This window comes from Nycticebus coucang, chromosome 17 (assembly GCF_027406575.1).
Source record: "Nycticebus coucang isolate mNycCou1 chromosome 17, mNycCou1.pri, whole genome shotgun sequence".
NCBI classification, from domain to species: Eukaryota; Metazoa; Chordata; class Mammalia; order Primates; family Lorisidae; genus Nycticebus; species Nycticebus coucang.
The window spans coordinates 51,315,381-51,377,680 of NC_069796.1; the positions used below are offsets into that span (position 1 = coordinate 51,315,381).

The window sequence follows — 62,300 nt, forward strand, 5'->3', positions numbered from 1 at the left end:
ACCTTTTAATATTATACCTTAGCAACTATGTAAAATTTTCTAAGAAATACCATCTAGACAAACAAATCACCTTTGAGGCTTGCATCACCTGTGATCTCTACATGTCACCCACGTGCCTACTTCATACATACTTGAGTTGGTTAGTACTCTTTACAGTCAGGGCACATATACATACAAACCATCACCACCACCACCACCAGCAGCAGCCTTAGGATACATGCTTGGTCCCCAATTACATTCACCCCACCATACACAAGCATAGCTGGTAGGTCATCCTGGGGTATATTATTCCAAAGCCCAGACCCAATTACTACTCCAGGAAGCCCATTGCCATTAATAGTAAAGTGGTAAAAATTTCCAATTTTCTAAACCATCACTTCTAAAACCCAGGTTCTTTAAGGACAGTAGCCTTGTCTTAGTAATTGCTACGTTGATGTATGTGTGCACCTATTTATGCATGCCAGATGCTTTATATCACTGTGTGTCAACCTTGGCCACACATTTGAATCACTTGGCATTTTTTTTTTTTTAAAGTACTAGTAGTTAAGTCATCTCCAGAGATTTAAATGTCTAGAGTGTGGCCCACAGGTTGGGATTTTTAAAAACTCCCAAAATGACTGTAGGGTGCAGCCCTTCTTTCCCCATGTTTCTCATCCCCCCCAACCCCCCATAGATGGTCAAAGTCCATCTCCTCAGAGAGTTCTTGTCAGATTCAAAAGGACAGCCCACCCCTCCTTGTATTACCTTAATCTGATTTTCTGTTTTCTGGTGTTATTACTTGATCATATCATCTTGCTTGTTTCTTCACTTGCTGATTGCTCTTTGGTCATTATGCTAGTTTTAGTGGGGCTGGGCATGTACCTGTGGAGGTACATGTTCAATTTTATCTTGTTCAATTATTGACTGTGTACATGAATGGGTGAATAGCTTATCACCGACAGGTAGTTTCATAATTGTTGTCATCATCATCACCCTAAATCCTTATTTTGCCAATGTGGAAACTGAGGCCAGAGAATTTAAAAGCCCTGTCCAGGCTCTGTCAGTAATAGGTGGCAGGGCCAGGGTATAAGTGGGGTCTACCTGACTTGGAGCAAGCACCCAGAACAAGCTACTTTTCCTTGCCTGCTTCCATCTTGGTTGTGGCCTTGGTTTCCAGTTATAGTATCTGTGACTTTCCAGAATTTCCTCCAAAGCCCTTCATATGAAGATGCCAAGTACCCCAGTCAAGGAATATGCCAACTCACTGAGGGGTAATCCAAGTGCCTGGGAGAGTTAACCTTTTACTACCCAAGGTCATCACCTCATGTAATGATGGAAAGTCTCTGAGGCTGAGAAAATGGAATATTTAGGAGGTGGGAGGAAGTGGGTAATAGGGTTAGGGAGATTTGACTGTTACAAACATGGAGAAGAATGATGCTGGAAGGGTCCTGCAGCCCCCTTTTGGTTTCTCAGTGAGGCTCCAAAGCATATATGTGTTGTGTCAAAAATAAACTCTTAAGGCTCCTCCCGGTGTCTGACTGACTGGACCTCCTCTTGGCCAAGTGGATACCCTAAAACTAAACTGCTAGCTATGAGAAAGGAAGTCAGATATACTTCATCATTCCTTCTGCCTTCTTGGAGATATCCTTTATAGCTCATTAACAGGCCTACAGCTATGCAGGTCCTCAATTTATACAATGAGTAGTTTGCCTGTGATTAAGAGACCCTTATCCTACCTCAAGCATTCTTTTTTGCTGACTCCTGGTCTATTAGACAAAGCCTAGCTCCTTCAGCCAATTGTCAAGTAAAGAATCTTTAAACCCATCTATAAATTTTAAGTTCCCCACTTTGAGATGGCCTACCTTTTTTGCCCAAACCAATGTGTGCCTTCCACTCCCTGTCCCCCTGAAATGTACAAAAAAACAAACTATAATCTCACCACAGCAAGTCCACTCACACAATGTTTCTTGGGCATGGCTTCAGGCAATGGTCCTCAAATTTGGCTCAGAATAAACATATTTAAATTATTTTACAGAGTGTGGCTTCTTTTCCATTGACAGTTGGCACTAGGTCTCCCAACTCTAACCAATACAGTCGCCAAGGAACACATACCTCTAGACATCTCTTATACAACCCACTGGTCAACACCGGGAGAAAGGAGTTTTAGTTTCACTTTGGTGATGTGGTATGTGGCAACCTCTCTTCCTTGCTGGACCTCAAATTAAGTGCAATGAAAGAGAGGGAAGAGTTTATCAGAATGGGAGGTTTTTTTTTTTTTTTTTTTTTTTTGAGACAGATTCTCACTCTGTGCCCTGGATACAGATGGTGGTATCATTGTAGCTCACAGCAACCTCAGATTCCTGGGTTCAAGCAATGCTCTTACCTGGGCTTCTGGAATAGCTGGGACTACAGGCCTGCCCTCCATGCCCAGATAATTTTTCTATTTTTAGTAGAGACGGGTCTCCCCCTTGCTCAGGCAATCCTCCTGCCTTCTCCTAAAGTGCTGGGATTACAGGCATAAGCAGCATGCCCTGCCACAGTTTGGTTAATAGTAATGTAAAGAATCAACATCATGTTCTTGCTTTTCATGAAAATACCATGCTATTTTAATATTAACAATGGGGGAAAATGGAAGGGAGTTTTGTACTATTTTTGCAACTTTTCTGTAAACCTAAAATTAATTCCAGAATAAAACCTTGATGTAAAAAGAGATGACTACCAGAGTTTTACATTCTACTGATGGATTCATTTATTCAACATTGATTGTCTATTATGGATCAGGCACTGGGCATATATTTGTGACTAAAGGTCATGATCCCATGCCTTGTGGATTTTATAATGCAGTGGTAATTTGGTAGCAATATTACTTTTTTTTTTTTTTGAGACAGAGTCTCATTTTGTCACTCTTGGTAGCTCACAGTAATCTCAAACTCTTGGGCTTAAGCTATTCTCTTGCCTCAGCCTCCAAGTAGCTGGGACTACAGGCGCCTGCCACAACGCCCAGCTATTTTTTGGTTGTAGTTGTCATTGTTGGTTAGCAGGTCCCGGCCGGCTTCTAACCTGCCAGCCGCGGTGTGTGGCCAACGTGGTAACCACTGTGCCAGAGCGGAGGAGCCATGCTTTTTTTTTTTTTAAAGTATCGCCAAAATGTGGAAACAGCCTAAATGCCCACCAACCCAGGAATGGATTAACAAGCTGTGGTATATGTATACCATGGAATACTATTCAGCCATTAAAAAAAATGGAGACTTTACATCCTTCGTATTAACCTGGATGGACGTGGAAGATATTATTCTTAGTAAAGCATCACAAGAATGGAGAAGCATGAATCCTATGTACTCAATTTTGATATGAGGACAATTAATGACAATTATGGTTATGGGGGGGGAACAGAAAGAGGGAAGGAGGGAGGTGGGTGGGGCCTTGGTGTGTGTCACACTTTATGGGGGCAAGACATGATCGCAAGAGGGACTTTACCTAACAATTGCAATCAGTGTAACCTGGCTTATTGTACCCTCAATGAATCCCCAACAATAAAAAAAAAAAAAGAAAAAAAAAATAAAGTAACCCTCAATCAGCGTAGTAACCTAGCAAAATCTTGGCTGAGGAGTATATAAGCAGAATCCTTCCTCTATCACTTCCTAGCTTTGTAACCTCAGCAGAGCTAACTTCAGTGGTTTCCTCAGTGCTGAAATAGGGCAAAAATGGATTTAAGTCCTTAACATACTTTCAAGCACTAAATCTTAATTGTAATCGTTATAATTATTAAAAAGACACAGTGAATCGTAACATGGATTCAGAGAAGCATAACATGGGCAAGGAGAGTAACATTTTGGTCAAGAAGGACTTGGGTATGAAAACACCCAGGCTGCGGATTCCTAAGGGTCCTTCCGGGGGTGACGGTCACAGCACGAGTTCTGAAACCACAGCTCCGCCCCGCCCCTCGCGCTCAACTCCGACCGTCCCCTGCACTCAGCCCCGCCCCGCAGAAGCCACGCCCCCTTTCTCCTCCGGCGACGCCTACTCCCCATTCAAAGAATGGCCTAGCCACCCAAGGTAGGGAGAGAGCGTCCACTGAGAAGAGTGAGGGGGCGGAGCCGGTAGAGATCCCTCCTACTCCTGGCCCGGAAATATCTGTCCGGAGCTGGGCGGGGCGAACCTGCCAGTGGCTGGACTTAGATTTGCATAATCAATACAGGAAGGAATTTAAAGGTGCCATCGCTGCCACAGACCTTGCAGTTAATTCTGTGCTGGTCCACCCGTCGCAATGCAACATCAGTTACAGGCTCCGTTGTTGATCGCCCTCGGCTTGCTTCTCGCCGGCCCTGCGGCTCCTGCGCGCATCCACTTGAAACAGGTGAGTGCCCCCCTTTTTAAGAGGTTGCTTGCAGCCTCTTGGCCTGGATGGGCATGTGCAGGTCAGGGTAGAAAATAAGGGTGTCTGCTGTGTTCTCGAGAGTTGCTTGTCTGCAGTACAGCCTCCCAAAGTCATTAACTATGGGACTTTGATCTGTACGATGCGGGTCGGCTCTAAGGACTTGTTCTGCACCTGGCTGTTTCTGGAGATGTTAATCTCTCTCCAAACACCTGAACCAAACTGCGCAGAACCGTAAAACTAAGCCACTTCACCGGGCTGAGATTCAGTCCCGTTCTCTGCTTCTTCCCTGCCCCCCCTCCCCCCCACTTCTCTCTTGCAACCCTAGATATTCCCGCTGTGAGGCCTGGAGCCTTATCTCTTCCCCTACTCTAATGCTCTGAGCTCTTCCTGAGGGATGGGTGGGTTGAGAATCCCTGCAGGCCAGAGGTCCAGACTGGTCCATCTGGTAACAAATAATTGTTTTTTGCGACCCTGCTGCCCTTGATTGTGAGCCACTGAGAGACCAGTTCCTGCACCCTCCAAACTTCCCCTTCCCTTCTCACCAGAGCCTGCAGCAAAATCCTGGGAAGGGAAGTTCTGTCATTCCAGACCTGAAAAAGCCCAGTTCCTGGCTTATTTCAACATAATGTTTTTTCATATTCGACCATGCTGTTGCAAATGACACGATCCCCACCTTATAGGCTGAATAGTATCCCATTGTGTATATATACCACATTTTCTCTATCCTTTCAATTTGCTGTATAATTTTTTTAATCCATCAAGTGTCTGTTGATGGCCACTTAGGTTGTTCCTATATCTTGGCTATTATAAGTGATGCTGCAGTGAATATGGGACTGCAGATATCCCTTCAAAATATTGATTTTAGTTCTTTTGGATATACACCTAGAAGTAAGATTACTGGTTCATAGGGTATTTCTATTTTCATGATCTCACTTATACATGAACTTTAACAAAGTCGAAGTTAGAGAAGTAGAGTAGAAGAGTGTTTACCAGAGCCTAGGAGGTTGTGGAGGGAGAGAGTGTGGAGGTACTGATCAAAGGATACAAAGTTTCAGATAGGGGGAATAGGTTTTGATATTTATTGCACACAGGGTGACCATAGTCAATAAACGTGTATTACATACTGAAATTTCTCAACTTACAATGGGGTTGCCCCCTGATAAACCCATTGAAAGTTGATAATGCCAACAAGTAAAAAATACATTTAATATAGCTAACCTACCAAATAACATAGTTTAGCCTACCCTATTTTAAACATTCTCAGAACACTTACTTACATTATCCTACAGTTGGACAAAATCACCTAACATAAAGCCTGTTTCATAATAAAGTGTTGGATGTTTCAAGCAATTTATTGAATACTGTACTGAAAGTGAAAAACTAAGTATGGGTATTTCTCCTGAATGCGTATCACTTTGACACTATTATGAAGTGGAAAAATCATTGGTGAAACCACGCTAAGCTGGAAACTGTATTTTAAAATAACTAAAAGAATAAATTTCACATCGTACCCATAAATGTATACAACTATTATGATTTATCAATTTTATAAAAGCCCAATTCCCTTGCCTCTTGGCTGCATAGCTCTGGCAGCAAAGAAATAGATCCACCCCCGATTCCCTCCCTCCCACCACCTTGGAAATGTTTGTCAGAAAGCAAGAAATAGTGTGGGGTAGGGGAAAGTGGCTAGGACTGAGAGCAGGAGGCCTGACTTCTGATCCCTTCCCTGTCCCAGTCTGTGGACTCCCTGAGCCTTGGTCTCATCATCTCTGAGATGGGTGTAATGATACAAACCTGTGTCTTGAAGGGAAGAAGGGAAATGCTCTCATGGATGGAAAAGCTCTAAAATCTCAAATAAAGCCACGTAAACCTGTGGGCTTGGCTTCACCCTGTTTCAGCGGTGGGAAGTCTGTTTTGCTTATTGAATGAAGGAGCAAGAAACTTTTGGCCTCATTTGCCTGGAAGATTTGTATCTCATCCCTGAGTGTAGGTTGAGAATGTTTCTCTTGGCTCCAGGGTTGGCCACTGTGAGGTGGAGTCTGGCTAGCGGATTCTAGCTTGGCTATGTCCTCATTTTCCTATATGCCTTGGCTGTGGATGCCACACCAGGCTAGAAGGTCTTAGATTGGTAGTTTTGGAGAGGGCTCGAGACTTCATTGATGTCACCCCAAATCACAGGGCACCTACATGTCCTCTGGGCTCATGTGATTCAGAGCCCTGACCCTGAGACCAGGGGCCAGATGAAGGTGAGAATTTGAACATCAGGAAACATGAATTTCAGTTCCTCTTCTAGAATTAGCTGGTCTCGTGACTCTGGGCTGTGATGAGCATTAGATAACAGGGGAGGATGGGCATATGGAAGGTGCTTAGACTCTGTATAAGGGTGTTGTGTATTGAACAATGTTCTTTCATCAAATACTTTTCATTTTGGAATGATTTTAGATCTACAGAAAAGTTGCAGAGGTGGTATTGGGTTCCCATACTCCTCCCACAGCCTCCCCTGTTAGCATCTTATATTTCCATTGTTCATTTGTCAAAGCTAAGAAACCAACATTGGTACATTGCTATTAACTAAGCTCTCTAGGATCCACACTTTATTTGGATTTCACCAGTTTTCTTTTTAATGCCCTCTTTCTGCGTCAGGATCCAAGCTTGGGTACCACATTGCCGTTGTTATCATGGCAACATGCCATTATTGCTTTGTTGTCCCCATTCTTCTCTGGCCTATGGCAGTTTCTCAGTCTTCCCTTGTTTGTTATGAGCTTGATGGTCTTGAAGAGTTGTGTCCTGTGTTTTCTGTATACAAACTTCTTACCCTCACAATAGCTCTTGAGAATATATAATTTGGCCCATTTAAAGGTAAGGAAATTGAACCTGCCCCAAGGAAATTGTCTTCCCCCAGTGCCTTCACCTCCTGCAGGGCACTTGAGATGCTTCCCCAAGTCAGTCCTTAGAATGAATTAGTCTGCCTCAGAATCTGGAAAAGCACCCCCAGGGCTAGTCCAACCTTCTGCTCTATCTCCTGACTCTTAATTCCAGGCCTTCTTTCATTTGACTGTGGCCTCCTGACTGGTTTCTCCCCTTCCAGCCTTGTTCCTCTCCAGCCTCTTCACAGCTGTGCATCAGAGCATGGTGCTGCCCCTCTGCAGTGTTCCATCGCACCTAGAGTGAGGTCAGCCTGCTGGTTATAGCCTGTGAGGTTCTGCACTTAATGATCCTGCCACCCCTCCCACCTCATCCACTACATGTAGCGGATGGCTTTCTTGCAGGAGTGTCTAGAGCAGCTATGCTTCTTTCTTTCTACCTCAAGGGCTTTGCCTGGGTTTCCCTGCCTTGAACACTCTTTGTCTCTGTACTTACACAGCTGACTCCTCATCCTGTGAGAGTCCAGCTTAAGTATCACTTCCACCACCCTTTTTATGTTGTTCTCTCAGCATTATCTCCTGCTCATTTCCTTCACGGTGCTTGCAAATCATAATGAATGATACTTATTACAAAGCTCCTCAAGGCAGGGCAGGAACCATGTCTAATTGTTTACCACTATTGACCCAGTGCTTAGCTCTGAGCCTATAATGGTTGCTCCATAAATATTTGTGGAACGAATGCTGAAGGAAACATTTAGTGGCACCCTTTCCTGCCTTTCTTAGTCATGGCACCACCTTTCATTCCATGGAATAGAAACCCATTCCAAGAAGCTCATGTAAAGGGGAGCTTTACAGATATGCGAGGCATCTCTTGGGACTAATTGCAGGAAGCTGAGGTGCAGCACGGTCGCTCACGCCTATAATCCTAGCACTCTGGGAGACTGAGGCAGGTAGATTACCTGAGCTCATGAGTTCAAGACCAGTACAAGCCACAGTGACATCTTGTTTCTAAAAATAGCTGGGCGTTGGGCTGGGCACCTGTAGTCTCAGCTACTTGGGAGGCTGAGACAAGATAATTGCCTGAGCCCAAGAGTTTTGAGGTTGTTGTGAGTGACCTATGATGCCATGGTACTCTACTGAGGGCAACTCTGTCTCAAAACAAACAAACAAACAAACAAAAAAAAAAAGACGTTAAAATTGAGGCTCCAAAGGGTAACTGACCTGTAGAATCAAACAGTAAATATGTCTAAGCTATGATTTCTACCATGTCTGTTTAGTATGTTTCACTCCAAAGCCAAGCCCTTCACTGCTGCCCCTACTGCTTCTTTAGATAGGGCAACTGCATCTGTTCCCTTTCCCCTAGTCCCATAGAGCACTTAGCCCTTTTCCCTCCTCAACTTCAGCTTGGTCATTGATCCAAGATCTGGGTGGTCCCCCCGCTCCCCAAACTTATGACCCAGGGACAGCACAGAGCCCCACGTCCTCAGCCTCTTAGGCCTTAATTCCAAAATCTGGTAGAGAGAGTCTGTCAGTCTAGCTGGGGTTGGCTCTTCCTTTTGATCTAGTCAGTGCTGGGAGTATTGAAGATGGGGTCAGCCTAGGTGGGTGGGACTGGCCAGTTTTCTTTCTGAAACAGGGTGTGGACAGTGGGAGTGCCACAGTCTCCTGTAGGTGGCCTGCAGGGATCTGGAAAAATTGTGAGAGGGTGGGCAGAGAGCCTCCTTAGTGTAGGAAGTATTTAAGATCATGAGACAAGCAGACCCGGCCCTGTGGGAGTAGGGAGCGGGTGGTCACATGAAGTTGGACAAGGTGGTGGTGGAATCAAGAGACTTCTTGGGAATGTGGAGGAAGAGCAGAAGTGGCTCAGCAGAAGGGTAGAGGTGACTCAGGAGGGGGACACGGCATGAGGAATGGGATGGGAATAAGAAAGCACTGGTTAGGGCTGGGGAAGTCTGTGTACTGGGGATTATTCATCAACAAATGGCCCACTGGGGATGTTTTCATGTGTCCCTATTCCCTTCTGGGTTAATTGCCTGTCTTGAGGGTGGAGATTTGGATGCTGTTTTATTTCCCACTGTGCTTTGTGTTTCCCCTTGTTCCTGGCGTTGGACTGGGCATGGATTATGAGGGATCCCAAGGCTGGCTGGAGGGGAGTGGGCAGCAGGAAAGTGGGAGGTCAGGGAAGGTACCCCCCAAAGTCGGATAAGGTTGGTCTCCTGTTCTGAAGTTTCAGGTCTCACATATTGTGCCTTAAGAGTTTTTAGCACACTTTTGGGGAAATTATATCTTTTGAATCTTTTAGTTTAGTCCTGCCTCTAAAATGGGTAAAACAAGTGTCATCCAAGGTTCACAGGTGTGGACTTACAGATGGGCTCGCAGAGGTAGGTGCCTTATCGCCCAGGGTTACACCACCAGGGATCTGTTCCGCGGGCTCTTCTGACACATGATAGTCGTTTTGGTCTACCTATCTTTTCTCCTCTTTCCTTGCTGCCTACTTGTGCCTGGCCATCCAGCTTGGTAGCTTCTCCTGGGATAATTGTGATGAAGGGAAGGACCCCGCAGTGATCAAAAGCCTGACTCTGGAGCCTGACCCCATCATCATTCCTGGGAATGTGACCGTCAGTGCTGAGGGCAAGACCAGTGTGCTCCTCAGTTCTCCTCAGAAGGTAAGTCCGGGAGGGGAGGGGGGGTGCCCTGGGCTGCTGGTAGGGTCAACTGAGGGGCAAGTGCTTGGGGAACTGTGAAGAATTTTAGAATCCTGGAGTCTCACAGCAGTACAGGCCGCATAGATTCAGAGACTCTCACTCAGGTTCATAGAATCTCTAGTGTCAGCGCCAACAACTTCCTGATGAGGACAGGGATGACTGAAACTTCACCCTGGTAAAAGCACTCATCCTTCTCTGGAAGGAATGGCTGTCTGCTCACCCTTGTCTGACAGCTCTGTTGGGCATTTTAATTTTGTCGATATTGAGGTTGTCAATTACAAAATAGGCATCAATTAGCCAGTAATGTATAGTTACTTCAGAAAACATAATTGGTTAAAAAAAATAAACAGAATAAATCACCTGAAATCTTGCTACCTAGTGATAACAGATAAGGACTTTTAACATTTTATAGGATATACTTTGCAACTTGCCCCTATACAATCACATACAAACCACACAAATTTACTTTTAATGGATATATCTGAAAATAAGCAGTACTTGTAAATATCCTCCTGTAATCTAACTCCTCCAGAGTCTTTTTTTGTTGAGACAGAGTCTCACTTTGTCACTCTTGGTAGAGTGCCATGCGTCACAGCTCACAGCAATCTCAAACTCTTGGGCTCAAGCAATTCTCTTTCCTCAGCCTCTTGAGTAGCTGGGACTACAGGCGCCTGCCACAATGCCCGGCTATTTTTAGAGACAGGGTCTCGCTCTTGCTCAGGCTGATCTTGAACTCTTGAGCTCAAGCAATCCACCCAGCTGGGCCTCCCAGAGGGCTAGGATTACAGGTGAGCCACCATGCTCGCCTCCTCCAGAGTCTTTGTTAGTTATTTAAATATCCTATTAATTTTTTATGTTTGTAAATATGTACACATTTATACTAATGAATGAGATTTTATGATATGTGCCACTAAGCTTGCTTTTTTTTAGTATCATATTATGTACTTCATAATTCTTTCCAATGATTAGGCTTACCTATTTTTTAACTTAATCATTTTAATGGTAGAAATACTCTGTTATGATCTTTCATAATTTTTATATCTATTGTTGGAAATTTGGCTTGTTTTGAGGTTAGTTTTTTTTTTAATGTGTTTGCTATTATAAAGATCTTTGTGGGGATTTTCCTTATAGTGTATCTTTTAGTAATTTTTTGATTTTCTAGATACAGACTTCTTAGGTTTTTTGATACACATTGCCAAAGTGCCTCCTAATGTTTGAACCAATTTATTCCTTTACCAGCAACATCAGATTTGCCTATTTCCACACATTTATTAACACCGAGCATTTTCTAAAAATCTTTACCAGTCTTTTTATGCCATTCCTAGTGAGTTTGAATGTCTATTCATAAGTTAATTTGCCTTTTGCATTTACTTTGAGAATAACTGGTTTGTTTCTGTCCCTTGTCTAATTTAGGGGTGGATGTTTTCATATTTTCTTACAGAACAGTAAAGGCAACACCATTTATTGTAGCCCTTTACTCTCTAGCTTAAATTGCTACCTTTATGTGATGTTCTTCTGTGCCTTCTAGTCCTTTCCTGAGCTATTCTGGCACCAGTTTCATCTTAATTATTTGAAACTTCCTGATTTGGAATCTGTGTCCTTATAACTACCCTTAGACCTAGCTTAATTACAGCCCCTACCTTACACGTTTCCCTTGAGTAATACCCGAGTTGAGTTAATATATAATACAGAAAGTGATTTGCATAAGACCCAGGACAAGCAAAGTACATGTTTGCTTTTGTTGATATTTCATCAATATTTGTTTTGGCCAGCAGCCCCTTTGACCCAGATACAAGTCCTGGACGTGTAGCAGCCCTCAGCTCCCCCTGTACTTGCTCTTGAGTCTTCTCCTGGCTGGGTCACTGCATTTTCTTTACTGTTCCTCAGATGGAAGCATCCTTATGTATGGACACTGGATTATCACTTTGCCAGTGTCAAAATACCGTTTGCATGTCCCATCTGCTGAATCATGGTGTCTGGGCAGGCCTGCCACCATGCTTGCTCTCCTGGCCCCTCCTGTCATTGCCACACAACCACTAGTGGCATTTCCAAGAACCTGAAGGCTGTGAAGCTGACTTGGAAGCAAGAATCTGATGAGCCTCCTCATCTGTCTTCAGCCTGCCTTTTCCTACTTCTTCAGAGGCTATGGAGATGGATTTTATACCCATCATAAGTTTGGGCCTAATTAAGTTCTTTTGTCTTTACTCTCACTTTTGCTTAGTAAGAATTGGCCTCAGAACCCCTTGGCTCCTTCCCTTTCCCCTCACATTTCTCTTACATGTATATTTTTGGGTCAGTTTTTTTTTCTTTTCAGGATATGTACACATGAACTATTAATATTAGATGAAAGCCTCTCTGGCCGTTCAATAAAGAGAAAAGATGGTCGGTACACAAAGTTCAGGGAAGGGTGCCAGTCGCCCAGGCCATGTAGCTAGTTGCTGGCACCGGTCAGGCTGCTGTGCTGATCTCGCCATTCCTGTTACTGAGTTTTCTGGCCAGGAGGTAGACTTAGTATGGTGTGTTTGCAGGGGAGTTGAGGGCAGTGCGGCTGCAGGTTCATTTCCAGAACTTTCCCCCTCCCAGCAGGTCTCTTTAGGAGAGCTATCCAGACCTAAGCACTGTTTGAGCTTGGAGAACACTGTGGTCCATGGGGCTTCAGCTGAATCACAGAGTGGAGTGACCAGCCCAGCCCATGCAGCCTGTTAGCAACAGGGTCAGAAAGCAATGCAGATCCTCTCTTCTCTGACCTAGCTGTAGTGGAATTTCTATAATCAACTTCTCCTCTGAGGCTGGGCACAATGGCTCACATCTATAATCCTAGCACTCTGGGAGGTTGGGGTGGGAGGATCCCTTGAGCTCAAGAGTTCGAGACCAGCCTGAGCAAGAGCAAGACCCTGTCTCTACTAAAAATAGAAAAATTAGTTGCACATCATGGTCGGTACCTATAGTCCCAACTACTTGGGAGGCTGAAGCAGGAGGATCACTGGAACCCAGGAGTGTGAGGTTACCATGAGCTACAATGATGCCACTGCACTCTATTTGAGGTGACAGAGTAAGACTCTGTCTCAAAAAACAAAACAAAACAAAACAAAACACCTCATCTTGGACGTAGGTGGATTTAACCCCAGCTGTAGTTTTTTTGTTTTTTTGAGACAGAGTCTCAAAAATTCAGAGTCTCTTAAATTCAGTATCCTTCCTGTGTCAGAGCCCTGGGTAGAGTGCTGTCGCGTCATAGCTCACAGCAACCTCCAACTCTTGGGCTTAAACAATTCTTTTGCCTCCGCCTCCCAAGTAGCTGGGATTACAGGTATCTGCCACAATGTCCAGCTATTTTTTTTGTTGTAGTTGTTATTGTTTGGCGGGCCCAGGCTGGATTTGAACCCGCCAGCTCTGGGGTATATGCCACTCACCTTAGCCACTTGAGCTATAGGTGCCGAGCCCCAGCTGTAGTTTTTGATTGTTGGATGCCCTGGATTCCATGAGCCATGGGTGAGATTAGGGCCTGTACCGGAACTCCCTCTCCTGATTTGCTGCATGGGAGTTGGCACAGTTGTTAACTCCCCCAGCCCTGCTGTCCCTCAAGTTCTAGCTGGGGAACCCTGGTTTTTCTGTTCTTTAGAATTATAAATTGTTATTGTTTGGAGCATAAATTATTATTATTATGGCTTTCAGACCTAATGACCTGGCTTATTATTACCGCTTTCAGACCCAATGCCTTTCACCTGGCAAAGTCATGTTCTTGTTATGCCCCCTGCTTGGGGCTTGTGTCAGAGAGATAAGTGCCCCTCCCCAGTCTGATCAACAGCTGCCTGTCCAGTCACTTGCTGTCAGTGAGTCTTCATCTAGATCCTTTGTGTGAGTAGTCAAATGTAGGGACCAAAAGGAGAAGTTTTTTTTTTTTTTCCATACTGCAAGAAACTTATGTTAAAATAGGATGTTAAAACCTCATTGTCAAGATGGAGAAACAGGCTGGGCTGAAGGTAGTAAGTTATCTCACTTGGTTGTTCAATCAATTTCAGATCTAACTCCTTGTTCTATTCCTTCCCCTTCCTTACTACTGCACTTGACTAGTCTTTTTTGTTGTTGTTTTGAGACAGAGTCTCACTTTGTCGCTCTTGGTAGAGTGCCATGGCATCTTAGCTCACGGCAACCTCAAACTCTCGGGTTCAAAGTATCCTCTTGCCTCAGCCTCCCAAGTAGTTGGGAGCACAGGCACCTGCCACAACACCTTGCTCTTGCTCAGGCTGGTTTTGAACTAGTGAGCTCAGCCATCCATCCACCTTGGCCTCCCAAGTGCTGGTATTACAGGCATGTGCCACCAGGCCTGGCACACTTGACTGGTCTTTAAAAAAAGGGGGGAAACAGAGTCTCTGAAAGGGGAAGGGACTTGCCTAAGGGCCCCAGCAGGTGTGTGTGAAATCCAGGATACCTATATGCCAGTGTCTCTGTTTGTCTAATCATTGCACCAAGTCCCATGACATGGAAGAGTGTATTTAGGCTGTGCTATGAATGGCTGGGGAAGTCCTGGAATACTGATGGCACCTTATTACCCAGCCCCCACTTGCTCATCTGAGCCACCCTAGCAAGTGGATTGAGAATCAGAAATGAGTTATAGTTTGTAATCCCCAAATGGTAAGGGTGGTTACTGCCTTAGAACCTTCTATTAACTTAAATTCAATATCCCTCCTGTGTCAAGCCTGGGCTGGGGATAGGAATAGAGGCCAGGGAGGCGCTGCCCGCTCTAGACCATGTGGGGCTGTGAGGCTTCCAGTCTGCTAGGAGGAGCCAGGCAAGACTCAGCCCCTGCTGGCTCTCAGCTGGGTGTTCTTCCTTGTTCAGGGCATAACTGGCACCATGTTTATTGGAGTCTTGTCAAAACAAAGAGAGGGTATTGACTAAGGAAGAAGGTATGGTACAAGTCCGATAGGAGGCAACTTTTGGATTTCAGGCACTTTGTTAAGTACTGCCGAGTTATTGTCTCATTGGATGGGAGCTGTATGAGAGGTAGGTCCTGCCTTCTGAAGATGAGGAAAGGGAGACTCAGAGGAGATAAGTAACTCCCACAAGGGCATAATCCTAGGAAGCGGCAGAACTAGTATTGCAACCCAGCGCCTCTGGCTCTCCCTAGACAGAGGGGAGGTGGGAGCATGTTTGGTAGGAGAAAGGAGAGCTGGGAGATGCTGCATGAGCAGGGGTGAGGATAATGGGTGTAGGAGAGCAATTTGAATTTGTCCATTTGGATACAGGATATGTTGACCTCCGCCTTCTTTCTGTGCTTGGAGGAAGGCAGCCAAATATCCTGATATCTGGGGCAGCTGGAAGGTTAGAACCCCCAGCCTGGGGATCCAGCCTGTGTCCAGCAGGCTCTGGGGAGAATAAGTGCCCATTAAGGATTCAGCTCTTAGAAACAAATCCCCAGGGAAGCTAGCCTGGAGGCCAAGATTCACAGAATGCTAGAACATCAGAGCTGAATCGATCTTACAAATGTGGCTTCCTGCCATAGCACCCCCAAGGAATCAGATAATTGAGAGCTTATTTCTCACTTTGTTTTCCCTTGATACTTTTGGTGGGGCATGTGCATGGTTCTAAAGAGCAACTTCTTTGGCATTAGAGACAACTAATAAATGGTGAATGCTCACCACGTGGCAGGGGCAACCAGGACTGTCCACCTTGACGTCCTGGCCACTTCTCCCAGTTCAGCTCCAACCTCCAGAACAGGAGAATGAAGGCGCGAAGCATGTTCCAGATCTTCTCATCCCGCTTCTCTCTGGGTACAGGGGTCCTTCGGTAGCGTTCCCAACTGAGTCCAGGGAGCCACCACTTCTTGAGGTAGTTCCATCTCTTGTAACCTAGCTGTAATTAAGATTTTATAATAATCAATCTTACTGTAAGTTCCTAGTGTTCTTCCTTCTGTGGCTCTCCAGGGAAAATACGATGCAAGAACAGCCAATACAACAGGTATCATGGCAAGCAGCCCCAGTCAGTTGGTAGTAGCTGTCTGGAGTCCTGTGTAGAAAAGTGTTCTGAGGCCAAGACTGGGCTCAGGGAAAGCCCTGAAACAATGCAGGTAACCAGTTAGCAGTTATATTATAAGCACATTTCAGTGCAAGTGTTATTTCCAATTAATGGTTAGGGATGACCTGTGTGTAGTTCAATGTGTGGGGTAACTGACATTCAGTTAATAGTGTCTGCTTGAGGTACAGGGAAGGATAATACAGTGCTTGGGCCTCTACAACAATGTCGTTCCTGGAACAGATTATTTCTAAGGTCCAAGTCAGTTAAAAAATCTGTGATTAAAATATACTGCTGACCTTTTCAAGAAACAGAGAGGCTGGTATGTTTGCCCTGGAATTTATACTTGTAACCTTTTTCAAACTCTTTTTCACCAGGTGGAATTAACTGTGGAGAAGGAAGTGGCTGGCTTTTGGGTCAAAATCCCGTGCGTGGAAGAGATTGGCAGCTGTGTATATGATGACGTCTGTGACATGCTTAATAATTTAATCCCCCCTGGTGTGCCCTGCCCAGAGCCGTTGCACACCTACGGGCTTCCCTGCCACTGTCCCTTCAAAGAAGTAAGTACTTAGGGAGGGGACAGCATTACTCCTGTGGCTAAAGAGATGGGGTTGAGACAGAAGGGTCTTTGCATTCTTCTCCTATAGATCTGATTATTTCTGGATATACAAGTTGGTATAACCTATCTAGAATCTATAACCTATCTACCTTTGGGGGACTCAGTTTATCCATCTTTGAAATAGGAAACTTGAACTTGAATTTGATCTCCAGGGACCTTTAGCTGTACAGTGCTGTGGCCATCTCTAATCTTATGTGGCTATTAGGAGCAGAGGTAGTTTCTGTCTATAATCCTAGTAGTGATTCCAGGAGATCCCATCAGTAGGTCCTCACTGACCAATGTGGTCCACTGGCTTTCCTATAGGGCACCTACTCACTGCCCAAGAGCGATTTCACTGTGCCGGACCTCGAGCTGCCCAGCTGGCTCACCAGTGGAAACTACCGCATCGAGAGCATCCTGAGCAGTGGCGGGAAGCGCCTGGGCTGCATCAAGATCTCTGCTTCTCTAAAGGGCAAATAATGGGGCACTAGCCCCAGTTGGATGAAAGGGTATGAGGAAGGTGCCTCTTCCTCTCTCTTGTGTTTGCCAAGACCAGATTCTGACTCTGCCCTTCTTCAGCTCCTTTCTGTGATGTGTCTATAACCCTCACTGAAAATCAACTTGTGCCACTTACATTTTAGGTTGGGGCAAGCAGCCCTGATTTAATGGAGGTTGAGTCTTGCATCTCTTGATAGCCCAAGACATCTGCTGGGCTGACCATGTCACTTTCCTCCTCACTCCTGTGGTTTTTCTCTAAAGAGCTTTGTTCATTTCCAAAACAGTTAAGAAATGGGAACCAATACGTTTTGGGACCTCAACTTTAGAATGACCCAGTCTTGGTCTCCTGAAGTACCTTTGTTGCTTTCTCTTTTGTTTTTAGTGATCACTAACTTAAAAGCAGAGTGAGAGTTCTATGTAGTAACATTTTCATTCTATTCCAGTCCCCTTTTACAATGAAGGAGCTAACATAGTTCATCTTAGTTATTCCTGCATTAACTTCTGTAGTTAATTTTGATTTATTTTCTATGTTTTCCCAATTAACACTGGGACACAGTATGTCCTGGAGAGGCAGGTTGTGTGCAGGGAGCCCCTTGGGGGAGATATTTAGGAACGCTCCATGTTTACAAACTCAGGTGTCCGTAGGACCAAGCCAGAGACTTTAATGAATAACAAAGACCACTGGAAACATGTTGCTTCCAGGCTTAAATTCCATTTTTCCTTTTTTGATAAAGATAATGCATACAATGGATGCAATAAATAGTTTTTATACTACACGAAAAGTAACAGCACATATGCATTCATACTAGGCAGCTGAGGCCCAGCCTCCAGTTGGAGTTCTAATTAAGGGTAGCAAAGACTGGAGTAATTTGGAGAGCACACAGCCAGTCTATAAAGACGATCTAGCTGTAACCAGGTAGTGCCATGTGAGAAGGTTGTGGGCACAGGATTGCCAGATAGTCTCAATTTTTTCTCCTAGAGAAGCCAAATACCAAGATTTTTAGACAAAATCTTATAATTTTTAAATATTGGCAAATGTATTTTTTTTTTAATACTGTGGAGGCCAAAGGGGATAAAATGGGCACAGGTAGCCAGTTTACAACTTTGACCTAAGACTGTGCACGCTTTGGTCCTATCACGATGATTCCTCTCGTACCGTTTCTCTCTCCACATGGCCAAATCCAGTGTCTGACCCCAGGAGAAGGCTCTTTGAGGGCTTGGGGAGGTGCAGGTGGATTCTCAGCTGTGAACTGTGGAGATCACAGGCTGCCTGGTCCAACCTCGGAGTCCTGTCTGGGTGAATGGTGCAAGTGCGGAAGAGTTGGCCCCAGCAGAAGCTGCTTGGTGGGGTCCAAAAAAAGAGGATGGACTCAATGTCAGGCTGCCTGGATTTGTCTACCACAGTCATGCCATGACAACTTTCTTAACCAATACACCAGCCTCCCGTTCTGGACTTATTTGAAGCCTGGAATAGCAATAAATCTTTTTAACTTGCTGATAATTTTGTCTTTGTCTTATCTGTGTATTTTGTTTATCACATCTAGGGACTTCAGAAGCTTGTTTGGGGAGGAAAGTTTCTGTTGGGAGGATTTGTTGCAATGGTACAAGTGAGCCGAGGCAATTTTAGGGACTGGTTCTTCTGCTTGTGTCTCATAAGCTACTTGTTTCTGCTTCATTCTGTGTCATCATTATCTGGCTTTTTTTGTTTGCTGTTTTGCTTTCCCATTACATCATGACCTCCACAGCATTTTTTTTTCCTCTGTTGGATCTTTCTGCCTTATTCCCATCATTGTGGTTTTTTTTTTTTCTTACATTTCAATTTTTTTTTCTTTAAAAGGAGCGAGTTGTGTATAGGGGGGTTAAATGCTTTATAGACAAGAAAAAAAAACTGTGCTAGAACCAACTTATTCATCATCATCATCTTCTTCTTCTTCATCTTCCTCCTCCTCTTCACCCTCTCCGTCCTCCTCCTCTTCCTTCTTTTTCTTGCTTTTTTCAGCCTTGACGACTCCCTTTTTCACTGCATCAGGCTTTCCTGTTGCTCAGTCTGCAGTGATATCCTTTTCGTAATTTTCCTTCAGCTTTGCAGCCTTCTTTTCATAAGGCTGCTTGTCCTCCGCAGCAGTGTTATTCCACGTCTCTCCCAGCTTCTTTGCAACATCACCAATGGGTAGGCCAGGATGTTCTCCTTTGATATTTGGGCGATACTCAGAACAGAACAAGAAAAAGGCCAAAGGAGGCCTCTTGGGTGCATTGGGATCCTTGAAATTCTTTTTTGTTCCCCCTCCAGGAGGGATATAGGTTTTCATTTCTCTTTCATAACGGGCCTTGTCCGCCTTTGCCATATCTTCAGGTTTTCCTCTCTCTTTAGCAGACATGGTCTTCCCCCTCTCTGAGCACTTCTTAGAAAACTCTGAGAAGTTGACTGAAGCATCTGGGTGCTGCTTCTTGGGCTCCTCCCGACAAGTTTGCACAAAGAATGCATATGATGACATTTTGCCTCTCAGCTTCTTAGGATCTCCTTTGCCCATGTTTAGTTATTTTTCCTCAGCGAGGCACAGAGTTGCCCAGTGCCTGTCCAGCTCTCACTTGCCCAGGTGCTGTCTCTATGGAGCTCAATGTACTGCAATGGTTGTGAGAACAGAATCTGGACGCAGCCTCCTCACTCTCTCCACTCTGTCCCCATCATTGTTTTTTTTTTTTTGAGACAGAGTCTCACTTATTAATCCTCGAGTGCTATGGCATCACAGCTCACAGCAACCTCCAAATCCTTGGGCTTAGGTGATTGTCTTGCCTCAGCCTCCTGAGTAGCTGGGACTACAGGCGCCCAACACAATGCCTGGCTATTTTTTTATTGCAGTTTGGCCGGGGCCGGGTTTGAACCCACCACCCTCAGTATATGGGGCTGGCACCCTACCCACTGAGCCACAGGCACTGCCCCCCATCATTTTTTAGTTTACATTTTTGAATGGAATCTCAGCACCTCATCTGGTCTTTTTATACCTGCCATACTTTTGGGTTAAAGGTTCCTTGAGATCTTTTGGGTTGGAAGGTGAGAAGTTGAAGGTGGCATCTCAAATCAAGGACAAATAGACTTTTTAATAAATGGTGCTGAGCCAACTGCAAAGACACTTGGAAAAAGTTGAAATCGGATTCATACTGCACATCATATGCAAGAATGAACTCCAAATGGATCCAAGATCCAAATTTAAGAAAATGAAACCCTTCAAATACTAAAAGAAAATAAGAATGAAAAATCCAGAGGCGGGAGGGAGATTGGTGGGATTACACCTGCGGTGCATCTTACAAGGGTATATGTAAAACTTAGTAAATGTGGAATGTAAATGTATTAGCACAATAACTAAGAAAATGCCAGGAAGGCTATGTTAAACAGTGTAATGAAAATGTGCAGTCTATGAAACCAGGTTATGGTGCCCCATGATCACATTAATGTACACAGCTATGATTTAATAAAATAAAGAAAAAAAAAAGAAAAATCCAGAGGCAATAAAAGATTGATAAATTAGACTATATAAGGAGACAAAAATGCTGGGCAAAAAACACTATTAAAGTCAGGGCCTGGCATGGTGGCTTACGCCTATAATTCCAGCACTTGGGAGGCCGAGGTGGGCAGATTGCCTGAGTTAAAGAGTTCAAAACCAGCCTGAGCCAGAGTGCGACCCCATCTCTAAAAAATAGCCAGGCATTGTGGCTGGCACCTATAGTCCCAGCTACTTGGGAGGCTGAGGCAAGAGGATCTCTTGAGGCCAAGAGTTTGAGGTTGCTATGAGCTGTGATGTCACAGCACTCCACTGAGAGCAACAAAGTAAGGCTGTTTAAAAAAAGAACCACTATTAAAGTCAAAAGACAGGTGGAAACATTTGCAGCATGTATCATAGATTTAACATTTTTACTGTCTAAAGAATTAAAAATTTGGCTTGGCACCTGTGGCTCAAGAGGCTAAGGTGCCAGCCACATATACCTGAGCTGGTGGGTTTGAATCCAGCCCAGGCCCACCAAACAACAATGAGGGCTGCAACCGAAAAATAGCCAGGCAATGTGGCAGGGACCTGTAGTCCCAACTACTTGGGAGGCAGAGGTAGGAGAATTGCTTTAGCCCAGGAGTTGGAGGTTGCCGTGAGCTGTGATGCCACTCTACCCAGGGTGACAGTTTGAGGCTCTGTCTCAAAAAAAAAAGAATTAAAGAATTGGGCGGCGCCTGTGGCTCAGTTGGTAAGGCGCCAGCCCCATATACCGAGGGTGGCGGGTTCAAACCCAGCCCCGGCCGAACTGCAACCAAAAAATAGCTGGGCATTGTGGCGGGTGCCTGTAGTCCCAGCTACTCGGGAGGCTGAGGCAAGAGAATCGCTTAAGCCCAGGAGTTGGAGGTTGCTGTGAGCTGTGTGATGCCACGGCACTCTACCGAGGGCCATAAAGTGAGACTCTGTCTCTACAAAAAAAAAAAAAAAAAAGAATTAAAGAATCAGGCCAGGTATAGTGGCTCATATCTGTAATACCAGCACTTTGGGAGGCCAATGCAGGAGGATAGCTTGAGGTTAAGGGTTTGCGACCAGCCTAACAACAGCAAGACCCCATCCCTGCTAAAAGTAGAAAAATTAGCTGGGCATGGTGTTTTGCCCCTGTAGTCCCAGCTACTGGCAAAGCTGAGGCAAGAGGATCACTTGAGCCCAGGAGTGTGAGGTTGCAGTGATTTGTGATGACACTAGTGTGGACAGTGCAGTCTTAAAAAAAAAAAAATTAAGGGACAAAGAACCAAGAACTTGATCAAAAACTTGGGAAAAGACATGAATGCACGCACTCAGGTAAAGATGTAAAAATGGCCCTTAACGTTGAACTATTTAAAAAAAGGAGAATTGAGGGCAGTGCCTATGGCTCAGTGAGTAGGGCCCCAGCCCCATGTACTGAGGGTGGCTGGTTAGAATCCGGCCCCAGCCAAACTGCAACAAAAAAATAGCCAGGCGTTGTGGCAGGCACCTGTACTCCCAGCTACTCAGAAGGCTGAGGCAAGAGGATCGCCTAAACCCAAGAGCTGGAGGTTGCTGTGAGCTGTGACGTCATTGCACTCTACAGAGGGTGACAAAATGAGACTCTGTCTCTAAAACAAACATACAAACAAAAAGAATTGAAATGGAGTTTTCAGAATATTTTGTTCAGTGCAAAAAGTATAATGTGCTACTGTTCATGTTACAAAGAACAGAATATAGGAGGATAAATAAATAAGGAAAGATAGGGCAGAAACTAATGAGATTTGTTCTCTACAGAGGGTGGGGGGATAGAATGGAAAGAAGTGGAAGGACGGCGAGGCACACGGGAGGAAGGGGTGGGGCCTCTGGGGACATGGGTGTGTGTTCTGCACAACTGTGACTCTTAGAACCATAGTAATGATTCTCACACCCTCACGATAACTAAAATCAGCCAGGATATGAGGAGAATTCAAAGTGAAACACGAACAGTAACAAATGAACTAATGGTATTTCAGATGAATAATGTAACCACATCTGAATGGGGTGGAGAATAAAAAGAACAAGCTACAATATTTTGATGAGTTACTAGAAAGGTAAAGGTAGAAGGAACTGTACGCAAATTCTGTAGTCTAGTCAATTTGTTTTTCACAGGGATAGGGTTAGCAACTCAGAAGGTATTCCGTATGTATTCAGACAAAAATATCTCGTAGGTGATTAGATCATGGGAACGTATTGAAAAGACATGGGAACTTGAAGCACTCTCAGTGGCCCAGTATGGGACAATGTGAACAACAACATAAATAATGACAAGAAGGGTTATGATCCATTGAATAACAATACGTAAAAGAATCCTGTACACAATAGAATCTCAATTAACTGTAGAATAATGTAAGGATAAGGCACAAAAGGAAAGTTGAGAGGGCCTGAGTGCAGCCATTTTGACCTAAACAGCCTGAACAAGGAAGTTGCCAACAATTGGTGAGCCTGAACCACCTGAGGATGGACGAAATACTAAGCTTGACACCTTGCAAACTGCAGCTTACTTTTCTGTGACAGCAGCTTGTGATTAACCTTTATGGCCTGATCTCAAGGTAATAATGTTAGTCACATAGGGCTGCTTCCTAACGAGAACATTTAAAGACATCACCATTGCCCAACAAGGGGTCCCCCTTCTACTCAGAAAAGGACCCCTACTCTGTGGAGTAGAATCTGACATGTATCTCTCAGTAAACTATCTGTAGCTAGTTGGCTCACTTTCAAATTCTTTCGAGCACAAAGCCAAGAACTCCCTTGGTGAGTTCAGGAAGCCCTCCTTCCTTCATTGGCACCTTCTGCATCAGAAGGAATGACAGAAATAGAAACACACACACCATTAGGTAAACACCACAGGAATAGTTGTTGCAGACAAGAAACATCTATGGATGCGAAATTAGTAGATACAAGTGTGATGGGAAATGAGATTTTGCACTGAGATCTCCTCACAAGATACTAATTATAAAGGGACAAATAGTCACTTTATAGGGGAGAAACCTGACATCTGCTGCCTGAACCAAGTGGTCAAATTAACATTGGCAATAATAAGGTAAGTTGACATCAGGCACCTCCTGGTTGTGTGCTGAGAAGGGCACAATGTCACTTCTGTGATATTCTTGCCAAAAATGTGCTTTGTCAATGATGTTGTGAGAAAAGATCAGATAAGCCCAAACCGAGATAAGCGCTACAAAATAGCTGACCAGTACTCTTCAAAAGTGTCAAGGCTGTGAACAATAAGGAAAGTCTGGAAGAGAATAATAAGATGACTGCGTTGGGTCCCCTGATTTGGATGCTGGCGTTCACTGATGTTGATTACTTGATTTTGGTCATTGTGTTGTGGTTATGTAAGTTGCTAACATTAGTAAGGGGTAGATGAAGGGGACATAAAAACACTTATTATTTCCACCACCTTTTATAGGTCTAAAGATTTTCAAAATAAAAAGTTGTAAAAATAATATTGCTGACATTTTTATTTTGCGCCCACATAGCTTCAGTACAGGAAGGGAGGAGAACACTTAAACACATCTTATGACTATGATGTGTTACAACACACAGGGTTGTGGGGGGCTGCAGAGTCTGGGTTAGTGGGTGGTAACTGAGATCTGAAAAATGAAGACAAATTAAGCAGGTGAAGGGAAGGGCAAAAGTGTTCCAAATGGAGGGAATCACTTAGGCTGAGGCCCGGGCAGCAATGGGAAGCACGGCGCTTTTGAAAAACTGGACATAAACCAATGTGGGGGGAAGGAAAAGAAGCCACAGAGATGGGGAGGAGACTGGCTCACGCAGAGCTTTTTGGTTTACCTGAATCTCCCTGACTGGCATTTCCTACTTCTAAGTTTGCATCCACCTGAGAATTTTCCCTTGAGAGGGGGCAGAACAATTTCACTTCCAATTGGGATTGATATGTCATGGAGAGGTTCTGTCTTTTTGTTTGGACTTTTTCTTTTTTTTAATTAAATCATAGCTGTGTACATTAATGCGATCATGGGGCACCATACACTGGTTTTATAGACCATTTGACATATTTTCATCACACTGGTTAACATAGCCTTCCTGGCATTTTCTTAGTTATTGTGTTGAGACATTTACATTCTACATTTACTAAGTTTCACGTGTACCCTTGTAAGATGCACCAGAGGTGTAATCCCGCCAATCACCCTCCCTCTGCCCATCCTCTCCCCTTGTTTGGACTTTTGAACTTAGATCAGGGAATTGTGTAAGGTGCTCCTCTGTGGGTTTGAGTCAGGCACAGGACATTGTTTACCAATAACAGATCTTATTGATAGATCCTTACAGAGTTGCTTTGCCTGTCAGTTTAATTCCCAGGGGCACTGTGGCTTATCAACCACTGCTCTTATGTTACTTGTGTCTACTTGGTAGCCAACTCTTAATGTCTTGTATGGGTGACTTCCCCAGCCCCACCCCACCCCATGTGCAGGGCTTATGTTGTTGAGCAATCTCAATTTGTGTTCCTTAGCAATCTCAACTTTCTCATTCCTTTTTCTTTTCAATGGTCTTGAAAATCAGAATTCAGTCTCCTAAACTCCTAAATGATTTCATGTATCATTCTCCTGTACCCCAACCACTGTCCATCTCTACCATGTTGAGATAGACCACATTTACCCAGGACAGAGAGGCAATGGGAAATGATTCTGAAAGTCCCGGGGCTTTTACATTCTTTGAATCCTCCCAAATATCTCTATGCTAGCTCCCAGTATTAGGCTTAGACTAAGGTAGAAAAATACCAGTTAACTCCTAGCAAATTTCTGGGCTGCAAGCCCTCAACAAAATGGAGTAAGTCTGGTTCACTCTCAAGATAGATGGGAAAGCACTCACTGACTTCTTGCTTGACTAACCTCCCCTGAGAAATGGACTGGGAAGTACCAACTGTCCCCAGACTGACCTTTAAGAAATACCAGGTGGAGAAAGTACTGAAACAAAGATGTATGACTAACTAACCCCAGAATTCTGCTTCTGTACAATGCTTGCTAACCTACCTGAATGCACCTGGGCAGGCTGCGTGCCAACCAGGATGCAGACCAAGCCTTAAAAACCCAACCCCTTAAGCCAGGGGTCCTCAAACTGCAGCCCGCGGGCCACATGAGGCGGTGTGATTGTATTTGTTCCCGTTTTGTTTTTTTACTTCAAAATAAGATATGTGCAGTGTGCATAGGAATTTGTTCATAGTTTTGTTTTTTTTTTTTTTAAACTATAGTCCAGCCCTCCAACGGTCTGAGGGATAGTGAATTGGCCCCCTGTTTAAAAAGTTTGAGGACGCCTGCCTTGAATACTTGGGGCTGCTCTCAGAACACTGAGGCAGTTGCTGACTGGCTCTTCAATAAAAGGATTCTTTAAATTTAACTTGTCTGACAGCACAGTCTTTGAGAAACTCCTGGACATAATACCAGCTCACAGTTTTTACCAAAGAAGCACGTGACAGCAGAGAATTCAGCCTACATTGTCACAACTGGAATGACCAATTTAGTTTCTGTCAGTGATCTCAGAGTGCCGACTGCAATCAGAAAGTGTTCTCCATGCCAGTTACATGGTAGCCTGAGTTTCTTATCTGGGAGCTTACCTCCCTTGTCTGATTTTGCATATTGTTCTGTTCTGCATTAGTGTCTGAGTCAGCTATCTACCATCTGTAGATCATTCAATGCTATGAGAATAAAAAATTGTTGCATTTCTGTTTTTCCAGGGGTTCTTTGGTAACCCAAGGTCTAGGCACATCATTGTTCCTGAAAATGCATACAAGACTTAGCATGTATGCATATGAGTGTATGTGAATTTGAATTTTATGGGAGGAGGAGTTATAGCTTTTATTAAGATCTCAGCCATACATATGACTCCCCCCAACCCAAAGTCATAAACCACTGCCTTGGCCTCCACTTTATTGCCACATATTCTGTAGTAAGCCTTCCATACATTCCTCAAAGCCTCACCTTCTGCAGGCTTACACTCTGGGTCTCAAAAGAGCAAAGACTTATTGGCTTATAGTGTTCTATCCAGTGAAAGGATGTTCCTTTTTACCTTTCTCTCCTTCATGACACCACAACTACCCCACAACTCCTCTGAGAGATTGTTGTTTGACAGTTGACCACTGGCAAATGAATGATAGATTATGGGACGGGAACTCTGTGAACTCCAGCTGGAATGTCTATTACTAAAGCCACAGTATCAATACTCTAATAGAAAGTGATGTTGTCTATAAATATTCATCTTAGTGTAGATTTATGTTTTACATGCTTTCATGGTGTTATAGTTCACAGTAAAAAGCACAATAAAAAGTTTTTTTTTATTTTTATTTTATTTTTTTTGAGACAGAGCCTCAAGCTGTCACCCGGGTAGAGTGCCATGGCATCACAGCTCACAGCAACTTCCAACTCCTGGGCTGAAGCGAATCTCTTGCCTATCTTGCTGGGACAATAGGTGCTCGCCACAACGCCTGGCTATTTTCTGGTTGCAGCCATCATTGTTATTTGGCGGGCCCGGGCTGGATTTGAACCCGACAGCTCAGGTGTATGTGGCTGGCGCCTTAGTCACTTGGGCCACAGGCACCGAGCCAATAAAAAGTTTTTAAAAAGTATAATTCTATTAGAATGAAACAAATCATCATTAATAATTTCCCCCTCAAATGAAGTTTCTTTAGTTATAAAAAAATCACACATTTTATTTTTGTAATTGCTCAAAACCAGTGATGAGTGAAAATCTTTTTTCTTTTTTTTTATTATTGGGGATTCATTGAGGGTACAAGAAACCAGGTTACACTGATTGCATTTGTTAGGTAAAGTCCCTCTTACAATTGTCTTGCCCCAAAAGGTGTGACACACACCAAGGTCCCACCCCCCCCTCCTTCCCTTTCTCTGCTCTTCCTTTCCCCACCCCTCCCTCCTTCTTTCTCTCTCTGCTCTCCCCTTCCCCCACCCCTACCATGTCCTCAATTGTCCTCATATTAAAATTGAGTGCATAGGATTCATGCTTCTCCATTCTTGTGATGCTTTACTAAGAATAATGTCTTCCACTTCCATCCAGGTTAATACAAAGGAGGTAAAGTCTCCATTTTTTTTAATGGCTGAATAGTATTCCATTGCATTCCACAGCTTTTTAACCCATTCCTGGGTTGGTGGGCATTTAGGCTGTTTCCACATTTTGGCGATTGTAAATTGAGCTGCAATAAACAGTCTAGTACAAGTGTCCTTATGATAAAAGGATTTCTTTCCTTCTGGGTAGATGCCCAGTAATGGGATTGCAGGATCAAATGGGAGGTCTAGCTTGAGTGCTTTGAGGTTTCTCCATACTTCCTTCCAGAAAGGTTGTACTAGTTTGCAGTCCCACCAGCAGTGTAAAAGTGTTCCCTTCTCTCCACATCCACACCAGCATCTGCAGTTTTGAGATTTTGTGATGTGGGCCATTCTCACTGGGGTTAGATGGTATCTCAGGGCAACACATCATTTTTTAAAAAGTGCAACAATATGGGCGGCCCCTGTGGCTCAGTCGGTAAGGCGCTGGCCCCATATACCGAGGGTGGCGGGTTCAAACCCGGCCCTGGCTGAACTGCAACCAAAAAATAGCTGGGCATTGTGGCGGGCGCCTGTAGTCCCAGCTGCTCGGGAGGCTGAGGCAAGAGAATCGCGTAAGCCCAGGAGTTGGAGGTTGCTGTGAGCTGTGTGAGGCCACAGCACTCTACCAAGGGCCATAAAGTGAAACTCTGTCTCTACAAAAAAAAAAAAAAAAAAAGTGCAACAATATAGGGACCCCTTCCCCACAAAAGAAGAAGCATAACATTTCACTCATTATTCAATGCACTTGGAGAAAATTCATAGGACATTTTATGTTAAGTATACTCTTCAAAATTATTTGACTATACACATGTGATTGTTTGAAGTGAAAAATTGAATCATGCTTCACATTCTATTTTTACTAGCTTTATTGAGGTATAGTTGATATATAATAAACTACACTTATTTCAAGCGTCCAATTCAATAAGTTTTAGCTCCATGTACCCTCCTGTGAAGCTCTCCACAATCAAAGTCATGAACATATTCATATCCATCACTTCCAAAAGTCTTCTCATGTTCCTTTGTAACACCTGCCTCTCACCCCTCTCACCCTCAAGCAACAAATGATCTGCTCTGTTACTACAGATTAGTTTGCATTTTTTTGACTTTTAAAATTATATAAATAGAATCATATAGTTCGTGGTATTTTTTGTCTGTATCCTGTTACTTGGCATAGTTATTTTGAGATTTGTCCATTTTATTGTGTGCATTAAAAGTTCGTTTCTGTTCATTCCTGAGTACTGTTCTGTTGTATGGCTATGTCACAGTTTATTTATTTATCATTACCTATTGATAGACATTTAGATTGTTTCCCCCTTTTTTACTATTACAAATAACAATTGTGTACAAGTATTTTTTTTTTTTTGAGACAAGAGTCTTACTATGTTGCCCTCAGTAGAGTTCTGTGGCGTCATAGCTCACAGCAACCTCAAACTCTTGGGCTCAAGTAGCTGGGAGTACAGGTGCCTGCCATAATGCCTGGTGAGTTTTTAGAGATTGAGGGGTCTCATTCTTGCTCAGGCTGGTCTTGAACTCCTGACCTCCAGCAATCCACCTGTCTCAGCCTCCCAGAGTGCTAGGATTACAGGCATGAGCCACCACACCTGGTCTTTTTTTTAAGACAGAGTGCCATGTCCTCAGCCTAATTCACAGCAACCTCAAACTCCTGTGTTTAAGTGATCCTCCTGCCTCAGCATCCTGAGTAGCTGAGACTATGGGCACCTGCCACCACACCCAGCTCATTTTTCTATTTTTAGTAGAGACAGGGTCTTGCTTTTTCTCAGGCTGGTCTCAAACTCCTGAACTCAAGCAATCCTCCTGCTTTGGCCTCCTGGAGCGCTAGATTACATATGTGAGCCATCAAACTTAGCCTGTGTATGAGTCTTTTAATGGGTACATATTTTCTTTTTTAAGTTAAGTATCTTAGAGTGGAATAGTTGGATCATATGGTAGGTATATGTTTAACTTTTAAGGGAACTACAAACTGTTTATCAAGATAGCTGCACCATTGAACATTCACAATAACAGCACATGGAGTTTCAGTTTCTCCACATTCTTAGTTAGCATGATCAGTCTTGTGGTTGGAAGATAAATTAATTTCTTTTCTTCACTTTCAGATTGTCAGAGTTCACAGAGCCCTTAATAATGAGTTAGTTCAACCTTTCATTTCATAGACAGAGAAGCTAAGACTGTGAGAGGGTGAGGAATTTGTTCAAAGTCCCCTAGGAAATTAGCAGTAGAGCCTGTAGTTGGACAAAATTAATGCTAAGTTTTGCTTTTATTCTGTCTGTGATGCTTTCACTTAGTATATCTAAGTAGAAAAACTTCCTTCCTCTAACATACACTTTTCTAAATCTGCCCCCTTGGGGGCAGCTACTGCAGGAGAGAGAAAAAAAATTTTTTTTAATTTTGCATTGATGCTTGATCTCTTGTTTACAGGGTTACAGGGTGTGAGTGACATGCCTTTTTCCATTAAATGAGACTGATAATAGAAATGGTTGAATGTGATTTGGTTCAGAGGTATAAGAAATTACCAAAGAATTCCAAAACCAAAAAAAAATATAGCCTGAGAGGCATCAGTACTAACTAAGCCTTTGTTTCTCTAGGTAAAACATCCCTAGTCATCTTCATTTACCTTGGAAAGATAAAAAGACGCCATAATATAGAGATGATGCTATATATATAACATCCGCATGGGAGTCAAATTGGGGGTGGGAGGAAGGGAGAGACATTAGAATAAAAATAAATAGTTACGCATGACCCTTGTGGAGTTGGCCACAGAATGGTTGATGGGCCGGGCCAAATCATAGAGTGCTTGGTATGTCCCAAATATACACCCTAACAGGCCCAGGATGCTGATCATGATGTCTTTGGCAATGGTGACACAGCCCATGTCTTCAGAATAAAAGGTAATGATCTCCAGGATGGGTGGGATGATGAGGGCCAGGGCGCTGCTGCTCACAGAGCCCACCAGGGAAATGACCAGATCCAGGCGGGGGATGAGGATGGCTGAGATACCTGTGGTGAGAGAAGAAATTTAGAATCACTGACATCCCTGCAAAAAATAGAGCTCAGAAACAAACCATTGTTTTGAAGCCCTGGAATCCCACAGATACCTGAGATACTGCTTGAGCAGGCATGAGCAGTAGATCAGGTAATGCAGCGTGGAACTCCCACCCCTGTCTTAATCCCTAGTATAGATCCTCTCTTTTTATATTTTGTCTCTTGTCTTTTTCACATATAATCTTTACTGAAAGGCTCCTCTACCACTTACCTATTATAACCTCCTGTAATATATGGGAAATCTCAAGGTCTAGAGGGAGGAGGACCTGCTCAAGGTCACATAGAGCTGAGATGAGACTCCACTGAGATGCCCAATCTCAGGTCCTTTCCGCTCTACCATGCTCCCTCTCATGTATAGGGAAGAACCTAGCACACTGTAGGTGCTCAATAAGTGTTTGACTCTTATCTAGGTGCTGAATCAACCTTTGTACTATCTGCATTATATAACCTCTGGTAGAAGCAAGGATGGGTAAAAAATGGGAGATGCTTCTATTGCCATCCAAATGTCAATGAGTTATTTTTCTATTATTATTATTATTTTTTTTAGAGACAGAGTGTTTGTCACCCTTGGTAGAGACCAGTGGAGTCACAGCTCACAGCAACCTCCAGCTCTTGGGTTTAGGTGATTCTCTTGCCTCAACCTCCCAAGTAGCTGGGACTACAGGCATCTGCCACAACGCCCAGCTATTTTTTGGTTGCAGTTTGGCTAGGGCTGGTTTGAACCTATAACCCTTGGTATATGGGGCCAGCGCCCTACCCACTAGGCCACAGGTGCTGCCCTATTTTTCTATTCTTAAAAGGATCTTGGTAGTTAAGTAGGGCATAAAACCTAAAAAAGCACTAGGTTGCCCATCCCCCAAGTCTTCTCTTCTATAAATACAATCTCCATCTCTCATACATAGGATGAACATTTAGTGTTAGATTTTTCCAGAGGAGTCCAATTTCAGTAATATGTGAATGAATAAATATCCAATTTACATGACTTAATTTTATACAACCATATGCTTTTCCCCCCAGAACTCTGTCAGAATTTATCTATGCTACTAATGTACACAGCTATGATTTAATAAAAAAAAGAAATTTTTATATATGAAAAAAATAATTTTTTATTGACCTATAGTAGATATACATAGTTTGGGGGTACATGTGATAATTTAATATATTTATATAATTTGTAAATCTTGGTGTACTTGGGATATTCATCACCTTAAATATTTCAATCGTCTGGTTTCTCTACTAACAAAATAGAGAAAGCCTGTTCTGGAAAACATCTGTACAAGCTTGCTGGATCTTTAAGAAAACATCACCTCTTTCTGAAACCGCTCTGACGTATACAATCAGAGCATGACAGAGTCTCATAAACTGTCATGGTTGGGGGTCCATTGCCCCTGTGATGGGAAGGTCCCTGTGCACAGCTCTCTTTCATCAGGTGTTTTAATAAGCTGCTTACAGAGAAAAGCCAGCTTCTGTCCTCCAGGAGAGCTCACACTGAGGGGACAGAGAAGATATATTCAAGAAAAGCTGTAATGTAAGATGGACTGGAAGAGTGCTCTAAGAGTCATTTCTGGTCCTGCCAACCCACTACTCAGAGCTCTTCCGTAGCTCCCCATGGCCCAAGCTCCTTAGCCCAAGGCCTCTTTAGAGTCAGACCTCCTCTCTCATCTCTTTCCAGTGTTTTTAGTTATCTGAAGGGGTTATAGGGAAGGTCTAGGTGCTCCCCCACCCCCCGTTCCCTTCACATTTACCTTCTTCATTTCTCCATCAACCTATCAACTTCCTACTTATCTTTAGGTCCATTGGAGGGGACTGCCTGGCGTGGCCCAGGGTGAGTTATAGGACCTTCTTATGTGTAGAGGGTGTCTTCTTACAATCTTAACCATCATAAGGTGCATTCTTGTGTTCCATTTTAACATTCAACACAATGTGCTGTAATTATTTCTTTGCATATATTTGCCACTCAGCTTTAAGTCCTGTGAGGGCGAGAGCTATGTGTTCTTCATTAGTCATTTGTATCCCTTGTGCCTAGCACAACATAGTCAGGTAGTGGGTGCTTAACAAATGCTGGTTGAATGAATTCTTCAACAATTCAACAGGGGACAGAATTAACAGATGAATAAAGGAAGAAGTGGTCATTCAGCATGTGTATGACAGGAGCAGAACATGTTATTAGGAGGTCAGCTGTCTCTAACCATGTTTTCTAAGGTCCTTAGTGGCTACTCTGTCTTTCACTTCAACTTACATGCTTCCTATTAGAAATGATCTCAAACAATGTATCTATAAGATTCTGATGTCTTAGTAAAGACTGAGAACTCTAATAACTTAAACCAAGCAGGTGTGCTGTTCCTGCTTGTCCAATCCAACTATTTAAAGCACATTATCTGACAGTCTGCTCTTCTGCTGGACACCTCCAAGAGTTAAAAGATTTCTTCTGACCCTGTACAGAGACTTGATTCTTTCAGCTTTAAACTCTGACTCTTGGAGCCTTTAAGACAAAATTAACTCTCTCCCTTGTGGTAACCCCACACGTATTCAAGGACAAATATAGAAATTCCCCAAGCTTTTCTTTCTCCAGGCAAAACATCCCTAGTTCTTTTGCTTATTCCTTATGGGGCACCTTTAATGATTATCTTTGTCTGGACATGCTCCAAAGAAAAATCCCCCAGCCCTGTTCCTGATGTTTCCCAAACATCTATAACGGTACCTGCGAATGACTGAATGAGTGAATGGAAAAGAGTGTGAAGACAGGGGGGAGGGCTTGACCCCCTAGCACAGTGGTTACTGAGCCAGCCACATACACTGAGGGTGGCGGGTTCAAACCCAGCCTGGGCCAGCTAAACAACAATGACAACTGCAACAAAAAATAGCCAGGCATTGTGGCAGGCACCTGTTGTCCCAGCTACTTGGGAGGCTGAGGCAAAAGAATTGCTTCAACCCAGGAATTTGAGGTTGTTGTGAGCTGTGATGCCACAGCATTCTACTGAGGGTGACAGAGGGAGACTCTGTCTCTTAAAAAAAAAAGAAGAAGAAAGAGAGGGGGGAAGGGAGGAGAAAAGACTGATAGATGTCAGCAAATCAGCCCCCTTGGGGGTTTTCCCTACAGTTAAACACTACTTTATGATAGGGGCTTGTTTAGAATTTACAGTAGGAAAACCTGGGCTTTGGTGCTACACACCCTGCGTTCAAATCCCAGATCTGTCACTTAGCATGTATGACTTGGGCATGTTACTTAATTTCTCTGCGATGCTGTCATGAGTATTAAATCATTAGGTAATGACAGTGCAGGGCTTGACATATAGGAGGCATACAGAAGGGTGATGAAATGAATGACACTTCTTTGTCCTGTAAACCAGCTAGTGTATACTCCCTATGAGTAAGCAGTAGAGATTAGTGTAACTATTATTTGGTAGTTCTGTTAAGCTCCATTTCAGGTGGAAAAATTGAGGACCAGGGAGATGAAGCACTTGCACAGGCCACAAAGAAGGCAAATGGCAGAGCCAATGACCGTGGAATGGGAGCCAGTGTGACTCCCTGTTACAGCTTTGGGCAAAGAATACCCTTTTGTCCTACTCACAGGTCAGACAGACCAAGCCTGTGCGGACAGACAGGTCTACAAACAGTGCCCAATGCTCTGACACCTGGGAGATGGCGAATGGGATGATGATCTCAGCTGGAACGTGGAACTGGAGGGCATAGGTGAAGAAGATGCCGATAGAGTACATCAGCTTGACCGACTGGTACAACCTGCAGACAGATGTAGGAGCACACACACGTGAGTACACACGTGTTGGTGAACACACACACACAGAGCGATATTCCTCTATTCCTCCACACACTGTGGAACTCCTTTCTTTCCTTCACCCCGCACTTCTTGAATATTGTTCCCTACCTCTACACATAGATCTGGCTCTTCTATTTAATAGCTGCTTGGTATTCCAATGGCATGGATAGATTATGACTTTTTTAATTGACCACCAATTAATAAATATTTAGATTATACTTAGTCTTTGTTCCAAGCAAATAATACTGCAAAGAATACCTTTGTACATATATCTATACACTTATGGTATACAACTGCAGAAGTAAAAATGCTGGGCAAAAGTTTATGTGATTTTAAATTTCAATAGGTATTGACATATTGCCTATTTGTTGTCCTACCACATAAAAGGACTGTCATCCATGCCCCATATCCTTGCCAAAACAGTGTGTGAAGGATTGCTGGTCTTTACCATTGGGTTTTTTTATTTTTTGTTTTTTTGCATTTTTTGGCCAGGGCCAGGTTTGAACCCACCACCGCTGGCATATTGGGGCCGGCACCCTACTCCTTTGAGCCATAGGTGCCATCTGCCATTGGGTTTTTTAAACTGGCATTTCTATTATCTTTTTAAGCATCTTTTTATCTGTCTGGCCATCATTTGTTTTATTTGTCTGTGAAATCTTTGCCAATGCCCTTTGCCCACTTCTTCTCAGGTTGTTGGTCCTTTTGTTATTGGGAAGAGATTTTTTTTTTAAGGCTCCCCTGAAGAATCAAATGACCAGCTAGCTTCACACCAGTAGATTTGAAATCCTGATGGAGCTCAATGCCCACGTTTCTTAGCTGAGGTCCCAGAAGGAAAGTACCCTGCCCAAGGTAGCTGAGACAGGTCAAATTGCTCAGAATGAGAACAACATATTTGGATGATGTCCTGTGTAAAATAAGTTACAACTTCAGAGAAATTCCACATTTCTTATCTCATCGAGTCATTACCTCAATACAGTGACGTGGGTGGGTCTGGGGACATTTTTCTCATTCTGCAGCTCTGACTTTGTGAGAATTGAAGGCGTTATCATCCTACTCATCTCAGAAAGACCAAGGCTGTGGGGACATGTGATGATGATAATAGCTAACACTCAGTGAGTGCTTGCTGTGTGCCAGTCACTCTCCCAAGCAGTTTCTGTATATTAAACCAACTAATCCTTACAATCACTCTATGAGGTAGCCTGGCAGTCATTGTCCTCTTCACCAACTACTTCCAGGCATGTGGTGGGATTGTACTTTCCTGTCCTCCTAGAGTGAGGTGTCATCATGTGACTTGCTTTGACCAATGAAGTCTGAGCAGGGAAGATGTTTGTCACTTCCAGGGACATTTTACCAGCTCCTTGGAAAGGGCATGATTCACTGTGCTCTCTGCCTTGGCAACCAGCAACATTTTAGAAAGTGGCTAGGTCCTGGAGTGGGGGACTAGAGCTTAACCCTTAGCCATCCTATAAGGGACATGTAGCATGAGCATAGATTTAAGCATTCGGATGTTCAGCCTTGAGATTTTGGAGTTGCTTATTATTGGAGCATAATATAGTTTGTGCAGACTGATATAAATGGGCATTCATGATGATGAGGATGGAAACGAGGCTTACCATACTAGGTAGCTAGCCCAAGGTCATATAAAGCTAGGATATAAATCCCATTAGTTAGCTTTAGAACCTTTGCTCTTAAACACTTGGGTACACTGGTTACTTAGTCACTATGTACCCAGTATGGCTAACAATGATAATAACTAGCAGTTGATGAGTACATACTATGTACCAGCCCCCCCAATGTTTCCTGGGTGAAGGATTGAGTACAAGAACTCCAGACCAAGTTCCAGGTAGAGCACATAAATGGCAGCCTACATGAATTTCTGAAATTGGAGGCCTGAGGGCGGCGCCTGTGGCTCAGTCAGTAAGGCGCCAACCCCATATACTGAGGGTGATGGGTTCAAACCCGGCCCCGGCCAAACTGCAACCAAAAATTAGCCGGGCGATATGGCGGTCGCCTGTAGTCCCAGCTACTCTGGAGGCTGAGGCAAGAGAATCGCTTAAGCCCAGGAGTTGGAGGTTGCTGTGAGCTGTGTGAGGCCATGGCACTCTACCGAGGGCCATAAAGTGAGACTCTGGCTCTACAAAAAAAAAGAAATTGGAGGCCTGAGTATGAGTACATGAGTACATTAGACTTTTTGTTGTTGCTGTTTCTGTTACCCAAACAGTCCCAGATCATTTATGTTTTTAGAGCCTTGGAACTTTAGAGTCAGACAGATTGAAATCAAGTTTCAGCTTCTTACAAACAATGTGAGCCGTGCAAATTACTTGCAGCTTTTCCAAATATCAACTTATTCCTTTGTTAACTGGAGTTAATAATAATGCTAACTCATAGGGCTATTGTAAGAATTAAATGAAGTAATGCACAGTTCCTGGATTATGAAACTTACTTATTATTATTATAATGAATGCTAATATTAACAGAAAGGATTTATTGGTGATTATAACTCCCAGGCATGCCTCATTCTGCTGCTCAGGCTCAGATCCCATGTCTTCCCCTACCCCATGACCCAGGAGGACAGGGACGTACCAGCAATTAGGTAAGTTGAGGGTGATGCTGGCCTGGGTATCTTGCCCAAACTTCATATAGCCCAGTGTCCCCAGGCAGATGTAGAGGCTGATGACAAGTGACATTCCCAAGTACAGAACAAAGGAAAACTGTTCCGGATTCTTCATCTGGTTTTTGAGAGGTAGAACCTGGGGATGAAAAAAGTTAAGGGAAGATAAGGAGAGATGTGGCCCATTATGGAGGAGTCAGGTCCTCCCCACAAGCACAGATGTCCTTCTCCAGGGGGGTCCAGAGTCCTATCCACATGGCCACATCCCCTTTCATTTTTTCTCACACTTTCTATTCCCGGAAAAGCCCTGCTCCACCTTGGCTGACTAGTGAGTGTGAAGGCTGAGTGTGATATATGGGAGCAGTAGGCATCCTGTGTGTGGGACTGACTTTCCCTCCACCAGGAGATAATATTCTGCACTTTTCATAAATACTGTTTATTTAGACATCAGGAATCACAGCTGGCCAATCTAAAGAAGCACAAGGAATCACTCACTGAAGCCCCGCAGTCTTACCATACCGACACCTTCAAATGTGAAGATGGCTGTACCAAAGAACAGCACAAAGGTCTTCCAGTTTGCCACCAGAGGTAGGTTGCCGGGATATGGAATCCCCTGAAAAAAAGAAGAAGAAGAGCATTCATTGGCTTTGACCCTAGGTCTTTGCCCGGTAGAAAACTGGGTCGCACCTGACCTCAACAGAGAAAATCAGTGTTAGCAGCACCATTAAGATATTTAGAGCTCAGTCAGCCTTCTCATTTTCTTAAATGGTTATTTTTTTTAAATTTTTATTGTGGTAAAATATACATAAAACTTAACCAATTTAACCATTTTTAAGTATACAATCAGTGGCAGTAAGTACATTCCCTTTGTTACGTACCCATCACCATTATCCATCTCCAGAGCTTTTTCATCATCTCAAACGGAAACTCTGTGTCTATTAAATGCTAATAACCTTCTACCCAGCCTCCTGGTAACTTCTTTGATTTTGCTTTCTCCATGAATTTAACTATTCTAGGTATCTCAGATAACTGGAATCATACACTATTTTTCTTTTTGTGTCTAGTTTATTGCACTTAGCTTGATGTCTTTAAGGTTTGTTGATGTTGTTCCATGTGTCAGAGTTTTCTTCCTTTTTATGGCTGAATATTATTCCCGTGTATGTGTGAGTGTGCGCATGTGTGTGTATACAGTAGAACTTCTGTAAATTGACCAGCCAGGGGACTATAACTAACTGATCAACATACAGAGGTTGTCAGGAACTGGGCCTACTGTACGCATGGTGCACCTCCACGCTATGAAAATTAGGCCAACTTCAGGAGGTGATCAGTATAGGGAGGTGGTCTGCTGTGGAGGTTCTACTGTACAGACAAAATTTTCTTCATCCATTTATCAGTGGATGGACACTTGAGATGTTTCCATCTTTCAGCTGTTGGGAACCCTCCCATCATAATACGTGGAGAAAGTGAGGCACAGGGAGGAGAAGGGACACAGCCCAGGCCACATTTTAAGTTAGTGACACAGCCCAGATAATAAGTCAGGTCTCCTGGTTCCCAGTGCTATCATCTCTTTCAGGACTATGCAGTCCACTAGCTGGTACAGCGGCTATCATGGACAGAGGGAGGAATGATTATTTTAACAGATTTCTGTGGTGGGTGCAATAATGTCTCCCCACAGATCTTTACATCCTAACCTCTAGAACTGGTGAATATATTATGTAACCTAGCAAGGGAGAATTTAATTTTTGGATTGATTTATAGCTGGGTGCTGTAGCTAAGTGGTTAGCATGCTGGCCCTGCACACCAGGGGCGGTGAGTTTGAACCTCACCTGGGCCTGATTAACAACGACGAAAACAAAAAAACAAAAACCAAAACCAAAAAAACAGGTGGCTATCAGCTAAGCTTTAGATAAAGAGATTATCCTAGATTATCTGGGTGGGACAAAAGTCTTTAAAAGTGGAATGGGGAATTGGAAGAGAAGATGAGAGAGACAGCAGCATGGGAAAGACTGACCTGAGGTTGCTGCCTGGAGACAAGGAAGGAGCTCCAGGCTAAGGCCTGGGGGCAGCAGCTGTAAGCCAGAGAAGGCAAGAAAACAGGTCCTCTCTCAGAGCCTCCAGAAAGGCATGCAGCCCTGCCAGTGAGACCTCCAGAACTGTAAACTAAATTTGTGCTGTTATAATCCACTAGATTTGTGGCAATTTGTTATAGAAGCAGCAGGAAACTAACACAACTCCAAAGACTTTCAGACTCAAAAAAGTGAAACTAAATGGAATTTCATGGCCCGTGATGAGAGTATAAGCATTGGCTTTGAAGGCAAACTGGAACTAGTGAAAAAGTTCCTTTGTTCATCAATTTCCTTGTCTATAAACTGAATATAAAGATAGTAGTTCTTGGTATGCTGAGGGGATTGGTTCTGAGACCTCTCTTGGACACCAAAATCCACAGATGCTCGAGTCCCTGATATAAAATGGTGTCGTAGTTACATGATAACCTACGTGTATATACCTTCTCGTATACTTTAAATCATCTCTACATGACTTGCAGTACCTAATACAATGTAAATCTATGCAAATAGTTATTATACTATATTGCTTTCTAATTTGCATATTTTTTGTTGTTCCATTATTTTAAGTTTTTTTCCAATAATTTCCATCTCAAGTTGGTAGAATCCACAGAGGCAAAACACATAGATAGGGAGGGCCAATTTTATTTCCAAAATAGTATCATTATAAAGATTCAATGAGTTAATATATGTGAAGAACTTGGCACCAAGTAAGTAAGATTCCTTTATCATTCATGTTTCCCCCGTCCACCTACCACTTTTCCAATTTTTGTTGGTTATTTGACCGATGTTTATTTCCCCAAGTGAATGCAGCCTCCGTGACAGCAAACATCCTGTTTTTACTTACCGTAGGACCCCCAGCCTCTTGCACAATACCTGGATCACAGAAGGTATTCAGTAACTGTTTGTTGAATGACTCGTTGTTACCCAGTGTGATGACAATGATGATGAGGAAGATGTTGATGATGGTGATGATTAGCTTTTGTAGCTTATGGGGAAGAAGTGTTCCTAGATGTCACACTGGCAGGAGCTGCTCAGAGCCAGGGATCCTCTTCTTCACCTTGACCTGCCCATGCTGCTAACAACTCTCCCCAGGTGTCTCAGAGACCCAGGACCCTGACTACCTTCTGCAGTCGTTTCAGGCACAGACCTGTATGATATACTCAAAGATGAGAGCCATGCTCCCCAGGGTGGTGATGTTGGCCAATGTCGAGAAGAAGGACAGCACCTTGAGGTTCTGGATGAACACCAACAGGACCAGGAAAGGCAGGATCGTCAGCATGTAGAAACGAATGTCCAGGACCGGAGTTAGCAGCAGGATCTTCCTGGGTTCACAGCTGTTGGAGGTCACCTGGGCTTCTTCCACCATCTGACATGGGGCACAATGAAAGGAGGTGTGGTTAGGGAAGTCAGATATGTACCTTTTAGTACAAATATGCCTCCCAATATTGCATAGGACATACTTATAGTAAAAAGAAAATATTACTCACTACTTATCTGAAATTCAAATTTACCTGATGTTATCTACTTTGATGTGCCAAATTTGCCAATCTTATCTGTAGTGCCTGTGATTTCGACAATCAGAAACCCCTAAAATCTTAAAGCCCTAAAGATGAAGGGTCTGTCATCTAGCCCAACATTTTCTTCTCTACCAAATGATTATTTTCTTTCACACATCCAGAGAAAGGGATTCCATTACACAAAAATATCTTCTTTAACTCTTTAACTTTAAATAGCCCTAAAAGTTGGAAAGCTCTACCTAATGAGGAAAATCTGTCTGCTTGATTTGACTCACTACCTCCATGAGATCAATTTTTTTAGCTTCCACATGTAAGTGAAAACATGCAATATTTGTCTTTCTGTCTTGGCTTATTTCACTTAACATAATGTCTTCTAGTTCCATCCATGTTGCTGCAAATGACAATTTCATGGCTAAATGTCACTGTGTGTGTGTGTGTGTATGTATATATCACATTTTCTTTATCCAAGAGAGGGTGGTTAATGGGTAGAAAAACACATTAGATAGGAGTGTTTGATGGCACTGTAAGATGACAACAGTTAACAATAATTTACTGTATATTTCAAAATAGCTAGAAAAGAAGATGTAGAGTGTTTCCAACACAAAGAAGTGATGAATGTTTAAGGTGATGGGTATCCCAATTACCTTGACCCAATTACCTTGATTTAATCATTATGCTTTGTATAACATATATCAAAATATCACCATAAATAAAATAAAATAAAGGTGTGAAATTCAGGAAAAATCCCATCTGCTTGAATATTTCGTCTATGATACTTGTCATGGTTCCTTCTGGCTGCTTGGGTGCACAGAAACAAGTATCCTTCTCTATTCCATAAAGCCAAGAAAGAGCGCCGTGACTAATTTGTAATGTCTCTTAGGAATGCAGCAAGGGGAAGGCTGCAGCTCATTTGCCTGTATATTTAGGGAGGCAAATCTTGCCATCTTCCACATGGCAATCTTGACATACCTAAGGAAATTTTCACCAGTGGTTTCCAGGCTAAAAATTCTCAATTATTTCTGATTGGACATGTTTACAAGCTTCTCTCTTCACCCTGATTACATACTGGAGAAATTACTTTGGCTCCTCAATGATCTTTAAAAATGTGATTCCCAGGACTGAGGGAACCTCCAAGTATGGTCTCACCCAGGAGCAGAAACGAAGCTGTCTGCTCCTGTGACTGAACGCTATATCTTTGCTAATGTAGCCCTAGGAGCAGGAGGTCCATCTTTCTCCCTGCCTGCCCTGCAGATGCCTCTTTACCTGTTGTAAATTATCTGCCATGAACATAAAATAAACACAGCAGAAGCCCAGCTGGGTGATGATTAGTAAGAAGCTGACAGTGTACCTGGGAAGAAGAAGAAACAGACAGAGGGAGAGAGCAAACATTAAAATGGTTTTTTTAGAATGTGTTAATTTTTTGAAATAATTATTTCTCTTGAGTTTTTTGTTTCCCTATTTTGAAAATTTTTAGCCTATAAGAAAAAGTTGAAAAACATAGTATAATTAATATCCATATGCCCTTTAACTAAATATACCAACTGTTAATTTTTAGCCCCCAAACTGCATGACGTATGTATATCTATGTGTACATGTTCATACAAACACATACACACACACACACAAGCACACATTTTGGGGGGGACTCATTTCAAAGTCAGTTGCAGATATCATAACACTTCAACCCTAAATACCTCAGCATATCTCTCTTAAGACTATGACAGCTAGAAAATCAACATCGATATTCTCAAATATACAGACTCTACTTTAAATAGTCACCCTTTGCTATGTGCAAGGAACTGGTTCCAGCGAACCCCCACCCCAGACCACCATAGATAACAACATCTGTGAATGGTCAAGTCCCTTACACATTATATAAAATGGTATAGTACTACCCAATTTTCTCCAAAATAGCTTTTGTAGCTATTTTAGTTTTTTTATTCAGGATTTAATGAAGGTTTATATGTTACATTTGGCACATCTCTTTAGTCTTTATTTTATTTTATTAAATCATAGCTGTGTACATTGATAGTCTTTTTTATTTTTTTTTTTAGACATAGAACCAGCCCCATATATGAGGAATGTCCAGAAAGTATCCAGCCATCATTAACATGTGGCCTGATACTTTCCAGACAGTTCTTGTATATTTACCTTTTCATGTTTTTCATGATATTGGCTTTTTTTGGTTCGTTTGTTTGAGACAGAGTTTCACTTTGTTGCCCTCGGTAGAGTGCTGTGGCGTCACAGCTCATAGCAACCTCTTACTCTCGGGCTCAAGTGAGTCTCTTGGCTCAGCCTCCCTAGTAGCTGGGACTACAGGTGCCCACCACGAGGCCTTGCTATTTTTAGAGGCGGGGTCTTGTTCTTGCTCAGGTTGGTCTTGAACCTGTGAGCTCAGGAAATCACTCGCCTTGGTCTCCCATATATCTTGGATTACAGGCATGATATTGGCTTTTTTTTTTCAGAGTCCAGGCTAGTTGTCTTACAGAAGACCCCACATCATGGTCTGGCACGATGGCTTCCAATTCAAGAATATGTAAACCTCTATTTCACTATAGTAGGAGACACCTGAGGTCCTGTTCTTCCACAGCAGTGGTAACTACCAGATCTCTCTATTGTAAAGGCACATTTTCCCTTTGTAAGCTGTGGGGTAAAACTCTGAGATGGTATGATTATTCTATTTCCTTCAAACCAATGGTTTTAACACTTATTGTCCGAATCAATTATTTCATTGGTGGTGCCAAGGTGGAGCTTTTCTAATTCTATCTGTCATTTCTTCTGAATTTATTAGCTGCCATTTAAGAGATATGTATTCTTCCCTTCACTTTCTTTTGGTATGACAATAGAATCAAGTTAAATACTTTTAAAATTTAATGTCTTATACTCCATTATTGTCATTATTCTTTTGGATTCTTAGTGTTCCAAATTTGGAGATACATTTACTTTTTAAGGGAAGAAAAATATGTTCCTCTTCTTAGATTCTAACGTTTAGATCGGTGTTGTCCAAAATTGAGCTGTAGTACCAACCGGTTTGTTGGTTGAGGTGTTGCATTAAAAATACAAACTCCTGGTTCTCATATTGGCCTATTGTATCAGGATCTTGGCAGCATCATATGAGACTCCAGAATGATGTTTTTGACAGGATTTTATTTTTAAGATTTTCAAACATATGCTCAATGAGAATAATTGAATGAATCTCCAGCTTGAGCAGTTGTTAACTTTTCCATAATCTTCTATCTCTTCATTTCTACCACACACACACTTCCTTTGCCAGAGTATTTGTAGCAAACCAAAGATCTCAAATCATTTCCCCTAAAAATAAGTCAGAATGTCAATCTAATAGATAAGAACCTTAAAAGTATAATTATCATACCATTATTATCCCTTATAAAGTTAACAACTATTTATATCATCTAATATTCAGCCCACATTCAGATTTCTCCAATTTGTCTCAGTTGGTTTCCAAACAAGTCTATATATTGCATTTTGTTAAGTTTTTCAAGATTTTTAAAACTGCCATGTTCTCTTTGCCCTGCTTTCTTTTTTCTTTTCTACCTTTAATTTTTTGGTGTTACTGAAAACACCAGATCATTTGTTCTGTAATATATTGTAGTTTTTAGATTTGGTTGATGACTTCCTCAGGACATCATTCATCTTGTTTCTCGATTCCTTGTGGTTCCTGTAAACTGGCATTAGATCTAGTGGTCTGATTAGATGGAGGTTTTTTATTTTTCTGGCAAGAATATTTCAGAGGGGATACTCTGTACTCCCTACTATAGCCCATTCTGAGACACACCCTGTCTGACTGTCCTATGTCTAAACCTGTGATACTAAGATGAGGACATGGGGTATGTTGACATCGGTGCATTCTTCCTTTATAAAGTTTCACGATGACCTTTCACCTAACATCTTGGGCTTTTCCTTTAATGATTGTCACCTACACGGAAAGGGCAGTTTTTAATCAAGCTCCCCGGGTATCTCTTAGTACATTAAAAATGGAAGAAAAAATATCCAATGTACACAGCCCTACTATGAAACTAATTTGGGACTCTCACATGAAAGCTATAACCCAGCTACAACTTAACAATAGGGGGAAGTGGGAAAGGGGGGGGTGGGTAGAGGGAGGGGAATCGGTGGGATCACACCTGTGGTGCATATTACAGGGGTATTTGCGAAACTTGGTAAATGTAGAATATAAATGTTTTGGCACAGTAACTGAGATAACGCCGGAAAGGCTATGTTAACCACTGGGATAAAAATGTGTCAAATGGTTTATGAAGTGAGTGTATGATGCCCCATAATCATATCATTGTATACACTTATGATTTAATAAAAAAATTAAAAAAAAAAAATGAAAAGTCATTAGTATAAATAAAATGTTTTCCTGAAGGTTTTCAACTTTTACTCAGTCACTGAACCTCCAGAGAAATGGTACAGTGTCATGATGGGAGCTAGAGACTCTGAGTTCCAGTCCTTGTTCTACCTCTAAATTCCTGTGTGATCCTAGCAACTCGGTTGATTTCTCTGAGTTTCATTTTTCTCTATTTGAACAAGTTCGAATACAGTGATCTGTAAGGGCCCTTCCTGCCCTGAGTATTTACTCAGGGTATCATCAGAAATGGATCAACCTTGGTAAGAATGCACACACAATTGTAAGGCATCCATTAGAACTGTCACATGACCTCACCCTTGATCATTAGAGTGGCTTTTGATCAGGAGATCATCTACTGGGAATCCATCTTAAGAGGGGAGCTGCAGAAGGGATTTTAGCAGACACAGGATTGACTCACTACCTCTGAGGGACTTTGCTGTGAAAGAGTGCAATGTTAGGTTCTTGATCAAATCTCTGCTCCGCCACCATCAATACGTATGCTTTGGGGGTGTGCTATTCTGTGTGGATGAGTCTTCTCCACCTCCTATTTCCAGGACAATAAAAACCCATCCTGCCTATATCACAAGGTTGTTAAGATGATCTGAGTAGCTGAGACAGAGAAAATCATTTTGTGTACACTATTAACTTTTTTTTTTTTTGAGACAGAGTCTTACTATGTCACCCTCGGTAGAGTGCTGTGGCATCACAGCTCATAGCAACCTCAAACTCTTGGGCTTAAGCAATTCTCTTGCCTTAGCCTCTCAAGTAGCTGGGACTATAGGTGCCTGCCATAATGCTTGGCTATTTTTTGGTTGCAGTTGTCATTGTTGTTTAGCAGGACCGGGTGGGGCTTGAAACCGCCAGCCTTGGTGTATGTGGCAGGCACTTTACTCACTGAGCTACAGGCACCGAGCCCACTATTAACTTTTTATCAAGCAAGACATCAACCTGAATATTTGCCCTTGGGAGAATAACAAAAAAACAAAACAAAACAACTATGATATACAGCTACACTAGGGAACATTGTGAGCCTTAAAAAATAATGAGGTAGATCTGTATGCCTCAACAGGGAAAAAAAATTGGATCATATTGTTAGATGAAAAAGCAAATTTTCAAAAATTATTCCAAATAATGTACATGAAAATATAAAACTAATTATATACCTTCATTCACATACATATATATTTTTTTCATTTTTTTATTGTTAAATCATAGCTGTGTACATTAGTGCAATCAAGGGGTACAATGTGCTGGTTTCATATACAGTCTGAAATATTCTCATCAAACTGTTCAACATAGCCTTCATGGCATTTTCTTAGTTATTGTATATAGACATTTGTATTCTGCCTTTAGTAAGTTTCGCCTGTACCCATTCTAAGATCCACCCTAGGTGTGGCCCCACCCGTTATCCTCCCCTCTCCCTTCCCCTTCCTTGGCCCTTTCACATACATATATTGATGGACATGTAGAGAAAAAAAGACTAAAGGAATATTTACTGTTTGGGTATCAATGATTAGCTTATTGAGTAAAGAGTGGGCTGGGGTTGGGCTGCTGGGGGGATTCTCTGTGCTGTTTGATAGCTCACAGTAAAAACATATCCATGCCACACTGTGTGACTGGAAGCAAAGGAAGAGCAGGTGAGGATTGTTTTTGTTGTCCTACCGCCACAGCTACGAGTACTACCTCCCCCACACGGAGTGCATCCTCAGCCAGGGGTTTGGGCAGGTTTCCAGGCTGTACATGGCGGCCTCTCCATAGTTCACAGAAGTCTTTTGCATTCTAGGAGGAAAGGACAAACAATGTGTAACTTAAGACCTTTTTGTTAAAGGTACAATGTACTCTCAAGGTGAGTAATTATTATAATATAATAATAATCGTTGTATATAATCAACTATATGGTAGGATGGAGTGTTCTGTTAATTTTCTAATAATGGTTTACTTTATACTTTTTGTTACTTTATACTTTCAACAACTTTCAGGAGTTCACTTTTTTCTTTTCTTGCAATTATCTTTTTAAGCACACACATTTAAGTTCTTTTTGAATAAATAGTAGCTGTGCATTGATTTAGGTCTGCAAAGCAGGAAGGAGATGTGGTGGGGGAGGGAAGGTGTGTTGTGGGGGTGACCAAGCCAGTGATATGATTTTTTCTGGATTCGCATTCCCTCTGACCCATTGCTGAGGGTGTCAGAACATTTGAGATGTCTGCCCTGGACCACATCCCATGCACAGGTGATACCCACGTGCCTGCCTAGCACCCTCATTGGATGTGATGCTCATGTTCCAGCTTGTCCCTCTTCCCTTGTCCTTCTTCCTAGGGGACCTTTCCCAAGGGTAGCATGGACCCTGCTGTAAGACCCGTCGTCTCCTCATCTGGCAGGAGCAAGGGGGAGTGGCAGCAGGTTGCCTACATTGCTAATGAACGATGTTAATGCAGGACTGAGGGAAGAAGTGGAAAGAGAGAAAGGGCCCCAGACTGGTTAGGAAATGAGGGTTAAAATCCCATTCTTCTCAGATAGTGAAAGCCATTGAGTAAGTCTCTTTAGATTTCTAGGCCTCAGTTTTTTCACATGCAGTCCGGTTTTGGGGGGAGGAGACAGGGAGAAATGGATATGGAGGTGTGTTGGGAGCAGGGCATTTTTCTTATTGCTTACTGAAATAGGTGTGCGCAATACAGTGAGGTCACCTTGCTCAGGACTGGCAAGTACATTAATCTGAGGTTGTAATGCCAAAAGCTATGGGATTGGTGACCTGGCAGGTGACGGGAGCTGAGGATAAGACACAGTAGGGTGGAGAGGAGACTGTGACAAACCAGAGCACATGTGGATGCTAACAGCAGTTGCTTGCGGGCTCGCCTCCACAAGGACATTGAAGGAATAAAGGCCCAGAGATCCCAGATTAGCTCAAAAAGACAAAGGTCTCATTCTTTTTTTTTTTTCAGTTTTTGGCCAGGGCTGGGTTTGAACCTACCATCTTCAGTATATGGGGCCGGTGCCCTACTCCTTTGAGCCACAGGCACCGCCCCAAAGGTCTCATTTTTAAACAATGTCTCTAGGTTTTTAAATATTGGCAAAAAAATCCCAAACCAAAACAAAACAATGCAACTGTGGAAGTCCCCTAAAACACAAACCTAACTGAAGGCCATGGCCAGCTTTCAGCTGTCATTCTGAAACCTCTGCAGTAGAATAAAATGAAAGACAAATCATCAGAAACAAATCAGAAGAGGGCTGTCAGGAATGGCCAGATGTCAGACACAAAATGGTTCCGAGTGGGGTCAGGAAGGTTGTTGAATACTAGCTCTGCTACTTCATAGCTATGTGACATTTAAGCCTCAGCTTACTTGTCTGTAAAATGGGACTAAAAATAGCACCAATCATAAAAGTGTAATTACTGTAAGGAGTAAAGAAGCCTTGCAAAGATCCTTGGCACAATGTAATTGCACAATAAATTTAACTGCGGCATGAGTAAATGCTCTTAAAAGTGTTCTACGAGCTGGAAAGTGCTTCAAAAATTAGATGTAACTGACACATGCTCCAGATATACCTATTTGAATCATGATAATTTGGCTTTATGGAGAGTTTCATTTACTAACCTTATTTTGACTTTTGAGGACTTTCTTCATATTTACAAAGACCTATTTGAATTGTTTTTTTCAGGTTAATGTGTGGGTACAAACAACCAGGTCAAAATATTTGAATTTGTTCAGTAGAGTCCCTCTTGTAGGTGTATCCCACACTCAGAAGGTGTGCCAAACAGCCCCACACTGTGCCCAGTCGGTGGGAGCCTCCCTGCACTCCCCCTTTCTCATTCCCCCTCTCCCCAGCTTGAATTGAAATGAGTTTTTCTCCTATGTGGGCATGCATTAAATTGTCTACTGGCTTCATATTAGTATTGAGTACACAGGATAATTGCTTTTCCGTTCTTATGATGCTTTACTAAGAAGAATGTGTTTCAACTCCATCCAGGTTAATACAAAAGATGTGAAGCCACCGTCTTTTTAATGACTGAATAGTATTCCATGGCATACATGTACCACAATTTGTTAATCCATTTCTGAGTTTATGGGCCTTTAGGTTGTTTCCTCATCTTGGCGATTATAAATTGAGCTGTGATAAACAATCTAGTACAAATGTCCTTATGATAAAATGATTTTGTTTCTTCTGGGTAGATGCCTAGTAGTGGGATTATGGGGTCAAATGGGAGATCTAATTTGAGTTCTTTGAGGATTCTCCATACTTCTTTCCAAAGATGTTGTATTAGTCTGTAGTCCCACCAACAATGCAAAATTGTTCCCCTCTCTCCACATCCATGCCAGCATCTGCGGCTTTGGAACTTGTGTGATGTGGGCTAATCTCACTGGAGTCAGGTAATATCTCAGGGTGGTTTTAATTTGCATTTCTCTGATCATTAGGGACAATGAACACTTTTTCATATGTTTGTTATCATACGTTTCATCTGTCTTCCTCAGAGAAGGTTCTGTTCATGTCTCTAGCCCAGTGCTAGATGGGATTGTCAGCTCTTTTTTGGTTGATCAAATTGAGTTCTCTGTTGATCCTAATTATCAAGCCTTTGTCAGATTTGTAATATGCAGATACCTTTTCCCATTCTGAAGGTTGTCTGTTTGCTTTCATTGTTGTCTCCTTAGCTGTGCAGAAGCTTTGCAGTTTAATTAAGTCCCATTTGTTTATTTTTGTTGTTACAATTGCCCTGGAAATCCTTTTCATAAAATCTGTCCTCAGGCCAACATTGTCAAGAGTTTTTCCCACCCTTTCTTCTAGGATTTTTATTGTTTCATGCCTTAGATTTAAATCTTTTATCCATCTTGAATCAATTTTTGCAAGTGGTGAAAGGTGCAGGTCTCCCAGCACCATTGTCGAGCGGGGATTCTTTCCCCTAGTGTGGTGTTTGATTTAGGACCTATTTGAATTTGTATGTCTTGGAAGGAGCTGGGCATATGGATCTCAGCATTCTTTGTTTTCACTGCATTTGTCTTTTCTTTCTAAAATTGTTTTTGAATTAAATTTTCAAATACATAAATGTTGAGTATTGTATGTATGCTATGTTAATGACTAAAGCCATTGTAAACTTTTAATTTTATTTCAAAGTATTTTTTTTACTTTTCCTAAATTTTTCTGAAAGGAGTTTATCTGGAACAAATTTTGCAAGAGGCAGTCTTGCAGAAATTGTAACAATAACAGGAAAATGCCTAATCCTGCAATTTGCTAGTAATTGTCCAAGATTATATAATCTTAAGAATTCTCTTGCTAACAGGCATCCTACCCTGCGGGAATTCTGTTTTGCACAACTTCTGAAAATGGCTGAACAGACAGAAGGAGATGTAAATATTTCTCTTTTGAAATTGTTTTTGAGAATTTGTTTTTCACAGAGTTCTTGAGTAAATAGCAGAGAAGGAGCTCCAGGCTAAGGGGTATGTTTTGGGTGGAGAGTTTGGGAGTGGGGAGATTAACAGGAAAGAAAAGGATATCTGTAAGCATCTAAGACATGTATATGATAGTTTACAGAGTACTTTTATCTTTTATCTTTTATGACTTTTGATGTCACCAGGTAAGGAGACTGATGCATACTCCAGATGTACCTATTTGAATCTGGGGCTGAGGGGTCAGTGCAGGGACTTGACAAAGTCATTCAGCTCAGTTAGCAGCAGAGCTGGATTTGCACCTAGAATCTTCAGTTGGGATTCTTTCTCACCCTCTCCATGGCTTCTATAGAATCTAGAGTGGCAGGGCCCGGGGAAGTGGCCAGTTATTTGAGTCAATGGTCAAGAGAAACTGAACCCACCCTTGGAGGGTCCTAGCGCTGAGATGAGAGAGAAGCAGGACTCTCACCTCTGGCTGATATGCTGAGCACAGTTCACCAGGAGGGCCATACAGTGCACTGTGAGGATCCCGATGGCCAGCATGCTGATAGGACCAACCTGGAGGGAGAGGAGAGATGGGCAGTGAGCCACACGCTGATCATTTCCACACTTCTGGCCCTGTCCTAGTCCTAGTGCTAGGACCCCTCTTATAATAAAGCTATGGTGCTGCCCAGTGGGTAGTAGCTCAGTGGGTAGTGTACTGGCCACCAAGGGTGGCAGGTTTGAACCTGGTCTGGCTCAGCTAAACAACAATGACAATTGCAACAACAAAAAACATAGCTGGGTGTAATAGCGGGCGCCTGTAGTCCCAGCTACTTGGGAGGCTGAGGCAAGAGAATCGCTTAAGCCCAAGAGTTTGAGGTTGCTGTGAGCTGTGACACCACAGCACTCTACCCAGTGCGACTTAGTGAGACTTTGTCTCCAAAAATAAATAAATAAAAAGGCTGTTGATGGGATGAGACACTACCTGAATGTTCTTGTGCCCCCAGATGCTAGGGTTTGAATGCCCTTAGCATCACTATAAAGTGGCTTTTCAATCTCTGCTCGGTTAATTCCAATGATAGAGAGCTCACTCCCTCCCCACACAGCCCACGCTTTGTTATCTGTCTCAAGTTCTACCCTTTTCGAGTCCCTAGTAGTAAATTCAGTTTCTTTTTCACATGCTAATCTTTATCTCCTCCAAGGTGCTTGGAGACCAGGGTTCCTCTTATGACTTAGTTCTCATCCTCTACTATGGAGTTCCTCAACAGGGCACTTTCGACACCGTGGGGCAGACGATTCTCTGTTTTAAGGAGCTGTGCACTGTATGATGTATAGCAGCATCCCTGGGCCACTCACTAGGTGTCAGTGCCCCTCAGTCCCTGGTTGTGACGACCAAAATCCTCTCTAGACATTGTAAAAGTCCTGGGGAGGGGCATAAAATTCTCCCAAGCCGAAATCACTGCTCTGGTGCATCTAATTTGTCAATATTCTTTTAAAAAAGTAGGGCCAATTAGGCTGGGTGTGGTGGCTCATGTCTATAATCCTAGCACTGTGGGAGGCAGAGGTGGTAGGATTGACTGAGCTCAGGAGTTCAAGACCAGCCTGAGCAACAGAGAGATTCCATCGCCTACTAAAACTAGAAAAATTAGCTGGATGTTGTGGTAGGTGCCTACATCCCAGATACTTGGGAGGCTGAGGCAGGAGGATCACTTGAACCCAGGAGTTTGAGGTTGCTGTGAGCTAGGCTGATATCACGGCAGTCTAGCCTGAGCAACAACAGTGAGACTCTGTCTCAAAAAATGAAAAAGTAGGGTTGATTATTAATTATAATTCACCAGACATGAACAGAAGAGCATAGAGTAAAGAGGGTTTCTGTCATCTCCTTTGTTCTGGACACTCATGTCTTTATAGATGTGACCTATCACAAAGAAACAAATGAGCAATCAAGACTCCACTAGAATGTAGCCTCCATGTGGCAGACACTTTTTTGTCTTGTTTACCTCTATGTTCTTGGGGCCTAAAAGTACATAGAGCCTAAGAGCACACATAGTAGATACCCAATAAATATTTTTCAAATAAATTATGGTCAGAGGTTCTGGTGAGAGATGGAAGGTAAAGAAGTCATGTAATGATTCTTAGGAAGCAAGAATCAAAGGATGAAAGAGCTATCTTAAAACGCAAACACCATATTAGCAAAGAGAGTTTTGGTGGAAGGCCATGTCTTCTGCAGAAGTTCTAGAACCTGGAAGATTCCAAAGAGGAAAGAGATTACCAGATCAGGAGAGAAAGAAAAATTCACTGCAACTGAATGAAAAATATATATTTGATGTCAACTCAATTCAACAGACCATAGGTGAATCTTGCTATGTGCTGTCTCTACAGCAGCTAGAGTGGGGAGGTGTAAAGTGAAAGAAGACAGTTCTTGCCCACAGAGCTTTCAAGTAAGTGAGGATGCTAAGTCTATTATAAAAATGAGGTATGTCTCATGTTTGTAAATGTTTTAGGAATTCCAAGTAAAGTGGATATAAGTTTCAGAAAAACACAAGGTGTGGCAGCATTGATGTTCTTAGGTAAGAGTTCAGTTTTAGAGAGGAACAAATTTCATAAGACAAAAACAAGGGAGATGAGATCAGCACAGGAAAAGAGATGGGGCAGGTTGGTGCAGGGGGAGTGTAGGATGGATGGGGGATCTATCCTCACATCCAAGCCACTTTCTCATGTGCCATCAAGTGTTTTGAAACAGGAGAGGGAGGACTGTGGGAAACTGGAAATGAGATGCTGGGCCTTTAAGAGCAGTGGCCCAGCCCCTCCAAGGAGACTCAGTTTGGTTTTAGGTTGGCTCCAGTGCCAACAGGCACATTTCCTATTGCAAAAGATGCCTCCAAATTGCACATCGATAAATAGTGCAAAGGCCTTTGGGATCCATCTCCCTCTCCCCCAAGTACAAAAGCCTATTTCCCATCCCACTGATGCCTCTTACCAATAAGCCAGCATTTTTTATGGCCAGGGGAAGCCCCAGGAGCCCTGTGCCAATGTTGCATTTCATCAGGTGGATCAAGGTTTGCATCTTCCTGCAGTGGGGATGAGAAGACAAGAGGGCACTGTTAGTGGAAGGAAGGGGGACAAGAGCTCAGCCGGCTTCCAGCATCTCCAGCGGCGCCTGTGGGGAAGAGGGACAAGACTGGAAAAGTGGACTCAGGGGCAACTCTCAATTCCATGTCCTGGAACATCCAGGGCTGGTGTGAGTTTAGGTGAGTCAAATATTTAATACACACTAGGCGCTAAAGAAAAAGTTGATTAAAATTGCTACTGTTCTGGATAACTCCCTAGTACCTACTGGTTGGTTGGTTAATTGATCCAATGATTTCTTTTATGATTTATTCACTCAGTATTTATTGAGACTTACTACATGTCTACCATTTAGGTGGACAATGACAAAGATCAGTAATAATTGCTTCAATTTACAGAGTATTTATTGGTATCAGATCATTTATTAACTCACTAGAAAAAGCGTAATAATCTTCTACCACGTAATAATCTTCTACCACATATAAGAATATTTACCCATGTTTATAAATTGTTGTATGTCCATGCTGTGCATCGTAAAAGATGCATTAATTTAATAGTGATTGCTAAGGTACTTACTGCTGGGTACCAGGGGTCCTCACACCTGTGCTGGCAGCTCCTGCCCAGGTAGCTCCAATCCCGATGGGGACTGGGGTGGGCAGTGGGAACAGGACCACAAGAATAGAGTCAAAAGGAACTTAAGTGAAAAGTGAGTGCAAGAGCCCCAGATTCTGAGTTCTAGCTCTGCCATTAGTCTTCTGTGTTTGGTTACTATTTTGGGAATCCTCTCAAAGGCTGCTTAGATCCTATTTCCTCACCTGCCAAAAAAGGAGAATAATTCTAGTCCTGCCTATGTCCCAGGGATGCTGTAAGAGTCAAAAGAGGAAATGACATGGAGAGTCTTGGAATCATGAAGCTCTTCACAGCTGTGAGCGTCATCATCCTCATGGCTGCCATGTGGCCTTCGTGGTGCTCACCTGTTGGAAAAAGCCTCCCTGAAGATGAAGCAGAGTTGGGATGATAGAGCAAAGGCAAGCAAAAGCTGGTCCAAGCAGGTAGAGGTGCCCCCCTACCTAGAACATTTATTAACTCACTAGAAAAAGGAGGCCATCGCAGGTACAGTCCAAGTCTCAGGCCAAGACAGAGAACCCCTTCTGCCGCCCTGACCCTGTCTGGAGGTGGCCAGGAGAACCCAAACCAACAGCTCAAGGTCACACAGTGAGTCCAGCAGAGACAGTGCTGTGTCTGTGTCTTCTCCCTTAGGGAGTCCTGGCCAGGTGCTTCAAGGAGGAGGCTGTGCCAGGAGTTTGCATTTCAATACCGACCTCAGGAGTGGAGAGAGCAGCGGCCAGGAGGGACCTCTGTGACTGCATCTGTCATCAGTCAGTTCACCTAAGGGAGGGAGCATCTGTTGTCCCTTCACTTCCAAGACAGAGATTTTATTTCTTGACAACTGTAATTACTAAAAAATATATCAAAGCACAAAAACCTGTTTTTTCCCTTGTGCCAATTCTTTCCCTGCTTCCTGCCTTTCTTCCCTTCACCTCTCCCTTCTTTCCTATGACAGCACCTTGTCCAACTTGAATCAGATCTCATGGGAAAGGCTAGACAAGACTTTGGAGAACTTGGAGGAGAAACAGGGGGGCTCCTCTGACCATTTTTTAAAAATTTTAGCTTTACATATTTTCCTTGACAAACAATACATTGAGATTATAAAAGGAAATTCCCAAATCCCACCAATTGGAAATAACCACAGACCACGATTAATATTCCTCTGAGCATCCCTATTTATTTCTAAATAAATGCACAGAATTTCATGCAAGGAAAACTGATATTCATGCAACACCCTAAGTTTTTTTTTGTATGAATAATATGTGCTACACATTTTCATGTGCTACACATGTCCACAGATTTTCTCCACCACTCATAATGGTTACATTGTATTCTACCGTATTTTTGGACTGTACTTTAACCGTTCTCCTAATGTTTCTAAATTTTCAATATTATAACTAGTGCTTCAGTAAAAATTACCACTCCTATTTGTGCTAGTATTTCATCTGGAAACATTCCTAGAAGTGATAATGTCGATCAAGGGATATATTCATTCATATTTAACTATACTCAAAAAAAACTAGATAATAATAATCACAGCACAAAATTCAAAGGGTAAAACAAAACAAAATGACCAAAACACCTTATGAAATAAATACAATTCTCTCTTCTATCTCTGTATCTGTTTCCCAATTCTCTCTCTCAGGGGTAGCCAGTGTTGTCAGTTGTATATGTGTGTGTGTGTGTGTGTGTGTGTGTGTGTGTGTGTGTATACTTTCAGAAATAGCATTTGCCAAGTAAGTATTTGTACATTTCATACAAATGGAATTTTAGGATTTGACATGCAACACTGTCATCTAGAAAGATACCAATTTAATTCTTCCCCAAAGGACACGAGAGAAGACATTTTCTGGTATCCCTATCAACACTGGGGATTGCTGTTTACCATCTCATTACACTGGTATCTGGTCTGATTAGATAACAGTCTGATTGACAGTAAAGTCCCAGAGAAAAGTTGCATGTGTTTTGAGTTTGGGGTGGTGAAGGTAGAGACACAGGTTAGCAGGTAACATTCTGTTTTCTGTCTGGGTCTGAGGAGAGGAGGGAGAGAAGAGGGAGAAAGAGAACAACGGCAGATGTGTGAGGAGAGGAAAGCCAGCCTGAGTTAGGAAACTGTCCCTGGAGTCCAGCAGCTCATGTTGGAGTTGGCCTCTCTAGCTGGGGTACTTTGCAAAAACTGGGACACAAGTAATACCCAGAGCTGCAGGGGTTGACCTTCTTAGATTCTGTAGGTTTCATCTGTTATCTATGCATCTCCTGTTCAATGGGATAGGAGTTTTAAGGAGAGACAGGAGGAAGATGTAGAGCAGAGCTGCAAAAGCAGCGCTGCTTGACCTACTGTGTGGAGGCGGCGCGGCCACTTACGATAGCCCCACGTCCCCAGTGGGGTGGCCGTTCTCTGGAGCAGTGCTGCTGTTGCTCCCCGAGGGAGACTTGGAGCTGTCATCCAAGGAGTTCAGCTCACTGCTGGAGTCCTTTCCAAGCAGTGACATCTTCAACAGGGTGCTAGGTGGCCGAGGCTCAGGGTCAAGGCCTTGAATGTACCTCTGATGGGTTTTTCTTCAGAGAAACCATGACTGCAGACCTGAGCTGCTGCTTCCTAATTCCCTAGGGTGTCTGGTGCTGACTGAGGCCCAAGTCAGTGAAGCAGAGGTGGCTTGAGAAGCTGATGTTGGTGATGCCTCACCTGGCTCGTGGGGGCCTTATGAGAGTCCCATCTCGGAACGATTCTCAGTCCCCTTCGCAATGGCTTCGTCACCCGCCAGCGCTCACCTGGGCTTTTGGCCTCTCCCAGTGTAGCCCTCGCTGCTGTAGGGCAGAGTGAACCGTGTGACTGGGAGGAAGAAGGCACCATTGGACTGGAGGTCCAGGTGCCTGGATGTGGTGCAGGCCCAGTGCTTGTCTGTCTCTGGCCAGAAAGAGACCAGAGCTACCTCACAATGGAGGCTGCTTGGCCAATAAGCTGCTGCAGAACCCCAGGATGCAGGTGTGGTCCAGTGGAGTGTTTTCTAGCTCCTGCTCTCCCTGGGTCGGGGTGGAGATGGTTTGTAGGGCCTAGTCCAAATGCCATGTGCTCAGAATTCTGTACAGGAGGGGTATGTGAGCAGCCAGCTACTTGGGAGTACATGTAAACTTTAAAAGAATCTTTTGCTCAACAGACATTTATGGCATATCTAATATAGGCTAGGAACTATTCTCCATGCTGGGAATGCATTAAAACAGAAGGCCTAATGCAGTCTTTACTTACTTTCTTTCTTTTTTTTTGAGACAGAGTCTCACTCTGTGGCTTAGGCTAGAGAGCTGTGGTGTCAGCCCAGCTCATGGCAACTTCAAACTCTTGGGTTCAAGCAATCTTCCTGCTTTAGCTTCCCTGTGTTTATTAGAGATAGGGGTCTCACTCTTGTTTGAATGGGTCTCAAACTCCTGAGCTCAGGCAATCGTCCCTCCTCAGCCTCCTAGAGTGCTAGGATTCCAGCCACTGCACCCTGGCTACAATCTCTGTTTTCATGGAATTTACAACCTGGTGGGGCTGGGGGATATAGACAATAAACAAAGCAAACATATCAAGCATCTGTCATTTGGTAATAAGTGCTGTAGAGAATAAAGTAGGAAGGGGGAATGGGGTGTTCCAGCTAGGAGGAGGGTTGCAATTTTAAATCAGGTGGTCAGAGAGAGAATGTGGATAAACAAGGTGAGGGAGCAGGTCTCATGTACATGCTGGGCCAGAAACTTCAAGCGGAAGGGATGATAAGTGCAAAGGGCCTGAGGCAGGAGAATGCCTGGGGTATTTTAGGAGTGGTAATGAGGACAGGTGTCTGGCTCAGAGAGCACAAAGGAGAGGAGAGACAGGGGGAAACATGGAGTAGATGTATCTGGTTTGTCCAGGATTTTCAGGGTTTGTGCCCATTGCCCTGATGCGATTGTTAATACTGTTTCCTTTTGTTATTAAAAGTATCCTGAAATTGGGCATAGTGGTGAGGGCGTGTAGTACTACTCAGGAGGCTCAAACTGGAGGATTATTTGAGCCCAGGAGCTCAAGTCCAACTGACAAACATAGGAAGAACCTTTCTCTCTAAAAAAAATAAAAATAAAAAAAAAATGAAATAGTATCTTGGTGTGGGTGATAAATTCTTAGGTCATTAAATATGAAATGTTTGGCTTCAAATCAAAAGTTTAGTTTATTATATCTAAAACAAGAAGCAGTACAATTAGTCAATGTATGTGCCTGAACTATCGACACAGTTTTCCATCTTAATGGTAGCCCGTGTAAACCAGCAGCAAAGTCGCTTAGAAAGGTCATGGTAATGAAAGCAAAAAAGGTGTTTTCCATAACTTGATGAGAATTGAATATTTTTCCTTGCAAGAAGTGGTGGTCCAAATCCTGGAAGAAGTGATGGTCAGTTGGTGCAAGGCTGGTGAAGACAGTGGATGACAGAATTTCCAGGTCCAGCTTCTGTAGTTCTTTCTGAGCAGCATTATTTGTCCGACAGCTTTGTGTTCTAAGAGTATTTATTTGCCTGTTTCTGTTGACCAGTTTCAGCTGCTTAATTGCAAGAATCCTCATCATGTTGTGCAATTGGTTTCAGGAGACATCTGCTATAATTAATTGATTGATGAGGTTTCATGAAGCTGTAGTGCATAATACCAGGGCTGGGCCATGAAGCAGACACAATTAGCTTTTGTTGATGAGTATTCAGTTTTGGACTGTGTTTCAGCACTTTGTCTTTATCCAAGCAGTGTGACGAATGCTTGTAATTGTCAAAAAGAATCCATTTTTTATCACATATGCCAATATTGTGTAGAAATCGTTCACCTTTATGTCATGGCAGCAATGAAAGGCAAGCTTTGAGATAATTTCTCTTCTGATGCTGGTTGAATTCTATCCAGCTTCTTCACCTTGCTGGTTTGTTTCAAGTGGTCCAATACTGTTGGAATAGTACCGTCAAACCTTGATGCTAATTCATGCCTAGGATGAGATGGATTCTTTTCCACTGCAACTTTGAGATCATTGCCTTGGTCTCAAAGGCAGGTTGTCTATGTTAACTCATTTTCAAATTAAAATCACCAGAATAGAACTTCTTAAACCATCAGTGTGCTGGGCATTCATTACCCACATCCTTTCCAGACATTTCGTTGATATTTCAAACTGTCTGTGCTGCACTGGTTTCACATGGAACTCATATTCAAAAATAGCATGAATTTGTGACTTATACATAGTTTCACAAAAATTGTTCTAAAATTTTTTTTTAGAATTTTGAAAGACAATCACAAGCCAAAATGTGTGTTTGCAGGAATGAGGACGTACCTTCACACACACGTACACACACACCCGCAGGAAGTGTCAAAGGGAGATGTCAGAGATATCAACTGTGAAACTTAGTACTTACACACTTGGGATATTTCTTACTTACTAATCTAATATGTGGTCACACCAGAGATGTGGTTAGAGAGGTAACGGGAGAGAGTGGAGAGGATTGCTGGATCTTGTAGGCTGTTGTAATGGCCTTTGGATTTTACTTACAGAGAGATGAGAATTCATGGAAGGTGCTGAGTGGAGAAGTGACCTGGCTTAACAGGATCTCTGAGGCCATTTTACTAGGAGCAGACTGAAGTAGGGTGAGGGATATCAATTAGGATTACGGAACTATTACAATCATCTAAGAGGCTCTTGCAGTGTCCCAGGTGGCAGTCAGCAGTGGCTTAATCTGGGGGTGGTGACAAAATTGCTGCTGAGAAGTGAGTGAATTCTGGATTTTTTAAAGGTAAAGCTGGGAGGCTGTGCTGATGGACTTCAGATGGGTGTACAGAAAGAGAGGAATTAAGGATGACTCCAACTTGGCTTGAGTAACAGGAAGGATGGAAGATCTATAAACAAAGTTTTGCCTTGAAGCTGCTTTTGCAGAGCCAGCACCGGCTCTGAACTTGGATTGTGTGCTCATGTGCAAAAGACTATGCGCATTGCTTGTGAAGCTGAAGGTGAGACCAAAGTGCTCCTGTCAACTCTTAAGTGCTGCCATAAAATCCACACTGACCAGCCTTTCTCTTCCTCTGAATAGCAAATGAAATTTCTCTCTCCAGTGATGACCTAGAGACCTTTTCTCATGTTGAAAATAATTTCCCCTCTCCCATTGTGTTTATTCTTTTTTTCATTGCCTTAATACTTCCCCCAGCGAATGACTACTCTGTAGAAACTGCAGACTCAGTATTGAACAAGACCACTGTGGGCCTATTTTCAAGAAGTTTGCACTTCAGCAGGGAGACAGACAAGCCAGTGATAGATGGTAATAAATGCTATGCTCATTTTAGAACAAAGTAAAGCAAAACTCTAAGCTATAAGGTGAAGAACATGAAAATCACCATCACCCAGAGCGAGCAGCCTTGCTCATGCGCACCCGAGCACTGGCTCACGTCCCACCCCCGCTGCTGCCAACGTGTGAGAAAACAGCTTTTGATAAAAATCGTGGTAAAATACACATAATAAAAAATTTACCACGTGGCGCTTGTGGCCCTATATGCCGGAGGTGATGGGTTCAAACCCAGCCATGGCCAAAAACTGCAAAAAAAAAAAAAAATTTTACCATCTACCCATTTTTGAGTGTGCAGTTTACTGGGTAAGTACATCCACATTGATGCACAACTAATTTCCGGAACTCTCATCATGTAAAACGGAAACTCTGTACCTATTAAACAACTACTCCCTTTTCTCCTCTCCTCTTGTCCCTGAGAACCACCACTGTGCCTTCTATCTCTATGAATCTGACTGTCCAGGGGCCTCTCCTCAAGAGAACCGCGAGGTATTTCACCTCTCCTGACTGGCTTCTTCACTCCACATAATGTCTGTAAGGTGCGGCCATGCGGTAGCGTGTGTCAGAATTTCTTTCCTTTTCAGGGCTAATATCCCATTGTACCAAATACCATGTTGTGTTTGTCCATTCATCAGCCAATGAACATTTGGGGTTTTTACCTTTCGGCTATCGTGAATAATGCCATTATGAACGTGGGTGGACAAATATCTCTTTGAGAGGATAACTTTCCCACTCCATATATTCTGTGCATACTTCCAGTTTACTAGAAGAAAAAATAAATTTTAATGGTTGAAGAGTATTTTATTTAAAGTTGGGTTTATTGAGGTATAATTTACACTCAGAAAACCGACCCTTTTAACAAATCACTGCAGTCTTGTGACTGACATCATAATCTGTACAGCATTTCCACAACTGCAGGAAGTTCTCTGGCGCCCCTTTGTGGATAATCTTCTCCCACAACAGCCAGCCCCTGACAACCATGGATGGATGTGTTCCATGGCTATAGTTTGGCCTTTTCCAGAATGTTATCATATAATATGCAAACTTTTCTGTCTGGCTTCCTTCCCCCAGTATAATGCTTTGGGGATTCACCAGTGCTACAGAGTGTACCAGTACCTTATTTCTTTTTATAGCTGAGTAGCATTCCACTGTATGATGGACCACAGCGTGCTTATTCATTTGCTTGTAGATGGACATTTGGGTTATTTGTAGTTTGGTGTGATTATGAATAAAAATGCCATAGACATTCATGCATGGAACTGTGTGGCCCAATTTTTTTTTTTGAGACAGAGTCTTACTTTGCCACCCTCGGTAGAGTGCCATAGCGTCTTAGCTCACAGCATCCTCAGACACCTGGGCTGAAGCAATTCTCCTGCCTCAGCCCCCTGAGTAGCTGGGACTACAGGCACCCACCACTATGCCTGGCTATTTTTAGAGATAAGGTCTCACTCTTGCTCAGGCTGGTCCTGAACCTGTGATCTCAAGCAATATACCCACCTTGGCCTCCCAGAGGGCTAGGATTATAGATAAGAGCCACGGCACCCAGCCCGAATGTTTTTATTTATCTGATAATAATTTAGGAATGGGATACTTTGGTCATATGGTCAGTTTGTTTTTAAGTTTATAACAATCAACCGAGGGCGGTGCCTGTGGCTCAAAGGTGTAGGGCGCCGACCCCATATGCCGGAGGTGGTGGGTTCAGCCCCAGCCAAAAGAACTGCAGAAAAAAAAACAAAAAACAATCAACCAAACTGTTTTCCAAAGTGGCTGTACTATTTTGCATTCCCACCAGCAGTTTTTGAGAGTTCTAGATGCTTCTCTGCATAGTCTTTTCTTGTGCCTTATTTTGTTTAATGAGAGTCTTTTTTTTTTTTTTTGAGACAGAGGCTCAAGCTGTCCACCTGGGTAGAGTGCCATGGTATCACAGCTCACAGAAACCTCCA

The 62,300-nt window shown here is 42.9% G+C and overlaps 2 protein-coding genes across 2 annotated transcripts; one reads left to right on the plus strand and one right to left on the minus strand.

Annotated features, from left to right (window-relative positions):
* The first annotated feature begins 4,151 nt into the window (after positions 1–4,151).
* Positions 4,152–18,535, plus strand: GM2A (ganglioside GM2 activator). Its single transcript, XM_053567433.1, has 4 exons — positions 4,152–4,336; positions 9,735–9,887; positions 16,316–16,498; positions 16,861–18,535. Exons 1-4 carry the CDS (start codon positions 4,247–4,249, stop codon positions 17,014–17,016), a joined length of 582 nt encoding a protein of 193 aa, XP_053423408.1. The 5' UTR covers positions 4,152–4,246; the 3' UTR covers positions 17,017–18,535.
* An 11,783-nt stretch (positions 18,536–30,318) lies between these two features.
* SLC36A3 (solute carrier family 36 member 3) lies at positions 30,319–56,682 on the minus strand. The gene is made up of 10 exons (XM_053567431.1): positions 56,417–56,682; positions 53,355–53,445; positions 50,862–50,950; positions 46,701–46,796; positions 41,909–41,993; positions 40,276–40,494; positions 37,577–37,675; positions 37,035–37,201; positions 34,245–34,414; positions 30,319–30,628 (listed from the first exon to the last, which is right to left on the minus strand). The coding sequence occupies exons 1-10, from the start codon at positions 56,542–56,544 to the stop codon at positions 30,342–30,344; spliced, it is 1,431 nt and encodes a 476-aa protein (XP_053423406.1). The 5' UTR covers positions 56,545–56,682; the 3' UTR covers positions 30,319–30,341.
* Positions 56,683–62,300: the final 5,618 nt, after the last annotated feature.

Coding starts and splice junctions, on each gene's coding strand:
- GM2A (XM_053567433.1), top strand. CDS start 4,247: ATGCAACATCAGTTACAGGCTCCGTTGTTGATCGCCCTCGGCTTGCTT. Junction 4,337..9,734: donor CGCGCATCCACTTGAAACAG/GTGAGTGCCCCC, acceptor CTGGCCATCCAG/CTTGGTAGCTTCTCCTGGGA. Junction 9,888..16,315: donor TCCTCAGTTCTCCTCAGAAG/GTAAGTCCGGGA, acceptor CTTTTTCACCAG/GTGGAATTAACTGTGGAGAA.
- SLC36A3 (XM_053567431.1), bottom strand. CDS start 56,544: ATGTCACTGCTTGGAAAGGACTCCAGCAGTGAGCTGAACTCCTTGGAT. Junction 46,797..50,861: donor GCTCAGCATATCAGCCAGAG/GTGAGAGTCCTG, acceptor CTTTCCTCCTAG/AATGCAAAAGACTTCTGTGA. Junction 37,202..37,576: donor CATTTGAAGGTGTCGGTATG/GTAAGACTGCGG, acceptor TTTCATCCCCAG/GTTCTACCTCTCAAAAACCA.